The sequence below is a fragment of the Ctenocephalides felis genome, unplaced genomic scaffold (genome assembly GCF_003426905.1).
Source record: "Ctenocephalides felis isolate EL2017-DRISC unplaced genomic scaffold, ASM342690v1 CF-g0.4_SCAFFOLD_00845, whole genome shotgun sequence".
NCBI classification, from domain to species: domain Eukaryota; kingdom Metazoa; phylum Arthropoda; class Insecta; order Siphonaptera; family Pulicidae; genus Ctenocephalides; species Ctenocephalides felis.
Window position 1 is genome coordinate 74,555,272 of NW_020536999.1, and position 72,089 is coordinate 74,627,360.

Sequence of the window (72,089 nt, forward strand, 5' to 3'; positions counted from 1 at the left end):
GGATACCAAAACTTCATCAAAACCTTATAGATCAGAGATCACAATAAAAAAGCGACATATTGAATTTAAAATTAATCATAAACAAAAATTTGACATTTCACAAAAAAAAATGTTTAACGACTTCAATAAGAAACAATTGCCGAAGAAATAATAGATACAGCACAATATTGTAAAATAAATATCATAGATTAATTTTCGACCAAAAAGGAAATATTTTGACATTTACAAATATACTGCATATTGAATATATGAAATTGACATTCACTATTTTTCAATTAAATGAAAATGTAAAAAATCAAATATTTATATAAAAAATTGTATATTCAGATGAAGATACTGATTTGTTAATTTAGACTGAAACCTGATTTATTCATTAATTTTAAAAAAAAATGGCATAAACAAATTTAAAATAAACAAAACACCTGCATCATGCGTTGGAATTAATTATCGAAGTGTAAAGAAATTTGTGTAATTAAAATAAAATATTATTATTATATGAGTTGAGATAAATTTTGATTGCCATCGCAAACGTTAATCATACAGAAAATTGTAACCTCTTAAATGGAATAGTACAATCTGAAGGTATCATTGCAATCTGACAAAAATAAACTAGACAAACTAAATACTATATCATATTATATTAAATTTCGATCCAAAAGAAAATATTTTGACAGTTATAATTAATTTGAAATGAAATGCAAATGTCAAAAATCAGATCTTTATGTAAAAAAATATTTATTTCCACAATATTCCCGTGTTGAATTTGCACTTTTTTATGAATTTAACAAGCATATAATATATTCATTGATCACTTAAAATAATTATTAATTTATAATAAATAAATATTGACGTATTTGACATGACAAAAGTATAATAAACAAAACGCTATGATGCGAGTGAATTAATTTTTGAAGTATGAAATGTCAAATAATTTTGAAAATTATAACAAGTTTTTAACTATTTGTCAGAAAGAATATATTTTATTACAAATTCATACCCATATCAAGCACCAAAGTAATAAATACTATTTATAAAATGGCATATTATTTATAGACAATATGATTTTAATGCATATTTTAATTATATGTTTTATATAAATATCAAATAAATATATTTATGTTTCACTTGATTTTAATGAAAATAATTCAATGCCAAAATAAAAAGTATACATCTAAAATTATAGTCTAAATATTACAATTTTGATAAATAATCATCCATTATTTTACAGTACAAAAATTGATAAAAAATTAATAAAAGTGCCAAAAATCAAACATTTTATAGATTTGGACTCGGATTTCTCAGAACTTTATCCATGTTAGTTTCAGAGATAGTATGAATATCAATTTGCAGTCGAAAATTTATATGATAAGTGATTAAAACATTATAGATCACAATAAAAAAGCGACATATTGAATTTAACATTAATCATAAACAAAATTCTGACAGTTCAAAAAAAAATTGAATTTTTAACGACTTCAATAAGATACAAATAAATTAATTATTCCAAGTTATGTTATAGGCAATATTGGCAATCAAATTATAGATATAAATTATATCATATTATATTAAATTTCGAACCAAAAAGGAAATATTTTGGCATTTAAAAATTTAGTGCATATTGGATATTTGAAATTGACATTCAATATTTTTAAATTAAATGCAAAAGTAAAAAATCTGATACTTATATAAAAATTATATATTTAGATAATGGTACTGCGATGATTCACACTAAAATCTAATTTATTCATTGATTAAAAATATTTCACTATTTGACATAAATAAAATTAAAATAAACAAAGCACTATGATGCGTTCGAATTAATTATCAAAATGTAAAGAAATTCGTGTAATAAAAATGTAACATTATTATTAATATATCATGTATATTATAAGAACTTTTGCAATGCGGAAAAATATTTTTGATGGCAAAACAGCGTTTGCCGGGTCAGCTAGTATATATATATATATAGTAAAATAATTCTAAAAATGTCTTAACGCTATGATTTCTTATGATGATTTTGTGTTTTGAATATGATTTATAATCAGTTTCATAAATAACGCGTTTGGGTAAAGTTTAGTGAATTTTCATATTTCATATTTCAGAAAAATGTTTAAATGTCAAAAAATTTTTTAGAAGATGTAATTGAAAATGAGTTGCAGAGTAATGATGATGAATTTTGTATTGAGTCGCTTGATAATTATAGTTTGAATAGTGATAATATTAGTGAAGAAAGTGGCTTTAGTATTAATAGCGATATTATATTTACTATAAAAGATAGACCACTATTTGCACATACTTGTAAGTTACCCATAGGTACAGTAGAAAAAATAACGGCATTATTAAAGTTGTTCTGAATACGGGCCTGATAACCGTATCTACACTTCAAAAATATTGTGTTCTTAATTTTTTTTATTTAGTTTTTATTTAATTCGTTTGCCAACCGCCGTAGTTCTGCATTCAGTGATAACCAATAAACACCTTTCGTTTACCAATCTGCGTTGTTATCTGCATTGTTTACGCTATCACAACGTAACGAGACATGCCAGTTTGATCAAAAACGCCATTTATATACTACATTAGTTCGCCACGAGCAGCCGACCCAGTCGGATCTAAATACAGATAAAATATCTACCTGCGATTTATACCTGTGCTATTGCAGTATAAACAGTGTTCAGTAGTAATATATAGTACTTAAATTAAATAATTATTGTGATAGTTTTTGTGCTAATAAATAGTGTTATTAGTGATTAGTGAAATCATTTGCTTAACTCATGAGTCTCCCCTCGGGGAACTCAATGAGCACCTCTTTAAACTTACCTTTATCAGAAGTAAATAATGTCCTAAATGATGATTCACAAACTTGCTCAGATTTTGTTACTGAACAATTGCGTTTAAAATTAATTCAAACCTCTCAAAAAATGTTAAATTCCTCAGCAGCCATGGAAACTGATACTGCGCAAAATAGTTTGACAAATTCTTGGCAAACTGTGACGAGTGCAAAAAGAAGGCGGATTAATAGGCCGACCGAAAGTATTAAGTTAACTAACAGATTCAACGTTCTTGCCAATAATGAAAAATCAATAATTAATGATCAACCATCGTCATCATCAGCAAATGCTGAAGCAAATTCTCAGCCAAAAAAGGAATTACCACCGCCGGTGTACATTCACGGAGTAACAAATTTTCCCGATATGATTAACGTTCTAAAACCGGTTTTGCCCGATAACAGTTACACAACAAAAACCTTGGCTGACAATGTTATCAAATTTAACGTGTCAACAATAGCAGACTATAGAAACTTTGTTAAACTTCTGAAACAACGCAATGTTGCTTATCATACTTATCAGGTAAAAAGTGAAAGAGCGTACAGAGTTGTTCTGAAATATATTCACTCAACCACTAATGTAGAAGAAATAAAGCAAGAGATTGAAAAAAATGGTCATCAAGTGCGTAATATAGTTAACGTCATACACTATAGATCAAGAGAACCGCTTAATATGTTCTATGTAGACTTAGAACCGAAAAAGAATAACCATGAAATTTTTACAGTGAATAAAATTTTAAATAAAATAGTACACTTTGAACCACCGGTACGATCTTCACAAATCATCCAGTGTAAAAGATGCCAAGACTATGGTCACAGCAAATCATTTTGTAATAAGCCACACATGTGCGTTAAATGTGGAGATGAGCACCCCTCTAAGTCATGTACTAAGACTAAAGAAACTCCAGCTACTTGTGCTAACTGTTTGAATGAACATACTGCTAACTTTAAAGGGTGTCCAGTATATCAGAAAATTATTGCAAGAAGAGAAGAACACATGAACAGACCATACGGTAACCGCATTGAAAATCAAAATGGGCCAACAACTTCTAAGAACATGGACCAAATAAGGCATGCAAATTCTCATCATATGACATATGCACAAGTTATGAGATCACAACAATTTCATCAACAGGCTAATGCAACTAGTGAAAACTCTGCTGGAAATTTAACAATTTTCCTAAATGAATTCAAAAATATGTTCCAACAATTGATGAATCAAAACATCATGATCATAAACATGTTATCAGCTTTCATAAATAAAACAAAGTAAACACCATGGCGAGGTTTATAAGGATTGCGTTATGGAATGCAAATGGGCTCTTGAAGCATAAACATGAGATTCAGTTTTTTCTTTTGGAGAATAAAATAGATATACTCCTTGTTAGTGAAACACATTTTACTCATTACTCAAATATGTATGTTCCGAACTATAAATTGTACCACACACCTCATCCGGATGGAACAGCCCACGGGGGCACGGCGATTCTAATAAAATCTAATATTGTTCACTATGAGCTGCAAAATTTTTGTAAAGAACAAATTCAAGCAACTTCTGTCAAAACAAAACTGATGAATTACGAATTAGTAATTTCTGCCGTATACTGTCCACCTCGACATATTATTAACAGTTCCCAATTCTATGAATATTTCTCGATGCTTGGATCAAAGTTCATAGCTGGCGGTGACTTTAACAGTAAGCATTCTCTCTGGGGCTCAAGGATATCAAATCCAAAAGGTAAACAACTGTATGAGATGATCCTTCGACATGGTTTCTCCACCTTTTCAACGGGCACACCCACCTACTGGCCAGCCGATCCTAAGAAGAAACCCGATCTGCTAGACTTCTTCGTCGCTAATGGTCTAAGTTTCAAATGTGTTGAAATACAACCTAGTTACGACCTCTCATCAGACCATTCCCCCGTGATAGCAACCATATTCTCTACGGCTGTGAACCTGCAAAGAACTCCAAAACCTCATTCTGCTAAAACTAATTGGGAACTATATCGCCAAATTGCTGAGAAAAATACTAATTTAAAAATGAAACTCAAAACATGCCGGGAAATAGAAGATGGTATTGCAACATTCAACAAAACTCTGCTGGAAGCTGCTAAGGCTGCTACACCTATAGATCAACAAAATCAAAAACATTCTATTCCACTTGAAATAAAAAAACTTTTAAGTGAAAAACGTAAAGCTAGGCGCAAATGGCAACATACACATTTACCGTCTGACAAAAACATTCTTAACAACTTGAATAATAAGCTTAAATCTCGGCTTAAAGAACTAAATGAGGAAAATTTTAATAATTATGTACAAAGCTTAAATCGATATGATAACTCTATCTGGAAACCGATAAGGAACAGGCTAAAACCGGCTCTCAGGAATCCGCCTTTACGCCGTAACGATATAACAGGAGCAGTAGGTGATAATCTATCATGGGCAAAGAGCGATGGAGAAAAAGCGGAATTATTCGCCCAACATCTATCTTCAGTTTTTAAACCAAATCCTGTTCGCATCTCTTCAAATGATCTGGACTTAAACCCGTTAGCACCAGTGAATAAGGGCAGCAGCTGTCTTAAATTCTTTTCATTGAATATGGTATTCAAAGAAATAGCTAAACTAAAAACTAATAAATCCGCTGGTTTTGACTCAATTACACCGAAACTGTTGAAGGAAATGCCAAAAAAGGGATTTATCCTACTAACATACCTATTCAACGCTATAATTAGGCTAAATTATTGGCCAATACACTATAAAACTTCAATAGTTAAAATGATTCACAAAAGCGGTAAAGACCCATATAATGTATCATCCTACCGACCTATTAGTCTCCTACCAGTGGCATCAAAAGTATTTGAAAAACTTTTGCTTAAACATATACAAAACAATACTAATGTAATTCCAGACCACCAGTTTGGTTTTCGAAGACAACACTCGACGATCCAACAATGCCATAGAATTGTGAACACCATCCACAATACCCTAGAAACAAAACAATTCTGTTCATCTGTTTTCCTTGATGTAAATCAAGCTTTTGATAAAGTATGGCACAAAGGATTAGTGTATAAGATAAAATCATCTCTCCCAATTGTGTATCATAAATTGTTGGAATCGTATCTTCAAAATAGACGGTTTAAAGTTAAAGTGAATATGGAAACTTCATCAACCTGCTTGGTTGAAGCAGGAGTCCCTCAAGGAAGTGTACTGGGTCCATATCTATACCTGCTCTATACTAGTGATTTTCCTACAGATGAAAAATTAATAACTGCGACATTTGCCGATGATATTGCTATTCTATCTACCGATCCTGATCCAGTTGTTGCATCGAGAAGACTTCAGAGTCATCTAAGAGTCATTGAAAAATGGACTAGCAAATGGCGTATAAAAATTAATGATAATAAATCAACTCATGTAATATTCACACTCAACAAATCTTCTTGCCCAGCAGTTCAATTTCATGATAAGACAATTCCAGTTAAACACTCAACAAAATATCTCGGGATGATATTAGATAGCAAACTAACCTGGAAGCAACATATACTATCAAAAATAGCTCTAGTGAAAAATAGAGCTAAAGAACTCTATTGGCTCTTAGGTAACAAAGCAAAATTGCCTATTGAAAACAAACTAATAATATATAAAACAATAATAAAGCCAATATGGACCTATGGTGTAGAATTATGGGGATGTGCTAGAAAATCCCACATTGATGCAATCCAACGAGCACAATCAAAAAATTTTGAGGCAGATAGTGAACGCACCATGGTATGTCAGCAATAAAACCATTCATGACGACCTGAAAATACCACTTGTGAAAGATGTTATTACCAGCACCAGTCATCGCCATTTCGAAAAGTTAGAATCCCATACTAATAGCATAGTTAAACATCTTCTTCAAGAACCCAGACATAGGAGGCTCAAAAGAAAAATCCCAATTGATTTAAAGTTTGATCAATAAAGACCAGATCTAGCCTTTATTTACCTCAGCCAGATTAGCTGACCACTCGATGGAGTGGCAGCTATTGAAATAATTAAAATTCAGCCAATTTATTATGTGTGTGTGTATGACTGTGTGTGAGTATGTTTACTGTGTGAATGAGTTTATACATAAGCATAATAGCTTATAGAATTTTTGTAAATTCTGATCGCTATTAAATAAAGTATATAAAAAAAAAAAAAAAATATACTACATTAAAGTGTGTACTGTGTTGTGAGTTATTATCATGTGTAATTCAATTTTTGATTTTAAAATCAAATAGTCATTCAGTCTTCGGACACGGTACCGTTAACATCGAAGCAAAGCCAAACATTTGATATTTTAAATCAATATTCATCTGAAATAATTTTGCGAAAAAGTGTAAATAAAAACTTTTTAAAATGTCCCCCGCCGGTGGGGACCGAGAGACCAACGGTCTAATAGTACAATCATTTAATGTTCTCAACAACATGGATACGTTAGAAGAAAATGTAACAATTAATACTCCAAGTAGCCCAATTCCGAGCACCAGCGCATTATAAACTGCAAGTGCATCTAGCATTAATTATACTCATCAAAATGCAGCAAAAATAAACACATGCGGCGTTTCTTGGCAGGTAGATAGCAACAAAAGACGTAAAATAACATCGAAACCATTAAATTCAATTATCATAACTTCAAACCGATTCACGGCTTTATAATCTATCAATAAGGACAATGGCTGTCCAGTTCAACCGATTGTAAGTAAACCTCCGCCGATTTTCGTATAAACGTCGATAAAATAAACGACATGACAGAAGCAATCAACAAGATCATTCCACACGAACAATATTTTCTAAGAAGTCTGGCAAATGATAATTTCAAAATTTTCTGCAACACAATTGATCAATTTCGAAACTTAACTGATTATTTAAAAATTGCAAACGTTGTCTTCCATACGTATCAATTGAAAGAAGAAAAAGCCTATAGAATTGTGATAAGAAACCTACACTTTACCACAGACATCGACACTATCAAATCGAAATTAGCAAAGCAAGGTCATACAGTTAGGAATGTAACAAACATCAGGCATAGGATATCACGAAAAAAAATTCTCTCACATGTTCTGCGAGGAGTTTACCTCGAGCAGCCGTACTGTTCGGATCAGTGTTTGAATAAAATAAAATAATATTTATCCAACCATAACAAAATTAGTGAGCTGTGTAATATAAAAACATATTCGATCCATCCAAAACTATACAATAGTGAAACTAAGCCCCCTTTTAGGGGGGGGGGCACATAATAAAATAGTACAGTAAAAAATACAGTGTATTCACAGTGTTACTAAATAATCGAAGAATAACAGCGAAGAAAATAGTCCAACTATTCCAATTGTACAAACAATTGAAATACTGAACGATACCTCGCAAACAGATAGTGCATACATGCAAAACCATTTAATTAAAAAACATAAAAACATTAATTACCAATCACCCGAAACTGTTAATCACATGTTAAACACCTCGCAAACAGATAGTGCATAAGTGCAAAACCATTTATTTAATAAACATAAAAACATTAATTATCAATCACCCGAAACTGTTAATCACATGGAAACAGAACAAGTTAATCAAGCAGCAACCTGACAGACAATCGAAACTAACAAACGTCGAAAAACACCAAGAGGTCATATTGAAAACATCGGCAGTATAAAAACATCAAACCGGTTTAATGTTCTCGCAACTGGTGAACCGGCGACCCAAGCCGATAACACAATAGAAGCACCGAGCCCTTCGACCTCGCAAGCCGGTGACGGGTATACGGTTCAAAGGCCACCACCCATCTTCGTCTCGAAGGCGAAATCAACACAATAATAAACAAAAAGCAGTACACAACAAAATCATTGCACGACGATTTAGTAAAAATAAACGTCGAAAAACCCGAGCAATATAAATTGCTCGTACAGTTTTTTAAATCAAAACGATACTACGCGTTTTGATTTCATACCTACCAAACTAAACAAGAGAGAGCCTACAGAGTAGTTATAAAAATATTCACTACACAACCGATACTGACAAAATTAAAACAGCGCTAGAAAACCTAAACTACAAAGTGGGAAACATTGTCAATATCTTGCAATACAAGACTAAATACCTATTGAAAAGGGTTTTCGTCGATTCGCCTTCAGAGAATAACACCACAATTTATAAACTGAACAAACTTTTAAATCAAATTGTAACAGTGGAATCTCCCAGAAAAAGATTTGGTATTATACAATGCACAAGGTGCCAATTATATGGACACTGTAAATCCTATTGCAACAGACCATTTGTCTGCATAAAATGCGGCGGCAACCATGAAACTTCAAAATGTAAAAAATTAAAAAGCACTTCAGCCACATGCGCTTTGTGCGGAGGCCCACACCCGTCAAACTATAGAGGATGCACCGCACTATGTATAATACCTTACATAACAAAAATAGTGCCACACCATTACAAAACATTTCAAAACACTTTCAAGAAAGACCACGATCAAATTACACTAATGTCTCGAACCACATGAGTTATTCCAAAATTCTGAAAAATCCAAACAACGGCGGACACAATGCAACAGAAATAGGATCAACGCTACATGAATTTATAAGTACATTCAAAAATATGTTCAAACAACTTATGGAACAAAACAATATGATCCTTAACATGCTTACTTTACTAGTTAAAAATGATTAACATGTTACGCATTGCCGAATGGAATGCCAACGGTATTCTAAACCATCAAAATGAATTAAACACTTTTCTACATCTACAAATGATCGATATTCTTTTAATAAGTGAAACTCACTTGACTGATTCTTTATTTTTCAGCATTCCATCTTATAACTTTTATTTCACCAATCATCCAGACCAAATTGCTCACACTGGAACAGGTATACTGATAAAATCTTCGATCGAGCACTATGAAATACTAAAATTCCAACAACGATATAAGCAACCACTATAAAAGTTAAGGGTTTCGCACATGCAACTGATTTAACAGTTTCTGCAATTTATTGTCCCCCTAGGTATAATCTTAAATGTGAAGATTATGAAAAAAAAAATCAGAATCTTAGGAACAAAATTCATCGTGGGAGGAGACTTCAATTCCAAAAACATGCTCTGGGGATCAAGACTAACCACAAGAAAAGGTAAAGAACTGGCAGCACTTATACAGAAAAACAATTACTCTTTTATGTCAACTAGAAGTCCTACATACTGGCCTACAGACAAACAAAAAACACCTGAACTGCTAGACCTTTTCATAACGAGTGGTATTTCGCCTAATTACATGACGATTGAAAATAACTTAGATCTCTCCTCGGACCATACACCAATAATGTTAACATTGAGTTCACGCATATTAAATAAGCAAGTAAATAACAATCTGTATAACTGTAAGACGGATGCATTTAAAACTGAAATTGATTCAAACATAAATCTCAAAATAAGACTAAAAACTGCAGAGGACATTGACAATAGTCTAAACGCGTTCATAACTACATTGCAAGATGCAGTTACAAAAGCTACCCCCACAACACACGAACAAAATAAAATTAACTATGATATTCCACTAGAAATAAAACGCCTAATAAAACAAAAATGTAAAGCAAGGAAAAAATGGCAAAACACTTTAAACGCGTTTTTCTCGAAACAGCATTTTCTGAATTTACTACAGCGATTACTCAAAAACAAATGATCCGATCACTATCAATTTTTTTTACATGTTCTTTATATAGTTCTCCGTAAAATGAACTATCGATTTTTTGATCGGATCAAAAATAGAATGTTGGCAGTACGAAAACGACCAAAATTTTGGGTAAAATTCGACTTTTTTTTAAAAAAACGCCGTCATTTTTCAATTTTCGTTTTTTTTTTCTTCATCGAAGTTCATTTTACAGACAATATTATCTAGTTTAACAAATTTTTTTTTTCAAAATTTCATCCACGTAGAAGGCCGGAATCACTGCAGCAGTGAAGGGCCTTTTTTTGTCGCGCCGTTGGAGATCGACGATAACTTAAAAAATATTTAATTTTTTTCTTCAAAAATTTTGCTATGTATTCTTAAAACATGTATCATTATATTCCTAAAATTTTGAAATGATTGATAAAGTAGTTTTTTTAATATAAATTCCCAAAAATCACCTTTTTTTAGGCGGTTACACTAGTTGTGCCCCTTAAACCAGGGAAATTGCCTACTGAAGCTACATCGTACAGACCAACCAGCCTAATGCCAATCCTTTCAAAAATAACGGAGAAAATAATTCCAAGCAGAATAAACAAAAAGCTTTCAATAATTCCTGACCACCAGTTTAGTTTCAGACCTCAACACTCAACAATCCACCAAGGTCACAGGGTCATAAACAATGTACATATGGCTTTGCAAAATGAAAAATATTGCTCTGCCATATTTATTGATATCGAAAAAGCATTCGACAAAGTTTGGCACCACGGTTTGATCTACAAAATAACCAATGTCTACCACAAGAACTATCATCTTTACTGGAGTCCTACTTATCGAACAGATATTTCAGAGTCAGAGTGCATAATGAATCATCTGATACAGAATCAATAAAAGCTGGTGTACCTCAGGGTAGTGTACTCGGACTAATCCTGTACCTAATCTATACTAACGACATACCAACTGACCCCAAAATTACCCTTGGAGCATTCGCAGATGACACCATGGTTTTTTCAACACACGAAGACGCCTCAAAGGCCTCGGGACAGCTGCAAAATTATATACACAAACTAGAGGAGTGGACTCACAAATGGAAAATTACTATTAACTCAACTAAGTCAGTCCACGTCACGTTTACCAAAAGGAGATTGCTCAAATATAAAAATCAACAATGTAGAAATTCCAAAAAGCAACTCTGTAAAATACTTAGGACTTCACCTCGATAGAGGACTCACATGGAGAACCCACATCAGGACAAAGCGTAAGCAAATAGACAAAAAAATTCATGAACTTGACTGGGTAATTAGAAAAAGAACTAAGATGTCATATGCGAACAAGATCCTAATATATAAAACAATTCAAAGAGCACAGTCAAAAATACTACGAGCTATAGTGAACCCGCCCTAGTATGTCCCCAATGAAACAATTCATCGAGACCTAAACATCAAATATCTACAGGAAGTTATCAAGAAAATATCATCAAAGGAGCGCATACCATCCAAACACTGTAATAAAAGACCTGCTAAAACAAGTACCTATGAGAAGATTAAAAAGAAAGTGGCCGCAAGATTTAATAAATTAACAATCAATATATTTATGTAAGGAAATTCCCCACAGGAGGAATTTCTAAAAGCCCTGTGCCCGTCAGCAAATAACCTCATTGAACCCAAGGTTCAGATTGGTTATAAGAAATAAATAAATAAAAAAAAAATGATATCAAAACAACCTTTGAATATGTTCTTCGTCGACCTCGAGCCAGCAAATAACAACAAATAAATCTATGACATTTATAAAATATCAAACAACATAATCCAAATTGAGCCTCCGAAAAAAATAATATATATACGGTGCACACGTTGCCAATTATATAATCATACCGTTGCACTTCCAACAGACCATATGCCTGTTTAAAGTGCGGAGATGACCACAATACAAAAATCTACACAAAAGATCCCGATACCCCAACGTGCTGTTGTCTCTGAGGAGGGGCCCACACCGCTAATTATCGCGGTTGCGACTACTACAAAGAAATGAATGACTAAAGAAATAATTTTCTCAATATTAAGTCAACCGAAAATATGAGATACAAAGCAACACGTCATAACATAAACAAACAAGACAAACCTCATACATTTTCTCCAACAATCAAATCAAGAAATTCCGACTTATCATACGCAAACATAACAAGAAATTCTTTTACAAATTTCAATAATCCTATTACGGACTCAGAACCTATATCTCTATCCTCATTCCTTCAAAAATTCTGATCCTTATTTAAGCAACTTATGCAACAAAACAGTATGGTCAATATGTTAGCTTCACTCATTAATAACTTGAACAATGGCAAAGGTAATTAAAATAGCACAATGGAATGCCAACGGCTTAATACCACATAAAAACAAATTAGAATGTTTTCTAAAATTAAACCATGTAAATATTATTTTAATTTCTGAATCGCACTTTATAGATAAAACATTTTTCAAGATTCACGAATATACAACTTATAATGCTAAGCACCCACCCAAGTGGAAAGGCTCGAGGTGGCTCGGCGATTCTAGTAAAAAATAACTTGAACTACTATGCTCTTCCAATTATCGGAGAAGAATTTATTCAAGCAGTGCAAATTGCGATTTTAACCAATCTTTATGATCTCCATATATCTGCAATATACTGTCCACCAAAATTCAAAATTTCGTCTTCAGAGTATACATCATTTTTTTCTCAATTTGGATCTAAATTTATTATTGGAGGGGATTTCAAATGTAAACATTCTGCATGGAGTTCACGTTTAACTACTGCTAAAAGCAAAGAACTTTATACAGCATTAGAACAAAACTACTATCTTACATATCAACAGACAGTCCTACATATTGGCCCTCCGATCCGAGTAAATTCCCAGATCTCTTAGATTTTTTTATCTCTGAAGGCATTTCCAAATTTCAAATGAATATTGAACCAAGAACTTATCGTCAGACCGTTCCCCAATCCTATTAACATTTAGTACGCTACCGATTCCTGTTCATTCCATTCAATTTTTACATAATAAATTCTCTGACTGGGTCCATTTCAAAAAAAAATTTGAACTCTAGAACACATTTAAATATAAGACCAAAGAACACGACCAATATAGAAACTCAACTACAATTTTTCACAGAAGTCTTATGTGCAACAACAGAACAAATTACTCCGACACCAAAGGCAACAAAAGAAAAAAATAACAATTCTTATTGAGATCAAAAATTTATTAATAGCAAAAAGAAAAGCGAGACACACTTGGCAACAGTCGCATAAGCCTTCAGATAAGACTTCTCTCAACCACCTCAATAATATCTTGAGGAAAAAAATAAAGGAATGGAAAAATTTCATTCAAATCCTATCTGATGGAACTTAATAGATTCGACAACTCAATTTGGCAACGTATTAAACGAAAGAATAAACCACCTCAAATAAATTATCCTTTATAAATACCATAAATGGGCGAAGAGTGCAAAAGAAGAAGCGGAAGCATTTGCTGATCACCTGAGAATTACTTTCAGTGCTCAAAACATAACTCCAAATTTAGAAATAGAACAACTACTACAAGCAAATATCCAATCATCTTCACTGAGACACATTTCACCCAATGATGTTTTTGAAGAAATTATTAATTTAAAAAATAAGTCTGCTCCAGGATTAGATAAAATAACGCCAAGAATGCTAAAAGAGTTGACCATGAAATCAGTTTCATTTTTAACTAATATCTATAATTTTATATCACAATTTAATAATTTATTATTATGATAGCGAAATCAAGCAAGGACCCTCACTTCACTTCTTTATATCGACCAATCAGTCTTTTGCCAATTCTTTCCAAACTAATGGAAAAACTTCTACATCGCAGATTGCTCAAAGATTATCCTCAACAAACTACCGAACCAAAAGTTCGGCTTTAGAAAAGAACATTTCACTACACAACAGTGCAACAGGATCGTGTCTTACAGCCTGGAAGCCTTAAATAAAAAGGAACACTGTGTGTCTGTATTTTTAGATGTTAGCAAGGCGTTCGACAAGGTGTGGCATTCCGGACTTTTATATAAAATATTTTTAACATTTCCTTCTTACTTCAAAATCCTAAAATCATTCCTACATAACAGAAAATTTCGTGTAATAATAAAAGGAAAGCCCTCTGCCATCAGAAATATAGAATGTGGTGTACCACAGGGCAGTGTGCTAAGCCCATTACTATACCTCCTGTATACGCATGATATGCCTACTGATGAGTCAGTAACTATACTGACACTTCAAGAATGGTTCACAAAATGGTATATTACAATCAATACCGATAAATCCCAACATCTCATTATTCCCTTAAAACAACATAACAATCCGTCTCTACATTTAAATAACAAAATAATTCCTTCATCCAATAGTGTGAAATACCTCGGATTACATATTGACTCAAAACTAAATTGGAAAACTCACATTGAATATAAGAAAAAACAAATTCAAATAAAAATCAAGGAGCTGCATTGGCTTATAGGAAGAAAATCAGACCTTTCTCTCGAGAACAAGGTGCTCATTTACAAAACCATAATTATTCCAATTTGTACTTACGGTATAGAACTGTGGGGTTGCGCATGCAATTCAACCATCAAAATTATACAAACATGCCAAAATAAAATTTTAAGAATCCTCACTGATGCACCGTGGTATATATCCAACTACTGCCTCCCTGATCTCCTTGCTGGTTTAAACAACGCAATTAGTAACGGTGTCTATCCGAATCATTTAAAACATTCAAAAATTAGGCCACTTCATAAAAAAGGACCCACTGACATTATCAATAATTACAGGCCAATTTCTCTATTACACACTTTTGACAAAATTTTTGAAAAAATATTACATAGTCGAATAAACATTTTTTTAACAGTTAATAATATATTATTTAAAAATCAATTTGGGTTTCGTCAAAATCACTCTACCTCTCACTCAATTCACACATTAGTCCATGACATTATTCTTTCGAAGATGGTAGTTTCTGCGTTGCAGTTTTCTGTGACTTGTCCAAAGCTTTTGATTGTATCTCTCATGAAATTCATGAAACAATACAACAATAGCTCAAATGGATCGTTACGAACGAAGAAAATCATGTCAATAACATAATTGAAAATAAATATACACAACAATCAGTTTCAACGAGAAATGTGGTATCGGTAATGCGAACGGTCAAACCAGCAAGCTTGTTAATTCAACAAACATCACAACGGCAACAATAGACCAGTGGTGGAGCACCATAAATAGAAGAAAACCGCATAGCGACCTTGCCGCAAGTTCTAATAACTCTAAAAAAGTAACACACAAAAACTACTGGCTAAATCCTGTAACGACGCAAAATTATTACGATGTATTCCGAACGGTACCGTCTCAATCAACGCCAGCAGAAAAGTCGCCAACTGCCCCGCCTATATTCTTACACGGAGTATCTGATATAAAGCCATTAATACGATACCTTGACTTACACGTACCTAACTTATACAAATCAAAAGTTTGTAGAATTAATCAAGTGAAAATCAAAACACAAGACGCGCAAACCTACAACAAAATCGTTGCATTATTAAGGGGCACAACTAGTATAGCCGTCTGAAAAAGGTGATTTTTGGGAATTTATATTAAAAAAATACTTCAGCAATCATTTCAAAATTTTAAAAATATATTTACACATGCTTTAAGAATACATAATGAAATTTTTGAAGAAAAAAATAAAATATTTTATAAGTTATCGTCGATCTCCAACGGCGCGAAAAAAAGGCTCTTCACTGCTGCAGTGATTCCGGCCTTCTACGTGGATAAAATTAAAAAAAAATCTCGTTAAACTAGATAATATTGTCTGTAAAATGAACTACGATGAAAAACTTTGGTCGTTGTTGGAGTGCCAAAATTCGATTTTTGATCCGATCAAAAAATCGATAGTTCATTTTACGGAGAACTATATATAGAATATGTAAAAAAAAATTGATAGTGATCGGATCATTCGTTTTTGAGTAATCGCTGCAGCAAATTCGAAAAATGATGTTTGCAAAATGTGTTTCAGCAATTTACTGCCCACCAAAGCATTTCATTAAGGAAGTACAGTTCTCACATTTTTTCTCCACTCTAGGTGACAAATTTATTGTCGGAGGTGACTTCAATGCAAAACACCTACTGGGGGGCTCAAGATTAATAACACCAAGAGGACGAGAACTACTTAAATCAATGCACTCGGCACAATCACAAATATATTTCTACAAGCGAACCGACATACTGGCCAAGCGACATAAATAATATACCGGATCTTTTAGACTTTTTTATACTAAATAATATACCAAATCAATCAACTAATATAAATTCATCACTTGACTTAAACTCTGACCATTCACCGATAATTCTAAACTTTTTCAATACGCTGAATTCTTCTACTAAATATTAAACCAAAAAGCATACAGACTGGGATTTATTCTGCTACATAATCTATGATAAAATTAACTGCAATATACCACTTAAAACCGAATCAGATTTAAATAATGCAATTTCACATCTAAATACACAAATTCACAATGCGGCACTTCTATCGACCACACAAACTGTTAAGCATCAACTTCAAGATATACCAAACTATATAAAGAACAAATTGCAGTCAAGAGAAAATTACGTAAAATTTGGCACAATACTCGATCGCCTGAAGACAGAAGGAAATTTAATAATGCATGTAAAACCTTAAAAACCCTGATGTATAAATATAAAAATAAAACAGTAAAAAATTATGTAAATAATCTAACACACACCGAAGACAAAAAATTTAAACAGCCGACAATGACTATTCCACCACAAAAAAAGACGGAACGTAGGCTCGACAGCCCCAAAAAAATGAGATTTTTTGCTGAACATCTATTTAAAACCTTTCAGCCGGCCCCTCAGAAGTGCGCAGATTACGAAGAAAAATTTATTTTTGATTTTCTCAATACTGTTTCCACATCCAACGATCAGATTAAAAAAATTACTGTTTCTGAAGTTGCACAAGAAATAAGGCGTACAAAAACTGGAAAAGCTACAATTTATGACCATTATTTTTAACGCCATAATTAGAACTCAACCATTCCCTTCAAACTGGGAAATTGCCAAAATTATTATAATTTACAAGCCAGGTAAAGACATTCATCAAATAGATTCATATAGGCCAATTAGCTTGCTGCCTGTCATATCCAAAATATTTGAAAAGCTACTACTAAAACGCATTAAATTTACACTTCAAAGCAACCATAAAATTCCAAATCACCAATTTGGATTTAGAGAACAGCATTCAGCCCTACAACAGGTACACCGCGTAGTTGATGAGATCAACTCTGCTCTGCATACCAAAAAATATTGCTCCGCGGTATTTTTGGACATCGCACAAGCTTTCGACAAAGTGTGGCACTGAGTGTTATTAAATAAAATCAAAAAGAATCATCCACATGCTTTATTTTATATACTTAAATCATATTTGGCTCACAAAACATATTTTGTACAGATACATGACGCCCAGTCTGCAATGAAACCAATTAATGCAGGTGTCCCTCAAGGAAGTGTGTTAAACCCAACGCTATTTTTATTATACACCACAGATTTTCCTTGCCACCACAACACAAACCTCGCAACATTTGCAGCCCAACAACAGCGACTGCGATGCTGCAATCACACATTAATATAATAGAAAAGTGGTTTACACTATGAAGGTTTGTAGTCAACAGTAACAAATCTGTGCAAGTTACTTTTATACTGCAAAAAAGTACATGTCCACCTGTTTACATAAACGGTAACGAAATTCCAAAACAAAATTTTGCTAAATACCTGGGTATGTATTTGGACAATAAACTTAACTGGAAAAATCACATCCTCAAAAAGCGAGAACAGTTGGAACACCTCCGAAAAACTTTCTACTGGCTGCTACAAAGATGATCTGAACTCTCTACTTCAAACAAAATTTTCATCTACAAGGTTATCTTTAAGCCAGTTTGGACATATGGCCTTCAACTATGGGGCACAGCTAAAAGAAGCAACATACAAATCATTCAAAGATTCCAAAATAAAATCCTACGTGAGGCTCTCTCTGCACCGAAATACGTGCCTACATGGCTAATACACCAAGACGCAAACGTCAACACAGTAAATGAAGAGATAATATCACAAAACTATAAAACAAAAATAAGCAGTCACCCCAACGTCTTAGCAAACGAACTGTACAATACCACATATAATCACAGATTAAAAAGACAATCATTACTCGAATTAACAGAATAAGTAAAGTTAGTTTAAGTAGGAATTATTTATATATGTTTTTATAGTCATATATTATTTATGCATGTTTAAACTTACAATAGGTTTTAGTATCTACACTTATAAATGTTTTGCCATAATTGTTACATATCAATACTAAAAGGATTTCTACTGGGTAACCTTTTGAGCATCCATTTTTACTACCTACAATCTTATTACTGAATGTCTCTTGGATGTCAGCGGATTTTCCTTCATACTCCGGAACAAGCGTGTCAACATTTGGTGACGATACATGTATCATTGCCTCCAATAAAGATCCTGCAATACCTTCGCAACTATTACGAGAACATCTAGATATTGCTACATAATGGCTTTCTTTATGGAGAATTATGACAAACCGCTCAAAATCTACGCATATCACTTTCACCCTGCGTACTGGTATATGCCCTACAATTAAGTTCCCAGTAAAAGATAGCGTAAAATATCTCGGAATATACCTAGACACAAAATTGAACTGATTGATGAACTATTTAAAAAAAATGGCTGGCTACTGAATAAACGTTCTGAACTGTCGACAAACAACAAATTAATTATTTACAAAAGTATATCCAAAACAGAGTGGTCTTATGGGATTCAACTATGGGGACCGCCAAAAAAAATAATATACAGATTATTCAGCGAGTGCAGAGCAAGATCATACGGCACCTAGGTACGTTCCCAACTGGTTGATTCACCAGGACAGCAACATGATGACAGTAAATGAAGAAATTCAACAAAACACAAACAAATACAAAAGAAGAATTAACGAACACCCAAATTACTTGGCACACAAAGTATTCTCAAAAGCGCGCCCAACAAGGCTAAAACGAAAAATTCCCAATGATCTCATAAATTTGTAAACGCTAACATTATTATTATTATTATTATCATTATCTTACTATCAGTCTACCTGCAACCGCTTAGGCGATAACATGTCTAAAGGTCAACAAATAGTTTTACCTACAAACCGGTTATTTATACAGTTGTTGTTGTGAAGAACACAAGTGTGTTAATGTACTATTGATTTTGTATTTCAAATTAATTTAATACTGTGAAAAAATAAAAACATTTGTTATAGTGAGTGTCAATACGTGTAGTAATTCATTCCCTTCGGGGAAATGAATAACATCCCGCCGATACTAGAATCTCAAAATGTGCTTCAAGATACTTCTATGACTGATGACGATTACGTTAATAATTTTCTAATTAATAATGCAAATAACATAACTCCACAACCTAATATTTCTCAAGATTCAGAAATGAACAAAGATAGTGACTACAATCCGGGTCATCCATGGCAGCTGGCTCCAAACCCAAAGAAACGAAAAATACACGGAACAATTTCTCCGTACTCAATTTATTTACAAAACAGGTATGAACCTCTAAAAACAATTAAAGAAGTTCAGAAAAGTACCGGTAGCAATTCTCAAGAAAACACACCTAACCAACAATCCAAAAGCCGCCTCCTATATTTACTTATGACGTTGATGATATGAACAAATGATTCATGAACTAAACACAATTATCGACCCAAACAATACACATTGCGCGCTGTCAACAATAACACAATCAAATATTATTGAGAATTCTGAAGTGTTTCGTACACTTACAAAACACTTTAGGAATACTAAAGTAACACACCATACATACCAATTGAAAGAGGAGAGGGCGTATCGGGTAGTCATTAGGTACCTGCACCATACAACGGACGTAAGTCAAATTGTCAACGCACTTGCTGCATTGGGTCACAAAGTCAGAAATATTACAAATATTATTAGCAGAGTAACTAAATCACCGCTCAATCTTTTTTACGTAGATTTAGAACCGAATAAAAATAATAAAGATGTCTACTTGGTAACAAAAATTTTAAATCACTGTAGAACTCCCTAATAATAATAAAACAGTAATACAATGTAAACGTTGCTTATTATTTGGTCACACGAAAAAATATTGCAACAGACCCCACGTTTGTGCCAGATGTTCTGATAACCATAGTACTGCCGACTGTAAAAAATCGAACGACGCACCGAACCGCTGCAATCACTGCTCTATGGAGCACATTACCGTGGGTGCCCTATTTATCAAAAACTATACAATCAAAAATTCAAAAATAATCCAACAACATTACATAATCGTATCACATCAAATAATGGAAACGCCACTTCTCGCTCCGACAACACAATGACGAATTCACATCAAGATCATAACCGAACCTACTCCCAGGTACTAAACAATAACAACAGTACTGAAAACATAACAAGTTCAGGGCCGAACTTCACAGCTTTTCTTCTAGAATTTAAAAATATGTTTAATCAACTGATTCAACAGAACACTATAGTGCTCAGTATGCTTACAACCTTAGTAAATAAAAGACAACACTAATGGCTAAATTTTTAAGAATTGCACTGTGGAACGCTAACGGAATCATTCAACATAGATTGGAAGTAATTACATTTTTAAAAATTAACCAAATAGACATTTTATTAATTAGTGAAACGCATTTCACAAATTTTTCATATTTTAAAATACCTGGATATCCGATGCAACACTGCAATCATCCTGACGGTACAGCTCATGGTGGAACAGCTATATTAATTAAAAATACAATTGATCACTATCCTTTACCAGATTATCAATATGATCTCCTGCAGGCAACCTCAATAAAAGTCAAGTTACAGTCGTATAACATAACATTGTCAGCGGTTTACTGTCCGCCACGACATAAAATTAAACAGATTGATTTCGAAAATTTTCTTTCACAACTAGGCCCAAAATTTATTGTAGGAGGAGATTACAATTGCAAACATACAAGATGGGGTTCTCGATTAATTACATCTAGAGGCAAGGAATTATTAAATGCAATAGATAAAAACAATCTCTCTTACATATCAACTGGAAGCCCAACATACTGGCCGAGCGATACTAATAAAATACCGGATCTGCTCGATTTTTCATTACAAAGGATATTGATGAAAAATACATTGAAATAAAACCATCTTTTGATTTATCATCCGACCATTCTCCAATCATTCTAACAATAGGAGTTGCACCAATTCCTATAAAAAACAACAGAATACTTTATAATAAATTCACAAATTGGGAAAAATTTCGCAACACACTAAATGAACGAACAAATCTTAAAATGCCATTGAAAAATGAAGAAGATATCGATAAATCAATAAACGACTTAATTTTTAACATTCAGGAGTCAGTGGTACAAGCAACTCCAGAATTACATTTTCGTGAAGTACAAGATATCCCGCTGGAAATAAAAAATCTAATACAGGAGAAAAGGAGGGCAAGAGCAAAATGGCAACGTTATCACAGGCCAGAAGACAAAACTCAATTTAATAAATTATGCCGATTGCTCAAAGCAAAATTAAAACTAGCCACTTCCGAAAATTTTGAACAATATATTTTAAGCCTGTCTAGAACGGACAATACTATCTGGCAGCCAATTCGGAATAATAAAAAACCAAAAATTCCAGCACCACCAGTTAGAGAAGATATAAATGAACCTTGGGCAAGAAGGGATCTCGAAAAGGCACTGCTTTTTGCCAAACATTTAACTTCAGTATTTCAGCCTTTTGACAATTCTACGGATACTGAAATAGCAGAAGAACTACATAAATCAATAGATATGGTGGAAGCTATAACCCCTGTTAAACCAAAGGAAGTCAGCTATGAAATAAATAATCTAAAAGCAAAAAAGTCTCCGGGCTATGATTTATTAAGTGGTAAAGTCATTAAAGAAATTCCAAGGAGAACAATTATTGCAATTACATATATATTCAACGCTATACTCAGGATTGGTTACTGGCCAAACCACTTTAAGAAGGCACAAATTATAATGATACTCAAACCAGGTAAAAATCCAACGGATGTTTCGTCATACAGACCTATCAGTTTGCTTCCTATAATTTCCAAAATACTGGAAAAAATAATATATAAAAAAATTAATCATGATTTACCGACAGACATCTGGATGCCGTCACATCAGTTCGGGTTCAGGCATAAGCACTCAACGACTCAACAAATCCATAGGATTGTTGAAAGTATTAAAAAAACATTTGAACAAAAGGAGTATTGCAGTGGCATTTTCTTGGACGTTCGTCAGGCCTTTGATAAGGTCTGGCATCCTGGGCTGTTATATGAAATTAAAAAACACTTTCCAGTTAAATACTTCAAGTTATTAAAATCATATTTAGAAAACAGATCTTTCCAAATTAGAGTGAACGCTGAACTGTCAGATTTCTGTAAAATAGGGTCAGGTGTCCGCAGGGCAGCATCCTGGGACCATTATTATATGTATTATTTACATTAGATATACCAATACCTCCTAACTCTATTATAGCTACATTTGCAGACGACACTGCTATCTTATTCAGAAATCAAAATCCTCTATTAGCATCTCAACTGACTCAAAATTATATCTGCATATTAGAGAAATGGCTAAACAAATGGCACATACGGATTAACGAATCAAAATCTGCGCACATAACATTCACGTTGTGTCAAAAAACTTGTCCTCCTGTATACTTAAACAACATCATGATCCCACAAGTACAAGTAGTAAAATATCTGGAACTCCATCTAGATACAAGACTCACGTGGAAAGAACATATAAAAAAGAAAAAGGAACAAATTCTACTAAAAATGAAGGAGATGAACTGGTTACTTAGCAGACAGTCCAAACTATCCGTCGAAAATAAACTACTGCTATACAAGGCTATCATTAAGCCAATATGGACCTATGGTCTAGAGCTATGGGGATGCGCCTCCAAATCTAATCTGGAAATTATGCAGAGAACACAAACTAAAATCTTAAGAGCCATCCTCAACTCACCCTGGTATGTCACTAACAAAACTGTCTATGGCGACCTAAAAATGCTGACTGTGCACGAGACATATAAAGAACTATCATCTAAATACCGTAACAGATTGGAGATGCACCCAAATGAATCGATAAAGGATTTACTGCGCCCTCAACAAAACCCAAGATTGAAGAGAAAGCGGCCTCTACATAGTATTTAAGTACAATCATTAGTTATATATATAAATATATTAAGTAACATAATGTAAGATAGATCAGTGGATCCTATCTTATTTTAACATTCACATAATTTGCAATTTAGCTTATAGAAAAATGTAATTTTTCTGATTGCTAAATAAAACTATTACAAAAAAAAAAAAAATAAAAAAAATATCTTACTATTTCTATTATTGTTATTTTGTTATATTTTATTATTTTTCTAGTATTATTTTATTATTCAGAAATTTTATTTATATTATTTATTAATTTTATTTTTATTATTATTTGCTTATATTTTATATCAAATCATATTACGGATATTATTTTCAAGTAAATTTTATCCTTTGCACTTTTATTTATTTAAATTTATGTTACTATTTATCAATATTACTAGATGTTAATAATTTAACAGTTGTAATACTTTTATTCATATTTCATCAAATATTCATTTCAGATTATTTAATTCATTTAAAAAAAATATCTACGATCCATTTTCAACCCATAAGCCAAAATTGAAAGAAACGTGATGCGCGTGTATGTGAAAGCGATATTAATAAATCCTTCAGATAAAATAAAATATTCGAATAGAGTTTACATGATACAGATAATTACATAAAAGGCACACTAGGAATAAATTTGAATCTTAAATTAGGAATTACAAACATTAAAATGTATATCGAATCAGGAAACATCAACCAAGTATTTTCGTTTCTAATACCTATTACAAAGCAATCAATTAAGACCTCGGATACACGAGTGCTTACGTATAATATTCTATTAATTAATTATTTTTCATTTTTCATAAAAAAGAAATTACTGGCATTTGCTGCTTGTTTCCAATTATTAATTTTTTACAAGCTGCATTAATATGTGCAAGTGATAATCTAAGAAATTACTGAAATGTTTGATTTCATTTGGTTTGTGGGAGATACCGTTCCCTCTTCAATTTTTTAAATAATATCACAACATCCTTCTCAAACATCAAACGGAGCTGATCAACACATAGTCGGCAATTGTTAAAATGTTTAAATTTGTAATATTTTATATCTTATTATATTATTAATATAATTAAATTTGTTTTTTTAGACGATGCCAAATCTTATGACGATGAAGTATTAATTAGCGATATATCTGATAATGATGATTAATTCATGATAATAAATATTTTATTGTGACTAAATAAATTTATTTTGACCATAATTTGTAATTTCTCATAATATAGTTTGAATATATGCTATAAGTTTTCACGCAACGCTTATTGCTCGCCCTCCCGCCATAGCATTTTTGCCCTCGTATGGCAAGGGCTTTTGCTAGCCAGAATGGTCTGGCAATTGCACAGAACTTTTTAGAAAAGCTTAGATAAACACATATGTAAATTTCAGCTTTACAGGACAAAGTTTATTTTGGGGCATTTTTTGCTCACTTTCCTGGCAGGTACTTGTGCAGGTTGAAATGGTCTGGCAGATTGATGTTCGAACTTCTCAAAGAGTGAATTACATCGTATAAAAATTTGAACCTTACAGGAACAAGTTTAATTTTCAGGTGTTTTTTACACTTTCAAATGCCTGGACGACCATGATGTGCAGGGCTAAAACCCGCCAGACCGCCGTTTCCGTACTTAGCACGTTAAGAATCACCTGTACAAAAATTTTCAGCCTTACAGGAACACCGTTATTCAAAAGGTTCACTGGCTCTTGGTCCAGTATGCCCCATATGCAAAAAAAAAAGATTTTCTAGATACCATATATTAAAGGATCCGATTGAGTTCAACCACGAGATTGAAATAAAATATTAAGAACTGATTTTTCTTGTCTTTAATTACTGATATTATCAAAGCAGTTCTGTATTATTCATACTTCTTTGTGGATTTTTACACATGGAAAAATGAAATAGAGTAACAGGATTTATCTTATTACTAAAGACAGTGCAAGACGCAAAATAAAAGACGGAACTAGAATTATGAATTGCAATTAGGCAGAGCAATAAATCGTAAACTTTTGAAGAACACAGTGGCAGATTTTCGAAAGAAAGTAGAACTATTTAATGATAGTTTTTACACTAGTGTCGCTTTAGGTCAACATCTATTGGATAATACAACATTTATGTGTGGTACAGTAACAATTACCAGAAAAAACTTACCACCCCAGGCTAAACACAAACAAAAACGTGGCGAATAGATAAGCTTGGAAAATCTCAATGGATTAAAATTTTTAAAATGAATATCATTTTCGAACGACCATCATTGTAAATTTATGCAAGCAACAAATGGTAAAATGAAGCCCGATTATAACAAGGCGTAGACGTATCGGATCAGCTGTCGGGTTATTATAGTTGCCTACGAAAAACGATCAAAATCGAAAAATAGTGATACAATTAATTTATATTAAAATTCAGAGAAATAATCATTGTTTGTCAAAAAAACAAGATAAGTGTCATACTTCATCAAATAAGCATATGCTGAAATTATTTGAAGAATCGGCCAGAAACTCTGGCGGTGCTAGAATTGCTACAAAGAATTAACTAAGAAAAATGGCAGGCAAAAGTTAAGACATAAGTGTTTTAATAATTTGCACAAATAATTATCTTTTTTATTAGTAATGTTTATATTATTGAATACAACTTTTTTATATTATCGAATAAATATTTTTAATAAGTATGTGCAAAATATTTAATATTTTAATTTTCAATGTCCCATAACATAATCAAGTGTGTACTTCTGTGGTACAAAAAATAAATTGTTTTTCAATAAATATGTGTTAAAATATGAAAAACGGGAACGTGACCAACGCAATCCTGCACAGATTCGACAAGCAGCTGAAGCGAAGCGTCAAGAAATGTGCCCACTTGCCGCAGAGAGCCATCGCCAAGGTCCTATATCTGAGCTACAAAGAAGGCGGCTTCAACATTCTACCAGCAGCGGTGTTAGCAGATATAAAACAAATAGTACATGCCCACCGGCTACTGACATCAAAGGACTAGGCCACAGCAGACCTCAGCCGAACTACACTAGCAGACCACAAACCAAACACAGAGGAAATTGTCGGCTTTATGAACTTCAAAACTGACGGCGATTTGGCGAACCCAGCGAACGGCATTACAACTACGTGTTCAAGGCTCACTCAGTGCGGCGACTGAAACCGAAAATCAAAGAAAGACTACTCAATAAACCGGACCAAGGAAAAGTGTTCGAGGTAACGTCCCAAAACTCTGCATCAAACTACTTCCTTAGGCAAGGCGGCTTTACCAGATTCGCAAGGTGGAGGTTTATCCACCGAGCGCGGCTCAACGTTCTACCGCTGAATAAAAGTCGTCCATATGGCAGCAGGGACAAGCGATGCAGAAGGTGTGGACAACACGACGAGACACTGCCGCACCAGAGCACCATCACCAGGACACACGACAGCATCATGCAGCGACTGGTCACGGCAGCAAGGAAACCTTCGAACGGAGCCCTGTACAGCAACCAGCCGATACCAGGATACGACCGACAAAAAAGACCAGACATCGTCATCGTAGACAGCAGAAAGAAGACAGCCGCGATAATTACCTTGGCAATGCCCTTCGAGAACCGGACCGAGGTCTTCCAGACGACTAGACAGCTGAAGAGGGACAAGTACGCCGCACTTGCAGAGCACTTTCGAGCCAAGGGATTCAGGACAACAGTGGAAGCCTACATCGTCGGAATATTGCAGCTGCAATTGGACCGCGTTAGCACCACTCAAGGTCAATAAAAAGTATGCAGTGGTGATGAAGCGGCTGATGGTCTCCGATACAATCCGCTGGTCCTGGAACATCTACGTGGAACTCATCACCGAGCATAGGCAATACCAGGACGCAGGAACCGCCCAAGCAGCCACGGCAGCAGGACGAAGGGACGGACCACAGGAATGAGAACCACCGAAACGAAGACTAGGAACAGAACCAATCTGGACCAATACCCATTATAATGAAATATCTTAAGTTATCATATATTATAACAACTTCATATTTACTTTTATTTAACTGTAATTTTTAAAGAAGTGTGATATTCTTTTTTATATACTTATAGGATAAGGTTGCACAGCCCTGGCGCACTACGTCAGGTTACGCGTCCCTGCCATGCACCGTTATCCTCTATGGTATAAAACCACAGCGCAGCAATACTCAGCCCTTCACTTGCCTACCGGAGCTCGCAGTGGACACAAGGAAGAGAAGAAGATAGTACCTCGCTACATTGGTGACCCCTGACGTGAGAATAGTCGAGCATGTCAAAACCGGAGAAGCCAGAGCAAATATCTTTCCCGCCATCGCAGGTCGAAAGAGTCGGTGTCAAGGTTCCGCCATTTTGGCCTGAAAAGACTCAGCTATGGTTTGCTCAACTTGAGGGACAATTTGCGCTTTCGAATATATCAGCTGACACTACAAAGTTTTATGTAGCAATCGCATACTTAGAGACGCAATACGCAGCCGAGGTTGAAGACATTATTTTGAAACCACCAACAGAGAATAAGTATGAAACACTGAAATGTACTCTCATCAAGAGAGTATCGATGTCAGAAGATCGCAAGTTAGAACAGTTACTGTACAGAGAAGAAATCGGCGACAGACGACCATCGCAGTTTTTGCGTCATTTGCGCGCACTAGGCGGGTCAAAAGTCGACGATAGTATTCTCAAGATATTGTGGATCAGGCGGCTACCAGAAAATATTCAAGCCATAATTTCGGCACACGACCATCTCGAGTTGGATAAAATAGCAGACATGGCAGATAAAATCGCCGATATAGTGTTGCAGCATAAAATCCAAGGAGTTAGTAAACAAATGCCATCCACGTCCAAAGAAATGAATCATACCATTTCAGAACAAATTTTGGAGCTTCAAAACCAGAACGCTACATTAAATTCAAAGATTGACTTGTTAGCTAAACAAGTTGAAGCCCTCACCCAAGCCAAGTACCGAACCTTACCATCGAGGTCGAAGGTCGTGCATCCATCTCCACGTGGCTATTGCCAGTACCACTCAAGATTTGGAGCTAAAGCACGGAAGTGTAATGAACCTTGTTCATTTAAATCTTTAAACTTAAACGACAGTCAATGAATGCGGCGCATGACTGTCAATTAATTAGTTCAACAAGCCGCCTATTAGTTGTTGACAAAGCATCCAAACAAGAATTTTTAGTCGACACGGGCGCGGATCTTTGTGTATACCCTCGCAGAAAACTGAAAGGGCAGCATCCGCGTACCGAATATACGTTATATACGGCAAATGGTGCGAAAATGGCGACCTATGGGACAGTGCAATTAATTTTGAACTTCGGCCTTAAACGGAATTTTTCTTGGAAGTTTGTGATAGCCGACGTCGAAAAACCCATTATTGGAGCAGATTTCTTATCAATTTATAACTTATTGGTAGATCTGCGCAACAAACGGCTACTAGAGGGAGATACAAAAGCACAAATGATGGGAAAAGTAACAGATGCAGTCGTCCCAACTGTTAAAACCTTGCGAAAGGAGCACCACAGCCTATTGCAAGAATTTCCGGATATTACCAGACCTCAAGGAGCACCTCACACAGTGAAGCATTCAACAACACACCACATCAATACAACACCAGGGCCTCCGATTTATTTTAAACCAAGACGGCTCAACGCGGAACGCCTTCAAATAGCTAAAACAGAATTTGAAGAAATGGTGCAGCTCGGAATCGCTCGACGATCAAACAGCCCCTGGGCCGCGCCGCTTCACATGGTACCTAAACGAAACCTCGGATGACGCCTGTGCGGAGATTACAGGGCACTCAACGCTCGAACTATTCCAGACAGATACCCGGTAAAGCACATTTACGATTTTACGCAGCATCTTCAAGGAATGAAAGTTTTTTCCAAAATCGACTTGGTGAAGGCTTACAACCAAATTCCGGTCAACGAGGAGGACATACCAAAAACAGCAATTACGACTCCTTTCGGACTCTTCGAATTTCCTTATATGAGCTTCGGACTTCGTAATGCAGGCCAAACCTTTCAAAGGTTTATCGACGAAGTCACACAAGGTATGGATTTTTGCTATGCTTATATCGACGATTTGCTAATTGCATCAAGAAACCAGGAAGAGCATGCAAGACATTTACGAAGCATTTTCGAAAGACTGCAGCAGTATGGTATCATAATCAACTGTGAGAAATGCATATTTAGTGTCCCGGAAATTGATTTTTTGGGATACACAGTCTCTAAAGATGGTATACGCCCAATTAAGGAACGAGTGGAAGCTCTTGTAAGAATCAAACCTCCTACTAACATACAAGAATTGCGCAGATTTTATAGGAATGATTAATTATTTTCGCCGATGCATTCCCGTGCGGCTGAATTGCAAGCTCCATTTCAAAAACTGCTAGAAGGACCAAACGTTAAAAATAACACTATCATAGAATGGAACGAGCAACTTCAGCAGGCTTTTATTAATTGCAAAGAAAGCCTATCAAATGCTACTCTTTTACATCATCCAGTGGTCAACGGCAAGTTAGCTTTATTTACAGACGCTAGTACAATTTCAATAGGAGCATCGCTGCAACAACAAATAGGGAAAACATGGCAACCACTAGCTTTCTTCTCGAAGAAAATTTCTAAACGCCAATGCGAATGGCCAACATACTACCGACAACTTCTAGCAATCTTTGAAGCTATCCGACATTTTAGGCACTTTCTTGGTGGACAACATTTCGTAGTATACACAGACCATAAACCGCTAACATTTGTCTTCCAACAGAAACAGGACAAATTGCCGCCAGTTCAACTGAATCAACTAACTTTCATAGCACAATTTACAACGAAAATAAAGCACATTGAAGGAAAAGAAAACGTCGTAGCTGATGCTTTATCCCGGATCGAAGAATTACATGTCTCGTCGAATGCAGATTATAACATAATCGCAAAGGAACAACAAGATGACGCGGAACTGCAAAGCTGCCTACAGAACAGTTCTCGTTGGTCCTAAAGTCAGTACGTCTTCCGGGTACTACCATCAACGTATATTGCGATGTATCCACTAATATTCCAAGACCTTTCGTTCCGAAGACGTTAAGTTTTTAACGCACTTCACAACCTAAGCCATCCTGGAAGAAATGCCACAGTGAAAATGGTATCCCAACGATTTGTTTGGCCGTCAGTGAACAAGGACTGTCGAGCCTGGACGAGGGAGTGCATTCCTTGTCAACGCAGCAAAATTCATCGCCACACGCGAGCACCGCTTGGTAAATTTTTGCTTCCTACCCGACGATTTTCTCACATACATTTAGATCTGATCGGACCCTTTCCAAGCGCACGAGGATTCAAGTATTGCCTATCAGTAATATGTAGATTCACAAGGTGGCCAGAAGTCATCCCACTTCGAGATATAACAGCCGAGTCAGTGGCGCAAGCATTTATAGAGGGATGGATATCTCGCTTTGGCTGCCCCACTGAAGTAACGTGCGATCGCGGAGTCCAATTTAAATCCCGCCTATTTGACGCCATTGGTAAGTTTACAGGGTCGAAAATAACTTACACCACAGCTTATCACCCCAGTGCAAACGGCATGGTCGAGCGTTTTCACAGATCCTTTAAATCAGCTATTATGTCCCACAACAATAAGAGCTGGCTGGATGCGTTGCCGCTAGTACTACTCGGATTGCGGTCTGTATGGAAGCAAGACTTGCAAGCTTCTCCAGCTGAAATGGTGTATGGCGAACCTCTACGGCTTCCAGGAGAATTTTTCGAAGACCATCAGAACACACAAGACACACACCAGGTTCTCCAAAAACTTCGACAAACGGTCAAAACGCTCAAGGCAACGCCCGCTTCGAATCACGGAAATAATTACAGCTTTGTTCACCCGGATTTATCAACGGCTCGACAAATTTTTATCCGGGAAGACACCATAAGGACAGGATTACAACCGCCGTACACAGGACCATACGAAGTAGTGGGCCGTTCGGATAAAACTATGACAGTGATTAGAAACGGCAAGGAAACTAAGATATCGATCGATAGAGCAAAACCAGCCTATATATTCGAGCCAAAGACACTCAGCGGGGGGGTGATATAGGATAAGGTTGCACAGCCCTGGCGCACTACGTCAGGTTGCGCGTCCCTGCCATGCACCGTTATCCTCTATGGTATAAAACCACAGCGCAGCAATACTCAGCCCTTCACTTGCCTACCGGAGCTCGCAGTGGACACAAGGAAGAGAAGAAGATAGTACCTCGCTACATACTGTAACTAGTTCACATCTGGTTTAAAAATCATTGTAAATATTATTTACTAAATACATGTATTATCTGTTCTTATCGGCTTAATTAAACGGCTTCAATAATTAGGAAATAGGAAAAAGGCTCTATTTTGGTTTTTTGTCATTTTGAGCCGAGGTTGCCGGAAGCGGAGCCCCACGGAACGGGACCAGAGTCCATCAAAAACCTGTCAGGCCCGAGTTGTGATAGGTTGTCTCGGACGTGGCATTCTTTGCATAAGCGATCCCAAATCGTTTGATGCAGTTGATCCTCGTGTTGCAAATTGAGAATCTTCGGAGCGCCCACTGAGCGCCCCCTTGGACCAAGAAAATTTGAACTAAGCAAATTAGTTCGGGGCTAAATCTGTTATAGGGCGATCTCGCACTTGTGAGATTGACTCCCCGATATAGACAATTTTTGTAAGAGTCTTGTAGACCCCCTCAATAGATTCGTATTAAAAAACTGAAGACTCCTGAAACATCCTGTGCGCTCCCTTATTTTAAAAGTTGTTCGGAGTTATTTAGGCGCGTCCCCTTCGTCTAAACAAAGAAATACTGATTTAGCGCCCAAATACAACCGACGACATGTAGGTGATCTCGTTTATACGAACGACTTTCCGTATCGCTACGCAGTTTTGCGTACGCTCACCTGACGATCGGATAAGTTGGTACTCCAGTAGCCAGTAACAATTTCCTCTAGGTTTAGGATTACTAAACAACTGTATTATAACCGTAGAGTCAGATACAAACTCTGCAATTCGGGTAGATGTTGAGAATAGGAACAATTTAGTGTTCATAAACGTTCGCCTGACCGTGAGATTTAGTAGTCATAATGGGCTACTCAGGCACCACAGAAACACATACAACAGAAATACATCCCTAAAATTCAGATGCAGAAGTTCTAACAGGTCGAAACGAGACGGACGGCATTATAGAAAACGACGCCGTGTCTAATGTCGGAGAACGCGTTCAAATTCGAGTAGCGAGGACGAAAGAAGGAATGATGAAGCTAAAGAGTCGAGAAATGCCCTGCCCACAATTTCGGAGGGAATACCGACAGGAACTAATCTGGAGAATGCAGAAGCTGTTGAGAAAGGGCAAGAAGAAATGCCCTTAACAATATTGCAGGTGGAGGTGATAGCAGCGCTCGACAAAATAACTAATCCAGATTAGCAGATTATCTGCAAAGAATGATGAAATGCCTGAGATGATTAATATAAAAAAATGGAGCCACTTCATTACGGCGCGTCACTTCATATACCGATTTATCCTTTATCGGAGGTATTTGCTTCAAATCGCCAACTGCTAATATTGATACCCCACCGAAAAGATGTATTAATGCCTTTAATTTGCCGTAATCGAGTATCAACACGACTTAGTATCGTGCAACTTACCATTGATTTATCGTCAATTATCGAAAGTTGTTTGCGTATTGTATTTGCGACATCGCTCGAGAGCTCGGCTAAATTAACACCGAATTGTTTACAAGGTAACGTGAACGAGGAATGCAACATGACGCCATTGATTAGGAAAGCGGCTTTTCCTGACGGAGCACACAATAGCACCACAATTTTATCTCAATCCCTTCCAGGAAAACTATCGAAATAATTTGTTATAGGCTGAAACAAAGTATTTATAACCATGCTTTTCCTTACTCCGCTATTTGAAAGAGCAATTTTCCTATTCTGAACACTTTAAATATATGCATTAAGAACTCCCGTTGCTTATTATTTAATTGTCGCATTATTTCGTACAAATTATTTTAGGATACCCTGGTGGAGCATGCGTATCGACTCTTTGTAAAAGTAATTTTGGTTTTATTACATGTGCTTTTATTTCCTTCTTGTTGCACTATATCTATGTCATTTTCGAATGAATTTTCTTCTGTATCTTCTGCATTATTGTCATCTTTAAGTTGGTCATGTTCAATTAAGTTCAGAGCTTCGTCTAAAGCTTCGTCGCTTATAATAAAAAATTTTCATTGGAAATCTTTAAATATCATTTTTGATGATTATACACTAGTTCAAAATCCACATTTTCCACTTCTTCTAACTCATTGCGCCACGGCATGAATAACATATTCTCTCTATAATAATTGGTAAGATCTTGGTATAATTTATATCTCATATATCTTATCATAGACGATTTTTTGTGGTTTATTATTTGCGTTAAATTTTTCCTTAATACTTTTATTATTGCAACCCACGGCTGCTTCTCTTAAAAGCTTCAATAACCCCCCCTCTATCTTACTAATATAGTTTGTAACACAACTTATCACCGCATATTCATCTAATATAATTTGAAGATCCATATTTGACTCGAATAACTTTTGGAATTATATGCATTAACAGATACTTCCAAACTAGATCTTTTCAAAAATACGCGCCTGTTTCAATGTACTTCGAATCGATAATATATATTCCGTTTCGTTCAGCCCTAATTCCTTTAAAATATCGTCGTAACTCATATATTTATTCTCCCTATACAACTTATTCATTAAATCGCGTATGGCTTTATACGGTTTTGGTGACCTTTCGCCTTTACTTAAAGGCTCTAATATTATTCTCCTGTTCATAACAGGATATGGAAAATAAAAACGACATTCCTTGTTATATAATTTGCATTTTAAAATAAATATTATCTGGATCATTTCTACACGTAATAAATCTATCGATAAAATATACAAACGTTTTATTGTTACTTTATTCGCCATTCGTATCGTACTTCGGTGCGTTATTTAGCCATAATAATATATGTTGTAGCTGTCTATCACCATAAGTAAACCGAAAATACTGTTTTGTTGTCGCAATAACAATATGAATTTATCAGCTTTGTACAAAATACCTAGCACAAGGTAACGGGGTCATTTCCTACCAGGGTTGTTTTAGTATTATAATCCAATAAATAGGTTTCGCAAAGAGATATTGTAATTAAAATCGCTGTATTTCATTAATGTTTCCTATAATTCAGGCCATTAGGATTCCGCAGCAGATAACGTCAAGACAGCCAAGAAACAACCCTGGCCCAACTGCCGAATCATAGCTAATAACTTCCTTTTCTTATCTTCTTAAAAAGCTGGCGAAGATCTAATATTTTTCAAAAACCTATAACCGTCATCAAATTTAATTAAACCGTTTACAAAACTAGAATCATAACGTAGGATGCTTTAATTTCTTTATCCGCATTTTTTTGTAATTCGCCTCAATCATATATTTATATTTACCATACAAGAAAGCTCCAGGCTTTCGCTTGACTTCTGACCGTACGCGATTTTTACTAGAAAAAGGAATATCCACCAAATATTTTTGGAAAGCATAATTCATCTAAATTTTCAATTTTATGCCAAAGCAAAGGATATTTGTTCTGACCCAGAGCAATTACGCTTATCATTGAAGAATGTTTATTTACTATATCGGCATTATTATCAATAAGCAATTCCTCGTCATCATTAATATAGCTAAAACTAATAGTTGGAATTTGTTCAACATCGGAATGTGTGAGAGAATTAGGAACAGAGTAGTCATCGTTATAAGTGATAATTATTAAGTGGTAATGTGGTGAAGTGATTAATTATTGAGTGGTAATTCATCTTTGACAAAATCTTTATCATCTACAATAAAATCAATGTTTTCAAGGTCATTTTTGTCAATATCTAGATATTTTTGATCTACCTGCGCATTATATCTTAATTATGATTGAGGATTAATATTGAGGATTTTCTTTGTATGAAAATATTGTCAAAGTTGTTTAATTAATATTACATGCACTATGTCTAAAAACTCTGCAAAGATTAATGTTGCACCGTCTCTACTCCAAGAACAAAAAATACTTGGGGTTAAAAGCATAATTGAAATATGCTTTTGACTAAATAACTTAAAACGGTCGAAGATTGACCATGACGTGATAATCATCATCAATTCAAAATGTCTTTGTGTAGTATCCTAGAAGACCTCGACCATAGAAATATGTAAAATCGTTTTAACATATTTCTTATTTCGGCCGTCAGCCCTCGAACAGTTAACATCGTGTAGTAAAAGTGTTAATAAAAAGTGATCTGTCAAAATTGTAAGTGTTGGAAGTGAATAATATAATTGCAAAGGAATGTAATTCTCACATGAGTAGCGGGAATTATGGTGAAGAAGGGGCTGGCTGAAAAGACAAAAGTCAGCCCAAGAATAGAATCAAAAAGGAACATCGATCGAGAAAATTAAACTCCAAACATGAAAAGACGGATTGTGATGATACGAAGTCACAAAAACGAAGTGCTTCCGAAGATTTGAGACAAATAAGCCATAAGGTATGCAAAAAAGGTACAGAGAAAAATGTGAATAATGAACCTGAAAAAATCATAGATCAAAGTATTGTAGATATAAGAAAGATAGGAAATTCCAACCTAGTAGATAGTAAAGTTAGCGAAAGCACAAATGATGATTCAAATCCCGGAAAAAGTGAAAAAATAAAGAATTTTTTTTCGAAGTTTTGAATGGTATCAGATATAGGAAGGAAAACATTGGAAAAATTCACGAAATGGCATTAGGCAGGAAAATAGATGGAAAATTCCCAGAAATAGGTAAAGAAGTAGAAGAAATTAAAAGTATTTGAAAGAATCGAATAAGAATGGTATTTAAAAGTCACTATTGGGCAAACTTTGTAGTAAATAATCAAATATTCAAAGTCATTAACCTAAAAACATACACCCCTTCACAAAACATTACAATAAAAGGATTAATAAGAAACGTAGATAGAGAAATAACCGAAAAAGAATTATTAGAAAACATAGAAAGCACCATAGAACTTTGAATGCACAATGCCAAAAAAATACTAATACTAATAATTATAAACAAACAGGGAAAACGTAATATTGACTTTCAGAGGCACTAAGCTACCTGAAAAAGTATCTTTATACTATGTATAATGCCCGGTAGTAAATTATATGTACCAAGAGTTATTTAGTGCTATAATTGTTCGAGATATGGCCACGTAAGAAATCAGTGCAAAGGCAAAGCTAAGTGTAGTCGATGACTGCACTGCAATTCGAAAGAAGTGCCAAAAAGAGCACTACGCAACTAGCAAATTATGTCCGGCGTACGAAAAAAATAAAAACATTGACCGCTACGAAAGGTATATCACAGAAAAAAGCATACAAAATTTTATTCAACAAGTCATACGTTAAAGCGATTAATTTAATTAGCAAAGAAAATGAAAATGCGTTTCCGAAACTTATATCAAAGAATGCTAGGATACCGAGAACAGTCGGTCAAGGAAAACTGACATACAATAAAAAAAGTAACAGCAAAAATATGGAAAAAGAAACTGAAACAAATAAAACTAATAGAAGGGAACAAAGCAAAAGAATAGAAGAAGTACGTGAAAAAGATATATTCAAAAATAACGAAAAAATGGATGGCAAAGAAGAACTAGGGGAATAGAATAAAGCGGAAAACAATGGAAAAAGTGAACATATAAATCAAGTAAATGGCGCACAATCTGTAGAAAACATCAATAATGGTAAGAAAATTGCGAATGAGACATATAAAATAACAGATGAAAAAATAATAAATATAATCGATGAAATGATAAATGAAGGAGAAGGGTATAAAGGAAAAGAAATAGAAGTGATAAAAAATTGGAAAGCAATGTGAACATAACATAATAAATAAATATAAAAATAAAAATGGGTGAAGCTTATGATACTAACCCAGTAAACACTACATGTTGCCGTAATGAAACTTGTTAGTTGCAAAGTTACATAACAAATGTTAACCAAGTGCAATATACGCGCAATGTATATCGGGAGTTACAAAGTTATGTATCATTGTTACCTTATGTAATAAATGTGCAATGTTTTGTTAGAATATATTTTCCACATTTTTAATGAAAACTCGATTGATCTCATTTTTATCTTACCGAAGGAGATTTTATGTTTTCTCAACGTTTCTAGTCATTCCGGGTAGAATGAGACCAAATTTGGAATAGGTATGTACGTATAAAGTGGTTAAACTGAAAAATTTCCTCCCATTTCGATGCTCGACAGCAAATGTTTTTACTTATAAATCAGTCACAAATTAATATGATAATGTCTTACTAAAATCGATTATTTACATATGCCGGGAAGTTCATGCAACTTCCCTTAAGGCAAAATTCTACTCGCAACTAATTTTTCAATAGTATCAACAGTTTTAAAAATTTGAAACCTACAGATGATTTGAGAATTTTTGAAAAACTTTGGAAGATTTAATAAGTTTATACATTTGTAAAGCATTTATTTTAAAACATTTTTATTAATCAAAATATCAAAGGGTCTATAAAAATTGTATATATTTACTTTCATTAACATTTATAAATTTATAAATATATTTACATAAAACTTAAGAACTATAGTTCCAAAAATACAAATTACTGTTGCAGTAAAGAAATAGCCACATAATTGAATTCAGTTGCATATGGCAGAGTTACACATTTTTGTTTTATTTCCTTCACAGATATTGTCACATCATTTATAATTTTTGAGTCAAAAACATAAATATTGAATAGTTTTGAGTCAAATGGTTTTAAAAATAATGATTTTGTCATCGTCGCTTCCAAACACAACATCACAAATTTTATTTATTAAAACTATTTTATTCTCGGTTGTTAAACAACAGTTATTTGAAGCTTATAATTTTTTTTTTAATTTCAATCTTCTCTATTTCTGATGTTTTTGTCCGGTGTATTACTGGAAAAGTCTTGATTTAAATAAATTCACTTCTGCTTTTAATAGTTGTTTCACTACAGGTTACCTAAGGTTGGTAGACATGCACCAACATAAGCAAGCTCACGCCAAATCAACACATGTTTTAAGCAGTGTAAATAATACATTCTTTGTGATGCATCCCGGAGTGAAGGTTAGTTGAGATTTATTTATCGTGTGCAGTTATTGTGAGTTAAATTTAATAGTATAAATCTCAGTTGGAGTAAGTTAATTAAAAATTTCGTGATTCCAGAATATATAATATTAGACATACGTATCTTTCACTGTTTTATTTGTAGAACCAAACTATTTGCTGTCATTGTTGACAAATCTAACTTCTACACGGAGATTCCGAGTAATTGGTTGATTATTGGCAATGATGGTTCGTACAGCAAGTACTGGTGGCCTTTCATAAAAAAACCCTACGGGTTTGATGAAACGTGCAGAACCACAAGATACATAGAATCAAGTATCAATGAAATTAGTTGAGTTTTATGGTGAGAATATTATTTACTAACAAAAAAAATTGACTAACAGTAAGAGTAAAAGCAATCAACTTCTTTAATTCATCGTACATCTTTTAATACTTTTAGACAATTATGAGTCAGCACCCAAGCGTGCTGGTGATGAGGATTACACCTCATCAGAGGACTGCTGGGTAAGGGCATGAGGTATAAAGCGGGCGATTCGTTAGCATTGATCGAGTCAAGGATTGAGGCCATAACAGGTAAAATTGTAGTGCATTAGACTTACTCACTTTTTACATGTCACAAATGATGTGTTATTTGCTTTTATTGTGGCACCGATGTTAATCAGAGAGAAGAAGAGGCGTTCATAGAGTCAGGAGGTTGAATCATTTACATATAATGTTTTTAGTTTTCATCAAATGTAAGTATTTTTCAAATTTAATAGTAATTTTTGTTTTTATTGCAGCTTTTCAAGCTAATGAAAGAAGAATAAAAGAAAGGAGGCGGAGGTAGATGATATGTTTGAGGAGGAGCATTTTGCTGGTATTAAAAGAAATTGAATTGAATACTAGAGCTTAATGATTTTAGTCTTTATGAAATGTGTTTTTCAAATTCAATGGTATTTTTTTGTAGCTCATCCAGCTAATAAAAGAAAGGAGGACGAGATGCAGGAGGTGTTTGAGGAAGAAGATGTCGGTGTTGTTAAAATTAATTGGATGCTGGAGCTTAATGATTTTAGTCTTTATCAAATGTATTTTTCAAATTCAATGGTAATTATTGTTTTTATTGTAGCTTCTCAAGATAATACAAGAAGGCATTACGAGATAGAGGTGTTACATGACGAACATGTTGTTGCCGCTAAAGGTAATTGATAACAGAAGCTTGTGCTCATGTTAGTAAATTAAATGGACTTTCTACATTACAACAATTTTATTTCAGAAAGCTGTCTACATACTTGCCCTTAGATGGTTGCAGTGCATGGTATATATTATCATTTTTATTTGATTTTAGCAACTCTTGATTTAATACTGAAGCGTTTGATACTCTTGGAGGGGAAGATCAGCGACCAAAACAATCCGACAAACAAAAAGCACTTTTTGTGCTCCGCAAGTCTATTTTCTAGGTTATGAAATTTCCGCAGGAGGCACCAAACCATCTGGACGTATAAAAGATCTAAAGAACTTTCTTCGCCCAGGCAACGCAAAATCAATTCGACTATTTTTGGGAATGATGAATTTTTATCGGTGTTTTATTCTGAATAAAAGCATCATCAGGCAGCACTTTACGATGCGTTAGCAGGTATGAGAGGCAATCAAACAATCACGTGGACTCCGGAGCTAGACCAGGAATTTCAATGCTGCAAAGAAAGTTTGAGTAAACTACATTGCTACATCACCCAATTCACGGCGCTTTATTGGGACGTTTTACAGATGCCTCTCAAACAGCTGAAGGAGCCTGCCTTCAACAACTGGTGAACAAGAGGCAACCACTAGCATTTTTATCACGCAAAATAAATTCGCGACAGAGCTCATGGCTAGCTTATAACCGTGAGTTATTAGCAGTCTATTTGGCTGTACAACATTTTAGACAATTGGACACCGGTCCAATTAAATCAACTAAATTTTATTTCTCAATTTACGACAGATTTTAGGCATATTCCAGGTCACGAAAACATCACTGCCGACACATTGTCTCGTATCAATATGGTATCAACAAAAGAACAAATCAACCACGAGATCATTGCCGAATATCGGAGTGATGATCCAGAACTAAAACAACTAATCGCTGGCAATAGCGCACTTCGCCTTCAACAAGTGCCTATCCCCGGTTCCGAGATCAAAATTTACTGCGACATAACAAGATCGACTCAGCGCCCATATGTACCTGGTCCACTACGACAACGTGTATTCGACATTTTACATCAGTTGAGCCATCCTGGTATCAGAGCAACGGCGAATCTGGTTAATTCCCGTTATGTTTGGCCGTCTATTCAAAAGGATTGCCGCACTTGGGCAAGTAGCTGTCAACAATGCCAACGTGCTAAGATATCCCGTCACGTACACTCGCCACATGGATCTACCCCATTACTGACAGGAAGATTCACACATATACACATTGACATTATTGGACCACTTCCATCAGTCAACTCATATAAATATTGTTTAACGGTCATTGATCGGTTTACAAGATGGCCTGAGGTGTGGCCATTAAAAAGCATCTTGGCACAAGAAGTTGCTCAAGGCAATTATCGTGCTGGATCTCCAGATTTGGAGTACCGACAAAAATTACTACCGATCAAGTAAGACAATTTGAATCATCACTGTTCCGAGCATTAAACAATACAACTGGCACAACACGTTTCCGAACATGCAGTTATCATCCATGTTCAAACGGTCTTATAGAAATGTTTCACAGACAATTAAAAGCAGCAGTCATGTGCTATGAAGGAACAACATGGCTAGAGGCACTCCCACTAATATTACTTCGCATGCGCTGTGTTTTTAAACCAGACATACAAACATCTCCAGCGGAGTTAGTATATGGCATACCACTTAGTCTACCAAGAGATATGGTAACAACTTCCAAAACAGAAATCTCCACTGAAGATATAGCAAATTTCGTTACTAGAATCGTTCAACATATGGCAAAATTGAGACCCACTCTAGCACCCGATCACACTAACAAAAAAGTTTTTATATTTCAGGATCTAAAAACTAGTACACACGTGTTTCTTCGGAATGATACCGTAAGAAAATCACTACAACCACCATATTCCGGACCATACAAAGTCATAGACCGATCGGACAAAACGTTCACAATCCAAAAGGCAACACAAAATATTAAGGCGTCCATTGATCGCGTCAAGCCAGCGTATATGTTATAAGCTGAAAGGACGAACAATATAACAATAACGTATAGAACTAGATCAGGACGCAAGGTTCGTTTTCGGTTGCCATGACCTACGTTCTCCGCAGGGGGCTGATGTGGGGACCAGATGGCGCACTCAATATATCATGAACCTCAATACTACAAGATGACGCCTGTAAAAACCGCGCAAGAGTGAGACGCATAACTACTGGCCAGTGAACTGGTTTGCTGGCCAGGGTATAAAACGGGCCAACCTACGGTAATCGAGCTCTTTCACCGCAATCATTCTTGCAGTCAAGATCTACTGATCTGGGACCACAGACAGCAGCCAGAAGAAGCAAATAATAAGTTATAATTTAAATGTAATTATATCTAATAAAATAAATAATATTATATTATATTATTAAGTTATTCTAGAAGAAATGTATAGTGCAGAGGTCGGCAATTTCACATTTTCCAAATATAAGGCATATTGTATCTGAAAGTCTAAAAACAAATATAGAAAATTTTACTACTACATCATATTTAGAAGTTATAGACAAATTGGCAGAAGTGTTTTGTTCAAGATTTCAAGATTTCGCAGCACTAGAACCCGTTCTAGGATTTTTTATAAACCCATTCAAAGTTGCCGAAGATGATCTTCTGCAAAGTGTTTCAGTGTATTTCAAAATTAGTAATATCGAAGACGCGGAGTTAGAAATAATAAACTTGCAAAATGATATTATTTTAAAAGCACATAGTAATGATAAAATGTTTTTGAAGTCGATGAAAATAAGGAATTCCTATTTTAAGGAAATGTGCGCTAAAAATTTACTCATATTGTGCAACAACATACAATTGCGAGTCTTTGATTTCAAATATGAAATATTTGAAATCAAAATACCGAACAAAGTTAAATGACACATATTTAGATGACTGTTTGCGGACAGGGAACTCTAATTATATTCCCGATTATAACAAAATAGCTGAAAATACGGACACACAAGTTTCACACTAAATTATATGTATATAATTAGGTATTATTAATACATACTCTTAAAGATGTACTGAATGTTCGTAATGAATATATTATATTATACTAAGAAAATAAAGTTATGAGAAATCTTTTTTTTCTCATACCGATGCACCCTCGATAATTTTCAGATTTAGTTTTGCGCCCTTAACGGCAATCAGGTTGCCGACACCTGATATAGTGGATGATACCCACAGGGACATGCAAGAATAATCGAAAATGAAAAAGCGGACGAGCCAAGGAGGGATGTTATTTGGGAACCGAAATAAGCAACATTCTATCAGCAGATATTAATAAAATAGTCATGAAAGAAGAAAGAGAAATATGGAAAAGTATATTCGACAACATTAGTCAAAGAAAAGGGAAAGTATATCATGAAATAAATCCAGATATTCATTCGAAACCGTGGTTTCAGAAGATAACTGAAAACCGCGCACACATCAGTACCGTTATAAGAATGCGAATTGGTCACATAAAAAAATAGAGCATTTCGGCTACGAGTTGGATTATCGAGGTTTGAAAAGTGCGACTTCGAAGAGGGAGGAACACGGATCACATCGTTTTTCGATGCAAGAAGTACACACCACAGAGAAAAACGCTTTACCAACGTCTAGAACAGAAAAATATAATTTTTCCAACAAACATGACAATAATATTAGCAATAAAAAATATGAGCATATATAAAGATGTAACTAAATATTTATTTGAGTGCCAAAAATATTTATAGACACCTAAACTAAGTTAATTTATTAATTCAATTAAGTTAATTAATTTATTAAAAATTATATTGATAATGTAAGAATAGAATAAGTTACTTATTTTACTGGTTAGTTATAAGGGATGACTCTATATTATTAAATAGAAGTCAATAAAACATATATATGAAGAAAAACATATTTCTTTCAGGATTTATTTGAAGAGTATGCAGATTTAGTTCAAAAGTTTGTAAATTTAGTTCAAGGGATTTCAGGAATTCAGTTGTGCGTATTTTTGCATCGACCGGTAAGCAAAGGAATATTTTGTGTTAGCAGATGTATTTCAGTTGGCAATGTCGAAGGGAAAGAAGGCCGAGAACCACTCTGACATCACAGCAGATATAGATTTGCAGAGGATCCAGAGACGTAATCGAAAAAGAATTGGGACATCATCTGAAGTACCATGTTCTGCCAATAATACACCAGTAATTTATGGACGACGCAGAAGTAAATAAAAATATTAAATAAATTCATTTTTTAATTGACAGCAAATAATTTGTAAGTCAATACTAATAAATATGATGTGAATATACATACATTATTAATATAAAGGAAATATGCAATCGCAGCAGAAGTTGCTAATATTGAAATGTAAATATATGTTATAAGGATAATGAAAGCAGGTTCTCAAGAACAAATCAAGGAAGGACAAGAGAATGTGAAAAGGAGTATGGCAACGTATGAAGAGGAAACAATAAAGAGCATTTCAAAGATCCAAATGCAGTTGCAGCGGATCACTGAATTACATAATTCAGTGGGCAACAAACCACAACAATGAAAAGAGGACAGCACAGACAATTAGTGCAGAGGACAATATTGGGTAATTTTCAGGAAATCCTCGAAACTAAGGCAACGAAACAGTTTGCCTTAGTCTATAAAATTGATGGTATTTTATGAGTATATATCAATGATATGCTATTTTTATTTTAAGAAAACACGGCTGGTTTGTATTGGCGGTCATTGCCCGAGAGTTGCAACCGTATCATTATGTAAAATTATATTTACTGATGCGGTTGCAAGGAGTACAGCTGGGCCGGGAGCAAAGGAAAGAAGAATTTTTCAATACTGCGGTTTTGTACAATTAATGAAAGGTAATAATGATATTCTTGTAACAGTACAATATTAAAATAAGTAAATAATGAAACTATTCACATGAAATATTTATATTAATTTTTCTGAACCAACAATGATTTCAGAGATTGTACGCGAAACTATTTTAAAGATATTCGAGTGTCGAAGGCTAGGTAGGTGATTACATTAGAGGATGGCGTCGTTATGCACAGAACAGAAACACTAGAAATGAAGAGAAGAACAGAAGACAAGATTAGTTTTTAAATTTAGTTAGGTTTATTTAGGGTTTTTATTGTATTATTTTGTTAGGTTAGGTTTATTGTATCCTTGTAATTGTAACTTGGATTTATATTTATGCTTATATATTTATATTAAACTAGCTGACCCGGCAAACGTTGTTTTGCTAAATAAGGTATATTCTAAACCATTTCTAGAGAATTAATAATATCAGTACTCTTAAGTGCATAAGGATGTGTTGTTTGAATGCTGTATACAATTAGGTATTATAAAAACAATAAACCCTATTAGTTTGTCTATATTTTGTCAATACAATGAAACTGCAAGTTTTATGCACTTTCTACAGAAAACATCGTATAACCCAATCCGAGTCTTTTTTGGTCTTTCGGCTTATTAATTACGTTTCAAGTTTTTCGGATTCTTTTTGGATTCTGGATTTTGTGTATAATTGTGAATAATACTACTGAGCTTATACAAAATTTTCAAATTTTTGCGAGGAGAGATAAAAAATGAATTAAGTATTTCTTCTTTGACCTGTTTTTTGAAAAGTTTCAAGTTACATTCGATGAATTAAAGTAAATTTAATAAAAAGTATATATGTAGAGCAGGGCGAGGCACAAAGGTCCAATTTGACTTTGAGCAAATATAAACTATATTGTGAAAACCATAACAATTATATCACAACAAATAAGATATATCAAACGAACAATTACCTGACTACGTTCAGTAAACTGACTTCTACTTCATCATTGTAGAAATGTGCTTTTTTGATGTCTACCAAAAATTTGTTATCTAGACCTTTTTATCCTTTATGCGGGGTAACTTGTAACGGACAGGTGGCAAAAGGTTTAAAGCCTTATTATAATTTTAAAGGTATTTTACAAAATAATTACATTTTTAACTAATGCTAAAACTACCAACGGTAGAAAATACTTTAATTATGGATTTTCAAAGATTACCGTTTATCTCTCCCATTTCAAAGATTATCGTTTTCAGATCAAGTTTGTAGCTGGCTATACATCTTTTTTCCTCTATTTTCCAATATTGTTGTTAAACAATGCTTAACTTTACTGATTTTTGGCACATCGATGGGGGACCTTTTTAATCCCGGACCTTCATATATTAATACCTATTCTGCGATAAATTCTGGGAAATTATAATTGGAAAAATGTTATTAGACAAAATGTCCATTTGATCGATACCAAATTTAGGTTCTGAATTTAAATAAGATAAATAAAAAATAATATAACCTAGAAAAAGTTTTATAAATACCAATGAGTGTATAATTATATAAATGAGATCTTTCAGAGCACCGTGTTTGAGAAAAATATGCCAAAAAGTGCATTTTCATATTAACATTTCAAAAAAGTTGATATTTTGAGTCTCTAGTAACACTTGCTGCCCGTTTACTAACGTTTTTGTATATAAATAAAACTACACACAAAACTACTTACTACAAATTTATCATAATTAAATAATATTCGCGTAAAACATCCTATTAAAAGTAATTGAACATCATCTGTCAAAAGCGTTTGACATTTCATGAAATTGCCACCGTCAATTGTTTTATATAAATTACACTGCAACAAAAATTTTCAAATTAAAAATGTAAAGTTTCTACGCGGATTTGAAACAATTTCTCACCTTTTGGACTTTCTCTGGATTGGCACGAATTTTTCAAGACTAAGACTGGCCAAATCGATTCAGCCGTTTTCGAGTTTTATTCGGACATTTGAAAGAGAGCTCCATTTTTATATATAAGATATATTATAACATTACAGTGATATGCTTATTTATTTTTATCTTTCGTAAAAATAAATATTATTTTAACCTTATTTGCATTTTTAATTCATTGAATATACATGATTTCAGATGATTTAATTCATTAAAAAAAATATTTTTATCTACGATCCATTTTCAACCCATATGTCAAACTTTGACCTAGGATGGAACACTTTTCAGCAAACTTGCCTAATTTTGCCTATGATCAAAATATTTTCAACGTATGTGCCAAATTTTAATCTATAATGGAACTATTTTCAATGTATGTGCTGTGTGCTTTACCTTTGATAACAGTATACGAGAAGAGCGAGTTCTAATCCATGATTAGATGAACTCTTGAATTAACAAAAAAAAGCAGAGCATTTGCTAAGGAAGGCGAACAACTACGGGCCCAAAATGTTCAATAACAAATTTGAAAATAACACCTTTTCATTGAAACCCCGAAGCTGTTTGGTCCAATAAACATATATAATTTGTCATGATACAGATAATTACATAAAAAGCATACTAGGATTAATTTTGAATCTAAAATTAGGAATTACAAATACTAAATGTATATCGAATCAGAAAACATCAACCAAGTATTTTCGTTTCTAATACCTATATCAATCAAAATGTGCAGTATCTTGTTAAGGCAAAAATAAATCTTGTGCGACGTTAAATAAAGCAGTAAATGAAAAAAATATATAAGTAAAATTATAAGATTAAATATCTTGTTTTACTTATTACCTAAAACGAAAATATGTACTACTATTACATTTATATAATTAAATTTACATATTTATTTGCATGTATTGTTGGTTTGTATTTGTGCGATCGCAGTTTTCCAATTAAAAATATTGGTCAAAACAAAGAGAATACCATTACATCTTACGCGTACTATAATATTTAAAATTAGTTAACTGTAGTGTATTGCATTAGTATGTAGTAATTAATTATTACTCCAAGAATTCTTTTGTTTGCAGCTATCAATTAAAATCTATTTCAAATATCACAGAGTGGGTAATCTTACTTTTTCTTTATATCAAAGCTATGCTGCATAACATGTTTCGATTTTTTTCATATATAAATTTAACAAATTTGGTGATATATATATATATATATATATATATATATTATAGAAATAAATAATTTGCTGAAGCCGGTAAGAATTTGAACTTGATCAGGTAAGATCAGATAAGTCCGAAGATTGTCATAATCACAATTGAATTAAACAAATCAATCTTCACAACTTTAAATAACTTCTGTAAGTATTGAAATATCTTCGTTTGTCAATAAATTATACCATTTGATCTATAGTTTAGGTATTTTCCTTACATACATTCAGGAGATGAAAAATAAATTTCTTTGAGCTATCACTATTTATTGTCAAATACCTCAAAACTATTGGATTTATGAGACTTTTTTCTTCGACGAAACTAAGACTGCCATTTTATTGAACACATTGATCTACGAAGATCTCTAATCTATAATGTTGATAGAAGCTGCCTTCCTATAATTGTTGATATAGTTATGGAGTCTGTCCGTAGGTTTTAAGTGTGTCTCGTTAATCAGTACTATGTCCAGGTCATAATTTGTTATCGCCTGTCTCAGTTCGTCAACATTGTTTTTAAGTCCGTCAGAGTTAGAGTGCATTATGTGTAAGCCGCACGTTTGATTTATGGAGATGCTGTTAAAAAGTTAAGTATTGTCGTATATTTCTCGTTATATGTCATGTTGGTGTTTAGTGATTTTGTCAGTTTGTAAAGCTCACTGAAAATTTGTTTTACCTGAGGATCAGCAAACAGCATCCTGATTCCACCCCCATAGCAGCAAAAAGTCCCTCTGGTGTATTAAAATCTGGATCGGACTGGCTGGTGGTAGGCCGGAATGGTGACTGCGATAGTGCAGGCCTGATCGGTGACGACGATGGTGTAGGCTCAACCGGTAAAGGTGAGGACTGGATCAGATTTCGGAATGATGACGGTGGAATGGGGAGTTGAGGATACGCTGATTTAACATTTGGGCCAATGCTGGTGGTATTTATAGCTGACGAAAAGCTCCTCGTCAGCGGCACTGGTGTTGGTGCTGGCCTATACGCTTTGTTCTCCTGAGAGCGTCGCTTTCCTTTTTTTCCTTGTAGTTAATAAGAGCTCTGCATTTGGAGTGATTTGCCGGGTGTTCGCTCTTGCAATTGATACACATCGGTGCCTCATGTGGTAGTTTCTGGCACGCGCCTGGAGCGTGCACATTGAGGGACTTTATACACCTGTACTTCAAGTCACAGGTGTAAGATTATTAAAATCTGGATCGGACTGGCTGGTGGGAGGCCGGAATGGTGATTGCGATAGTGCAGGCCTGATCGGTGACGACGATGGTGTAGGCTCAACCGGTGAAGGTGAGGATTGGATCAGATGTCGGAATGATGACGGTGGAACGGGGAGTTGAGGATACGTTGATTTAACATTTGGGCCAATGCTGGTGGTATTTAAAGCTGACGAAAAGCTCCTCGTCAGCGGCACTGGTGTTGGTGCTGGCCTATACGCTTGAGTTCTCCTGAGAGCGTCGCTTTCCCTCTTTTCCTTGTAGTTAATAAGAGCGCTGCATTTGGAGTAATTTGCCGGGTGTTCGCTCTTGCAATTGACACGCATCGGTGCCTCATGTGATAGTTTATGGCACGCGCCTGAAGCGTGCACATTGAGGCACTTTATACACCTGTACTTTAAGTCGCATGTGTAAGAGATATGGCCAAAATTGAGACATTTGTGGCAATGCAACGCTCAGTTCTGCGGTCTATAGTCTACCCAGGGAGAAGATGTATCCACCAATGTTTGTTATCGACCTTAGTTACGACATATTTCTGGTCTGTCTCTGTAATCGATGGATGTAGACCGGTTATGGTTATTTGCCTTGGTATTTCTTCTTTGATCGTGTAAGGTATAACATCTATAGTTGCAGTCCCTTAGCATTTCTTTAATTTTCTCATGTTCTTTAGCGGTGTCAGTGAAGATTTTGTGTAGATTATTATTGAGGTATTGGTATTTAAAATTAATTTAGTATGGGATTTTTGCCTCTTTCGTGTTGGTGTTCTTGGGTGACATGGTTTGATGATTTTAAAGTTTAATAAATTGGTTAAAGACTGTATTTTAAACTGCTATATGCTGAAAACACTCATACAGTGTAACGCGTATTTGTTTTATGTTAAGAATATAAAATATATATATTGATATGAAAACTGAGAGAAAACTAAATTCCTAGGATTAAAGTTCATTTATGACACATTCTTCTTTATTATCTCTGCATTTAATAGTTATTTTGCTATCTAATCATCAATCATTAATATAGTTGCATTAATAAATCTTTGAATAGTTTCTGTATAAGTCGTTTTTTAAACATAAGTAACCAAAACCCATAACTACTTTTAATTCCTGCCAATTGTAGCTCAAACCTATCTATCGTTTTAATCCAGATTTTATTGCAAGGAGGTTTAGTTAAAACTATACTAAACTTGCTGTTTAAAAACTGCCTGTTCTTTTAGTATACTCTCTTAATTGAGACAATATTAAAATTCTTGCCCTTACATTTACAAAACTTTTCAGAACATTGTATACTCTGTTGCAATTTTTCCTTTAAATTATTGCATTGTTTGTTAATCTTTTTTAATCCCGGAACAAAATTTGATGTATCATACATCTTCTGGGTGTTAAGGCAATCCTACGCCACCAAGGACTTATATTAAATTTCTATTGAACATATTGTTATATCATATTTGATTAATTGATTATTATTGCTGCAACTATTATAAAAAAGTACCTTAGGGGTACTGCAAAAATCTTTTTCATGGTTTTTAGGTTTTCATCTCCTAACTAAGAACATAAGATTCATTCATTAATATTTTTTTGCAAATGGTATTAAAGTATTTGGAGTTATAATTACTTTTCCTTGTCCTTGGAGTTGAAGAGTGTTCTCCTGGTTCTGCATAAAAGATTGAGAAAGGAGACTCTTCTAATTGGTTTCGATTTCAAATTATATTCGATTTTTGCCACAAACCAAAGAGTTAGGTCATCCATTAAAGAACATTTTCATAGCATTTTCATGATACATATTCATTATATGCATAATACATCATTATGTACATACCTGATAATTAGATGCCGGAAAGACATGCATTTTTTTATTATATTTGTGGAGTTATCACAATTTGGCACATTACCCTTTACCATTAAACTGATCACTTTAACTTAATAATAAATGAAAAAAGTATTCACCAAAACATAACTATATATAAACAATCACAGAAAAACAAATATAACACAGCTCAACTACAATACGCGATGACAGCTTATAGAAAATGGAGATCAAAAAAGGTAGATCATGCTAGATCAATGAAATTGGAAATCGTAGCGCCATCCTTTGATCAATTCGAATACCAATCCATTTCAAAACACGGTAATATTCATTTGTTCGGAGATTACCGGCCATGGCACACACTATATTTGAACAATTGGTATTCTTCACCAAGTTTTTTTATAACTCTTCTCAACAGTAAAACCATGGGGAGTTATTTCCGAACAAACGCGCATTGAACTGTTTTGAGCTTGAGTAGTGTCATTTTTAAAAACAGGTGGCTCATGTGTACTCAAATTCAACTACAAATCGTTCGTGCAAATGGGGAAGACCCGTGAAGTTATCAAGTTTGATCACATACACATAACCAAAGTTTGTGAATGCGTGTTTTTGTTAAAAAGTTTTAGTGAAAATTTAATAAATAAGTTTAATATGTCGCGTCATGTTCTAAATTGCCCCAATTCCAGGTTGAATAATAAATTGCACGTCTTTCTTGCGAGTAATAATGAGGTATGTATGATGCGCATGATATTATTATGTTCATATGATAAAAATGTATAATGAAATATAGTGAAAATGCCCTAGTTGTTCGCAGTTTGGGTGGAAAGAGCTAATAATCCTCTATTGGATAGTTGGATAGTCCTTTGCATTGTGGCAATTCCCGTTTCATTTGCGATACACATTTTGCAGATATTTGCAAAGTCAATAACTTTACAAATAATTCAAGAAGGCGTATTAAAGTTCATGCCCTGCCGACTCTAAATATGCCAGGTTTGTTCTATAATGCGTGAATGTATGCTAATAATTTGTACGTAATTCATATTTTGCTTGATATTTGTAGGGTTCATTGGGGATCCATATTTAGAGAAAAATTGTTTGATGAATAAAGATAGATTCCGTAAGAATAATAAAATTTATAAATGTAATTTATGGATAGATTTTTAAAAACTTACATTATTTCAGAACCTGGTGTGTACATTCGGAACAGCAATATAAAGGTAGGGGCATATAGGTTGTCACAGGACAGTAATCCTACCCCAGGTACTTAAACACTAGTTGCTAAGATATATATTTTTGAAATGAGGCAGTTGCGTCTTTAAATGAAATGTCTGTGGTCAGAATATATTCTGACGGCTTGACATTTGCAATGCGACGTGCCTTGGCGCCGCCGAGTATTGCGTTACACTTCCTAGAATATCGCAGCCTCTGCCCTGTGTCATTCACACAAGGGCTGTTTTATACCTAAATATTGTACACTCGACATTCATAATTTTAAGTTAGTCTAGACTCTAGACAATGCAGCGGGATAGTTAACAAGTATATTCAATCACCGCTGAATTTGAAATAGTTTGAAGATTTAATATAGATTTATACCAATCACAGTGTTTTTATTCAGTAAGATTCAAATTTGGAACGGTTATCGTCTGATAACAATTATTTACTTACAGCCCGCTTTATTATTAATTACTGATGGTAGCCAGCCCAACCATTGGTCATCTTCGAGCCGTATATTAAGTTTGTTATAAATACAACTAGTACCCGGTTAGTGCTTTATATAGTGAATACCGGTAAATTAATATAACTTTGTACGGATTATTTACTGGCATAAATTCTGTGTTTGTGTTAAATTTTGATTGGTGGTGTGTTATGAGCACGTAATTTGCACGTATCGCGATAAACTGTGATAAAATATAATAAGTGCAAGTGTTTTCCTGCCAATTAATTCTACGTGTTGTTTTGTGATCTAATATCGGAGACGGTGGTGCATTTTTTTGAAACCAGACGGCTGATTTTAAACTTTTGGTGTTTTATCTGAAGCAGCTTATATTTTCCTGGACATCCGGCACATCAGATCAATTTTCTGATAGATCAGCAACTGAAATTATTTTCGACTAATATTGAGACTCAATATTTTTGGTAACTTGGTATTTGCATCCAGAGTGCTGACTTCATCTCTTTATAAAGGAACCAGCTCATACTTTCCTGGACAGCGTGCTTACCAGGCCAACCCAATACCAGAAACATTCAGATGAATCCAGAGTGCTGACTTTGAGGACCTTCCTGAAGAACAGCTCATACTTTCCTAGACCAATTTCACGACTACGGTTGTAATCGTTGTTTATTTATCTTTATATATTTACCTTACTGATTATTATTTGTTATTGTCATTTTTGACTAATACTTGTTCGTAAAGGCTTTGTATTTAATTTATATTTAGCGCTACAGAAATTTATATTTCCGTTACAATTCATCGATTGTTATTTCATTGTGTATTATAAGCATTAACATTCTGTAACAATCATATTTATACATTTGTAACAGTTAACACGTCAGGTATTAGTTAGTTTATTTAACAAAGAGTTCAATCTAGCAAAATTTAAAGTAACTCCCGGAGCGCAAATAAAACTGTCCAATATACATATCCCGCAATTTAACGACTCTTATAAAGATTGGACGGGATTTAAGGACTTATTTGTATCGACAATTAATGACAATAAATCATTGACCGATGTTCAAAAATTTTATTATTTAAAGGGACATCTTATCGGGGATGCCGCTGAGGATATTAATAATTTGCAACTAAGCGACGCTAATTACAAAGTAGCGTGGGATACATTAACTAGTAAATTTGAAAACAAATGTGTCATAACTTATACATTTTTACAACAATTTATTGATATTCCGAAACCGTTAATAATAACTAAAGACACTTTAAAGACCTTCATTAATTCCGCTCAACAATTAATTAATTCCCTTAAGGCTTTGGACATCGGTGTCGATGATTGGGATACCTTACTTACATTTTTGCTATTGAATAAACTGGATTTCTCTATGCGACTTAAATTCAATTCTAATAGCGCACAAAAATCTGCCGATGCTAACCGAATTATTTACCTTTCTTGAACAAAGTCGGGCGGCGATTTTTTTCTAAAGAAGAAATTAGTTCTAAATCATGTCCGTTGTGTAAGGATAATCATGACATTAATAATTGTGCAAAATTTTTAAGTAAGACGGTAGACGACAGATTAATATTTATATCGCAAAACAGTATGTGTACAAATTGTCTCCGAAAGGGACACATTCAGAAAAGGTGTTTCATGCGGTTTCATTGTAAAAATCACAATACGTCACAAATTCTTTTAAATGAGAAAATTATGCTCGGAAAAGATAAACCAGTGTTACAAAATACAGTTTTTGGTTGGGCTGTAAACTTCGGAAATAATTCTAGTCCTGTTGATAACTTAACGGCTTCCATTAATCACGTCCAGCTAGCAAACTCTATAGCAAGTTTTTGGCAAATCGATGAGGTAAATGACAGTTATGCGTTATCAAGCGACGATGAAATTTGCGAGCGTCATTTTTTGGAAAATGTTTCTTGAGATTGATGGAAGTTATGTGGTTGCTTTGCCTTTAAAGCCCAGTGTTGATGTAAATCTTGGTTTATCATTACAACAAGCTAAACGTCGCTTTTTGCATTTAGAAGCTCGCTTCAAAAGAAATACTATTAAAAAAACAGTACTCTGACTTTATCAACGCAGCTGTAACAAATTTTGATCACTCCGGTATGCATTATTATCTACCACACCATGCGGTATTCAAAAGGGATTCGGACAAGATCCGCGTAGTTTTCGATGCTTCTGCCGTAACTTCAACCGGAAATTCTTTAAATGACGTACTTTATACGGGTTCAAAGTTGCAGCAAAGTATTTTCGAGATTTTGATAAAATTTAGATGTTACAAATTTGTGTTTACATAGTTTCGCCAAATTCGAGTTAGAAAAGAAGACCAAGATTTACAACGCATATTGTGGCGCGAAGGTCCGAACGAAACTTTAAAATGTTTGGAATTATTAACTGTCACATATGGAACTGCCTGCGCTCCATACTTGGCTATACGGTGCTTGCACAAACTAATCAGCGATGAAGGTTCGGCTTATCCACTTGCTTGCGCAGCGCTTAGAGTTTCTAAACACCGGATAACAAAGTGCTGAGAAAGCTGGCTGAAGTTAGCTGTAACACATTACAGATTTGTCAAATCTTTTGCACTGTGCTTTCAACTTTTTTATGTTGGATTCGCTGTTACGATTACTCCATTACTATAATTTTTTTTTCGGCGTGCTTATTGTGTAACTCGGTCGTCTCGTATTTTATATTTTTTATTCGCGTTTTCTTTCATTACGTTTTTTTGCTACGTGTACTAATCATTTTGTGCTTTTGTTGATTGTGCGCTATTTTATTTCTTTACATTTTATATTTGTTGTTTTATTGCGGGATTCAAGAGCCTCTATAGGGAATAAGTTTAGTTTCTTTTCAGCAAGATACGCGAGTTTTTTCATCTCATTAGCTTTTAGTTTCATTCTATTTTCAGCCCCTATCACTTTTATTGATTAATTTACTTTATTCACTTAGATTCTTAACTTTACTTTAATCACTTAGATTATTAGATCAAGTTTACTTTAATCGCTTACATTCTTAACTTTACTTAAATCGCTTACATTCTTAACTATACTATTATCGTAGATTCTTAACTTTCCTTTAATCACTTACATTCTTTACTTTACTTTAATCACTTTAGGTTAGCACTTAGATTATTTACTTTAGGCTATCACTTAGGTTATTCACTTTACTTTATCATTTTAGGGTATATCACTTTAGTTATAAGCTTCCTTTTATTCATTTTTTACTGATTACCACTTAGGTTAGGTTATTCTTTTAATTTCATTCATTGTTTAGGGTATATAGCTTTGCTTATTTACTATTTTAAGGTATAGCTTATTTACTATTTTAAGGTTTAGCACTTACGTTTTATTACTCTATTATGTTTACATAATCTACATTTTTATTTTATTTCTTATGGATATTACGACTACTAAAACCTGTTTGTACTGTTCTACAGTATGTAAAACAAACAGTTCTTTATATCGCCATATTAGGGCCAAGCATGGGAAAGAACCCATGCATTTCGATCAAACATTTCAGTGCATTTATTGCAGTAAGGCTTTGCATTCGACATATGCTTTGAAAAGGCATATTATACACTTTCATCCTACCATTCCTCTTCAACCATCTGCCCCCAATTCTGTTCTAGCCACTGACACTCACTCATCAAATTCTTCCTCACATATTCAAACAGTTCATTGCGATCATATCACCTACAACACCTACTTCAATAATTTCCGCATCAACCCTAGAACATCTGTCGCCCTTCATTCCTATGCTGCCTCAATTTCACCTACACCATCAACTTCTACCACCATCATCAACTCCATTGCCACACAATCCACTTCTTGCACCAGTGTTCAACAGCAGATAAACTATATTTCAGGAATGTGTACCAAACACATGTTATTAAATAATGATGCAGCAAACAGTAACAATATTATGTTTTAATAGGTACTCAAAGGAAATCTAGGATATTGTGCCCCCTTGACAATTGTCAAAGGTTATTTTCCAGATACAATGGCTTACATCAACATATCGAAGTTGATTACACCATCCACATCCAGCATGAAGAAATCACATTTTCTTCTTTTAATGGTTTGTTCATTTTCGATTACAGACTTTGTCAATGCACTTTTCTATTATTTGGTATTTTTATATAGATTTTCAATCATGGAAAAATAAAATTGAGCAGAGGGATGTTACTCGATATGTAATAGATAAGTCTGGGTACCAAATTAAAGATGGGAACAAAATTATTTTTTACGATTGCCACCGCTCGTATAGTTGCAATAAAAAGAAAAAAGGAAAAATTTCAAGAGCATCCAAAAAAATCGGAAAGGCGTGTCCTTCTCGAATCCGTACTACGCATTATAGTGATGGTGTAATTAAAGTCATGCACTGGAAGACGCATGCGGGACACGAAAACCTTGCAAAATATATTCCACTCGACAAACATTTGCAAAAGATAATTGAAGGTACATTTATACATTACCATGTATTAATTTACGCACACATACATACTTATGTATACATTTAAATGTATGAATTATTGATTTATTAGTACTATAAAATTAATATTATAATTTTTACAGATAAAATTCTGGCTGGAGTTGCAGATGATGTTATTATAAGCAGTATACGTAGTGCTGCAGATGATAATATGCTACCCCGCAGGGCTTCCTTGATTACAAGAAAGGATATATGGTACATCAAAAAACGTGTTTCACCACCACATATGACATACAGAAACCCTAATGATCAAGTAAGCGTGAGAATATGGGTCAGAGAGAAGCAACTTGAGAAAATGTTCCAAGTTCTGTTTTATAAAGAAGTTGGTACAGCTGATTATGGGCTAAATAAGGGAGACATTATTTTGGTCATTATCATGCAGGCCAAAATGTTAATGAAATTTGTCGCTGACAAACTATGCGTTGACGGAACCCATGGGACAAATGGCTATGGTCATCATTTACACACTCTGGTAGTTGTAGATGAATTTGGAAGCGGAATACCTGTTGCGTTTTGTTTCTCCAACAGGCAGGATGAAGTCATTTTGAAAATATTTTTCCAAGAAATTTATAAGTCAGTAGGGTTAATAAAGACAACAACGTTTATGACTGATGATGCACCAGCATATTTTAATGCTTGGTCTCATGTCATGGGAATACCAGAAAATAAATTGTTATGCTCCTGGCATGTGTCCAGGAGTTGGAAAAGAGCAACGGCACTCAAGATGAGAAATCGACAGAAAGAAAGAGCAGTATACGAAAAATTACGACGAGTAATTAATCCAGTCCAAATCAGATGCCTATTTAATTGAGCTCGAATGTGATACATCCACCAAAACTTGGGCATACTGTTACAGGAAAGGCTTGGGCATAAATACAAACATGTTCTTGGAGAGCTATCATAATCAGATAAAGAGTCACATTTTGAAGAGAAGATGCTCGAGGCGAATGGATATAGCTATAAACACAGTGTTAGAAATGGAAGAGCAAGCTTTTCATCAAAGACACATCGAAGATTGAATGGTACTTTGTTATCAACGAGGCAGAAGGACTCAAACATTCTGAACAAATTAAGAACACCACACTGAATAGAGAATGGGAGGTTCAATCTTCAAACGATAGATTCCCACCATATGTTGTTAAACAAACAAATTAAAAGCAAAATTGAGAAAATCTATAAACATTATTTTTTAGACAAGTAATTATTAATTAGCATATGTATTCATAACAAGACTCAAAAATAATCGGTAATAATAATGACGAGGACGATGATTTAAATTTATTAAGGTTTGTGAAAGTTAAAAGAAATAACGGTTATCTTGGTAAGTAAAATGCAATCTGTTACTAAAAAACTTTATAAATTATTTTGTAATATTACTTACAACTATTAATAAATCAATCACTATCATAAATACGTTTAGTGATTACTAAATCATTTATTCAATGTGGCTATACACGGTAATCTTATTTTGGCAGATAAAGTGGTTCCATTGTATGATGTGGCTCCGTTTCTGGAACACTTCAGAGTAAGCAGAAATGTTTGTAAGCAAATATCTGACCAATATGAAGTAAGTACAATCTACATTTTAAGCATATATGGAATACACGAAAAAATAAGCGTAGGTGCATCATAAATTTGTTGTTGTTCTAAAGAAGATTATAATTAAATATAATTTTAAGTGCAGATTTTTTTTGTGGTTTGCGGGTTATGAGAGTGCCAGCTACAGGGATCACTTTAAGTTCTCTACATAGAATAGTTCAAAGAATTAATTCTTTTCTAAGCCGTGTCAGTTCAGAATGTATAAAGTGGCAAAATTGCGAGAAAAAATTATTGATTGCCGAAGGATTTTCACAAAAGGAATTTCCTAATGTAATCGGAGTAAATCAATGGGTGCCACATACGTATAAACAGTCTTGCAAAGAATCCAAGATCATTTTTGAACCGGAAAGGATATTATGCCATAAATGTGCGGAAACTTTATTCATATAATAATATTTGTAATCCAGTTCTAATTTATTTTTTTTAGACGCAAGCTGATTGTGATGATCCGAACAAAATTATTGGTGTTTCCATTGGATATCCTGGTTCAGTGCATGATGCCAGAATACTTAGGAGATCAAACTTGTGTTTAAATTTGAATCAAAACTGTGATCGATGCATTTTATTAGGAGACGCAGCCTACCCATGACATGATGACACCATTTCGAAATATTCATTCTCTCACACAAACCCAGAAAAAATTCAATAAAAAACTTAATAGTGTTCGAAGAACTATTGAAAATATATTTAGGTTATTAAAACAAAATTGTTTAGGCAACTGTCACTTAAGGGGGTTTTCTAGTGCAGAAATTCAAAAAAAATTTTTTTATTGTTTTATATTTTCAAAGTTTAACCATCTAAGAATATGGATAGGGAAAGGTTTTTGAAAATTTGAATTATTTTCGGAGATATAGGCATTTTGCTGACCCGGTCTCCAAACTGGTTTGGCAGGGTCTAATCTGACAAAAGGCGTTAGGAACTCATTAGATCAGTTTATGACAGTTTATCGTCAGATGAATTATTAATTCGATGTATAGGCTCAGGATCTCAGAACAATAATGAATCTCTAAACTTGTTGATTTGGATTTTAGCGCCGAAACATATTCATTCCCGATCTCAGATAATTGAAATAGCAACATTTATTGCTGTTTGCATATTCAATGAAGGTTTCTTTCCAATTTTAAACTTGATGACCCTTATGGTAACGCAAATTGGGCCAGAAACTCATTCATTTGCTGTAAGACGAGCAACGCCGGGATTGAACGATCTGAAATACGTACATCCAACGCTACAAAGGCGGCTAGAACTGCTTCATTGGAAGGCAGAAAATAGTTTTTTTTTTTTTTTTTAGAAGAAGATCCGATGCATGAAGCAGGAATGGCAGATTAAATAAAAGAAGTATAACATATCATTATATGACTTTGACAACTTTAAATGCGTTTTCCTCAGAACGGACTTTTCCAGTATTGTTGACACGGTTTCTCGAGTTCTACTCGACCGATTCATTTAAAATGTTCAGAGAGTCTTGTTTATAGACCCATCTGTAGCCTGTACTAGCATCATCCCCAAATTCCCATTTTACTATATTTAACAAATTCTAGAAACTCAAAAAACAGTAAAAAAAGACACTTTTTCAAACAGCCGCCAATTTGTAAAACAAATTATACAAATACCCCCTTAAAATTAAAAACATCTATCTTATTTGCCATTTTATAAGAGCATGCTGTGTTTTACAGAATTGGAACATCAACAAAAATTTTGAATGTTTGCAGAGAAGCAAAGATGTTTCTCGTTTGAACATTGAGTCCTCGGTTGTAAATGAAGTTAATGCTGAAGCAATAGATGCCCGATTGCTTCGGGATCAAATAGTAGCCGGTTTACAATAATCAAATTATAAAATATCAAGAGCTTTTATCATTTTATAAATAGTCGGAAAGAATACAGAAGAAATTGAAAATAACATTTTAAAAATATTCAAAATGTTATTTCATATTAGATCTGGTATTTCATTAGTTAAATAAATGTGTTATATAATGAAATAATTTGTACTTAATAATATATTATAATAAATAATAATATATTCAAAAAATCATATGATGGTGTAATAAATAATATGTAATAATTTATACAGCTCCATATTTATTTTTTAAAATTGCTAATTTCTCTCTTTCTTTTTCTAACATTTCCTTATAAAGTTGTCTTTTATCGTCCCTGATTTCTTGTAATGTAGTTCTTCTTCTGATCTGCCTTGCTCTAGCAACATTCGATGGCTCAATTTCAATATTTGATTCTGACGAGTCATCATCTGCTGCTGTTGCAATAGCAAATCGTGAAGGCCCACTTTGTATCATCACAGCGGAAACGTTACTTTCATTTTACAGCATAATAATTGGAGATTACAAGAAAATCAAAATCATTTTTCAGATCACTACCTTTCATTTCTTGAATTTATTAGGACCAACTATGGGTTCTACATTTTTTTCACAATTTAAAAAAATATCTAAAGCTCAATTCTAAACTTAACTTAAATTTCAACAAACAAGTGTTTTTACTAAAATGTAAAGAAAAAATTGTACCTAAGTTTTACGAAATAGACATTAAAAAATTCAAATTCATTAGAAATAATTCCCAATACAATAGTTTACGAAAAGTCAGTTTAAAATACATTACACTAACAATTAACAGATGTATCAAAAATATTTGTAATTTCAAAAATAAAATTGAAAAAATCACAAATTGGCTGTATCGCACAGTGGAATTTGATATCTTTGAAAACTTAGTTGGAATACTGGAATAATAGTTGGAAACTTTCTTATAATAATAAATTTAATAAGCTATTACAAAATAAATTAGAAAATAACAAAATAATTTTAGATAAAAATATCATTGATAGATGGTTCAAAAATTATTCTTCTATCTACATACCAGACAGACTTGTACATATTCGCTTTAGGACCTAATTTTTCAGTTCGTGCTACCTGCCGTAATTTCAACTTTATTAAATTGCTCAGTAACTTAGAATATGGTTTACAACAAATCAATGATCCGAAAACTAAAATTCACACTTGAAATCGTTTTTATAAAAAAAATCATCTCACATATTAATTCCTTTAATATCAAAAATACAAACTACGATAATATTCTTAGAGACCTGAAAGCTTGCAAAATATTTTTCAAAAATCATTCGAATATAGTGGTCACTAAAGCGGATAAAGGCAACATCACCGTTGTCATAGACAAGCAAGACTATATAAATAAAATATCTGAATCATGGGGCGCAAACTTCTAACAAATGTCAGTGATCGCTTGCATGATTCGCGCTTACGACGCTAGTTAGCGCAGAAGTCGCGAGTATCCACTTCCGTCATGCGTAAGTCGAACGCTATGATGGATACGAGCAATTCCAATCCCTCCCGTAAACCCCTTCCCTATACTGTGCCGGTAAATTCCGTAAATCCCCATTACGTTCGTAGTTCGTTCTGATATAATTTTCGATTAGTTGGTGAAGTTTAAAGAATTTTCTATATAAAGTTATAAAAGTGCAGTGAAGGTGTTAAAAATGACTTGTCACGTTCCTGGTTGCGTAGGAAATAAGAAAACAGTGAGATTACATGGTTTTCCAACAAGGAATGACAAGGTATGTAAAATTTAATATTGTGTTTCTTCAATAGGTTATAAATTAAAAAGCAAAATATTATAGACGTATGAGATTTGGATTAGGCAAGTGAATAATCCAAAATTGGATGATGTGGAGATTGAAAAAATGCGAATAAGTCGATTTGTTTGCGACAATCATTTTGCAGATTGTTGCAAAACACAGTCACAAAAGAAAAATATGACAAATCTTAAAGTTAACGCTTTGCCAACTTTAAATATGCCTGGCTAGTATTGCAAAGAATGTAATGTTATATAATATGCAAATGTATATATTTTGTTAACAATTTGTCAGCTATTATTAGGCGTTCAAGTAACAAATAACTTGGACAGAATTGCAGCAAATGATGGTGTATCGCAAAAATTGCAGAAAAATTATGATGTATCGGAAGGTATGCTTGCTATTTATTTATTTTCAATTTAATGTAATCATTTATATCTTAATGCTGTACAAATGTCATTCGAAGAGCAATATAATTAACCATATTGTTAAATAGTATCAAACTATTTATTTATTTATAAAATTTAAAACCTTGTTTGTTGTAAATATTTCTATGATTTGTTGATAATTTTATACAGTAGTCTTGACCATACTGGCATTGTCTATTATTCAGGATTTCATGGAGACCCATATGACGAAGAAAATTGCCTTTTGGATAGAGCAACGTTTTGTAAGTATTTTCAATAAAAAAACAAAGTTCAATATACAGTAAAATCATATATTTCTCATAATTTTTAGAGCTTGATATTAATATGAAAACAATTGAAGGAAAAAATGTTAATTATCGATTATTGGGAGAACATTGTTTGAGCACAAATAACATTTCCACCCAGGCGGAATGTTATACTTCGGAAAGCTTGCCACAAAATAACAATAAGGAATGTTCTGCAAGTTTTGATAAAGTTGTAGCAAATAAAGAATTTCTGTCCAATACAATGGAAAATCAGGGACATGTCACGCCAACACGTAATACAGGTGAATAAATATAATAAATATAATATTCAATAGTCTCTCTATTTAAAAATAATGCTAAATCATGTTTATTTTCAGTGAAGCAAGTGTCCTGCCTGACACCAAAGGCAAAAAAATTATACCTTTTATAAAAATAATTGAAAAAGAACCTGCTCAGAATACAAAAAAATTGTAAGTCATACAAGGCTACGACAAAGTGTGATGTATGCGAAACAATTTTTCCACATTCCTGAAACCTTAAACGAACGAGCACGTCAATTCATTACATGTCAGCTTAGAGAACACTCTAAAAAAGTTCAAGGAAGAAGATTCACTACAGATGAAAAAGTACTTGCTTTGTCTCTACTAAAGACAAGTCCAAAAGCTTATAGATTCTGGAGACATATTTATTTTGCCTTCGATAACATCTTTGCGAAAGTTACTTACAAAAGTTCCAATGCATAGTGGCATTAACGAAAGCATTTTTAAAACATTGCAATCATCATTATCTCATCTGAGTGATTGATCCTCCTCATATGTTGAAGTGTATGAGGAATAACTTTTCAAAATGTAATGTTAAATTTACCAGCACAAAGGGGGTACAACTCGAAGCTGCTTGGAGTGATATTCTGAGTTTTTATGAGTATGGCTCTAAGTTAAGCATATATCGATGTTGTCCCACTTTAACCGCTCAACATATTTATCAAAAATGTTCGAAAGTCATGAAGGTATCATTAGCGGCACAAGTGTTCTCAAAGCGTGTAGCCATTGGACTTCAAAATTCATATTTTACCAAGGTAGATGCTTCGGCAACTACCTATGGCACTAGTTAATGTTTGAAGTTCATGGACTGCTTGAACTGCTTGTTTGACAGCGTTTTGATCATTTATGTTTAAGATATTTCAACCAGGATTCCCTGGAAAATATTTTTAGTAGTGTCAGAAGCCAGGGCGGTTGTAACACTAATTTGAATTGCTTTAATTTTATTGCAACCTTCAAAACCTTAATAATTAATAATTTGTCATCATATCATTCACCATCTGCAAATTGTGAAGATGATGATAATACTGGCATACTCGGCCCCCTTTAAAACATTTTTAATTGATGATAAAGACCCAAATGATATTGCCCTTGATCAGAAAACAATTATTCCTGATTTTTTTTCTTTCGGAGATTTGAATGCGTACGAGGAAACAGCAAACGCATATGTTGCTGGTTTTTATGCCAAAAAGTTAATGAAGTTAATTAAAAAATGCTCGACGTGTACATCTGACATCTTATCAGAACCCATCAATGATGATAAGGCGTCTTACATTAAATCAAGAGATTACACTGGAAAATCTCTTTTCGTATCAGGAAAGGAATTTTATTATTTGTTCTGCAAATGCAGCAACGTAGTCGATTTTTTTATGCAAGATGTTTGTGTCGAAAACAGTCTCAAAGACAAACTTCGAAATATGCTTTACAAGTATGTTTTTTATGATTTCAAATTCACCTGTTTAGTTCATGATTTGAAAAAAATATTTTGCAATTCTTTCCTTACTTTTTTTATAAGGTTTTGGTGTAAGACCGTTGGTAGGCACCTAACTGGGAAATATATTCATTGCAATATTAATGATCCAGTAAAACGAAAGGCTCTAATAAAATGTAGAAAGAATCGTGCTCTTAAAAGAGTCCGTAATAAACAGAAAAGGTCAAATTCAACTTGAATGTGATGATGCCACGTCTCTTAATTTTTTGCTTTTGCATTTTATATAAATATTTGTAGTGATTCATATGATACCAATTTTTTATGCATGTTTTAGATTTCAATATTTTTATATTTACCATTTGTCTTTGTTCATTATGGTATACTCTGTACATCAAGCTGCTTTGATACCGAACCGACCGAGGTTGGATTCGAACCCGGGACTAGGATTTGTTCACTAGGACGTTCACGGGACCACGGCCGGCCCATTGTATGGTTTATCGACATTGCATGTTCTTCTTAATCGTTTGACAACAAAATTGGAACTAGTAGGTGTTATTTTATTTAGATGAAAGTTTTCATGAACCGAATACGTATAAATAATCTACCTTATCAATAAGAATACAGATTTAAACAAATAAACACAAATTTTAATTGGTTATTCTAAAATTCAATGATTACCGGGTATTACCAAAAAAATTTGATTTTTTTTTGGCTAACTTAAGAAAGGGTTCAGCCAATTGTTTTGCAAAATTAATTAACGCAAGTTCTTATAAAATTTGATCATATTGGCCGCCGACACCGCCGACGCCTTGCGCCGATACTGCCCAGCAAGTCCATCTCTAGCAGAAATATCTTTACAACTTCTTGAAAATACAATTTTTAAAAATTACAATAAACATATTTTTTATTACCATTATGTAGAAGACATTATCACTTGTATCCCTAGTGACGATGTCACTATGATAATTGATCAATTTAATAACGTCAATAAAAAATTAAAATTTACAGTAGAATTGGAGACAATGAACTCGATAAGTTTCTTAGACATAAAACTTATACGTACATAAGTATACGTGATAACAAACTAATAATAAATTGGTACCAAAAACCAACTAACTCTGGACGTTACCTTAATTATTTTTCTTATCATCCACTCAAAATGAAAATAGGTACTATAATAAATCTAACTGACTACGCAATACTTCTATCGGACAGAACATTTTGGGACAACAACATCAACTTAATTACAAAAATTCTAACAGAAAACTCCTATCCATTAAAACTTATAAACTCCGTAACCAGTAACAGACGAACGTACCTTTTGAATAAAATGGACAATTCCACAGTACATAACGATTTACCTCACTCAGAAACTCATTCTGGTGTAATATGTTTGCCATGCATTAAAAAATTATATGTTTCTTGGAAAATACTTTTTTATAAATCTGCACCTAGACTTGTAAACAATTTTAGTACAACGACTAGTACTATTTTTACCAAAACAAAAACCCCTTTTAATATCGAACGACTTAGAAATCTCGTCTATCAAATAAATTGTCTAGATTGTAATTTAATTTACACAGGAGAAACAAGCCAGAACTTAATGAAACGTTTACAACAACATAAAAATAATTTAAAAAATCCTAAATAATTTAAAACTATGATTGCGGAGCATATTTATACTTAAAAACACAATATGGACTTTTCTAACCCGACTGTACTACAATTCGAACAAAATTTATTTAAACAAAGATTTATAGAAGGATCTTTTTAAACTATTTATAACAATAAAACAATAAATAAACGGAATGAACTTAACACGCTGTGCGACACAAATCTCTTTTATTTAGATAGCATTTATAAATTTCTCACAAAACAATAAAAACGTCGCGCAAAGAACTCGCAATTCGTTCCACACATGTGTATAACCTTGGTAAAAATATTTTTTAAAAAGTCTTTTCCCCATTATATCTTCAACCAGCCTAAGAACAACACACGATCTATTTGTGATTTTTTAAATTAGTATTTTGTGAAAATATTGTAGTTACAAGTTTAATGTTTATAATACATAGTGTAGTGCGTGCATTACCATATCCTGATACCATGGATTATTAAAATCTTCCAATTTAACACTAAGATTAACTAATTGACTGAGTTATAAAAATAAGTTTGTGATGTTCTACATTTAAAAATATGTTTGTGATGATATGAGAGATACAATGGTAACATGGAACAAAAAATCTAAAAAATCGGTCAATTTTCACCTATGTAGGAAAAATTCTTTTCTTTTGAATAAATGCCAGCACAAGAAAAACTCTGCTGACTCTGAAACAGAACTAAAAAAAGGTTTGTATAACTATAACTATATACTATAGGATTTTTGGGTAAATATGCCATTAAATTGAATATTTTCTTCAATTTGTGTGGAAATAAGTGGTTAGATGACAATCATTATCTTTTAATTAGCATCAATTCAATCTATGGAATTAAGTTTACTAAAAAGAATTGTGAGTAAGAGCAATACATGAGTTTTCGGATGAAAAACCTAAAGAAGGTGACTCAGAGTTACTACCTGTTTAACATGATTCCCACCGGGAAAAATAAGCATGTCAAGAATCCTGTTGTCAAAACATTACGAGGTCTCAATAATGTTGAAACAGACATTAATAATACCAGTATAAACATGGAAACAGTTATCCAACAAAGTATCAATAATGTTGAAACAGACATTAATAAGAGCAGTATAAACATGGAAATAGTTAATCAACCAAGTGACTTGAGCTAATGAGCTCTAGGCAACAAGGTGAGTGAAAAATCGTAAATCATAAAAAACATACAAATAGCGTTTCAACAGATGATGTAACACCCAAAAAGACAACACAAACCGAATACTAGTTAAATCTATTTCTTGAAAAATTGGAACAAAATACAAACGATTAAAAGATATATAATTTTGAATACTTGTATAAAACTAAAGTTGTAATTGACAATACTACAAAATTCTTTTTACAATTAGATCGGGAGCCTGTTATATCGAAACTGCGCGACCGGCCGCTCGTGTCACTTGAACAAGGCTTGCTGTTTGCAAGTTGTATAAATCATTTTCATTCTATTCATTCTCTTCATTGAATGCCAAAATTTAATAAAACCTCAAGCGACGACAGGATAAGAAGGGATCGATGTTTTAATCCATTCGATTTGTGTGGTCATCAAAAAGTAAAAATCTTCGAACAGTTTTAGAACAACATTTAGTTGCTCTAACTTGGCGGCTGCAAACAAGTCACTTCAACGAAAAATCTGTGTTACTTGTCGCCAGAAATGCACTAAATTATACAAGAACGAAAAAAAGGTAAATATTAATGATTTTGTTAGCGTTTAGCTAATTCGGTAATTACATACAAAAAGTAAAGTTAAACATCACATAAAATAAATTTCGTTTTAGAATGAAGAAAATAATTCTTCGGAGTCTGGTGTTTTTTTTTTTGTTTTTTTGTCTGGTGTTTTTTTTTAATTTTTTGTCTGGTGTTTGAAGACGATTCAGTGATACCTGTAGCAATTGATTTACTGATCCAGGGTTTAAATATGTTAAGTACGCCTACTAAAAAGAAAAAAATCCCCAAACGGCGTTATTCAAACGACAAAATGATAAATGTATCCGAAACATTAACTTTGACAAAAAGGCCCTTGGAATAGCATTATATAAAAAAAAACCGCTAAAAGCGCAATTTCGAAAACATTGGTATTAATTTAAAACAGCGGCATTGATAAATTTTTCATGAAGGCATTGCGCATATCTATTGATAGAAACAGTGATCTTATGTTTGATGAAATTAGTATTTCAGCAGGTATTGCGAGATAATGACAGCATAACTGGCTTTGAGAGAATGTCAAAGTTTGATGAACATGCTTTGGTATTTATGATGAAATGTGTTCGCGCCCATCTTAAAGTATCAGTGGCGTTTTACTTCGCTGAAAGAAGTGTTAGAAAGTCCAGAGCTCAAAGTCTGCAACAAAATGTTAATTCAAAGCAAAGACTGTTGAGGAAGCAACATAAAAAATAAATGTAATCTTATGAATAGCAAGCAGTAAAAGGCTAAACTATTATATGGTTAGTAATAAGTTTAATATATGTTACACACAATATATATATATATATATATATATATATATATATATATAATATATATATATATATATATATATATGTGTTTAATTTGAGTTAAAAAGTCGGGCGTAACATCAATAAAAATAGTATGAGAGTTATTTTAAGAGTTTATTTATTTAAAATCCATATTTTTCGGCTAGCATCTTAGCCTTCAGTACAAATAAAAAATTTGTATCCTAATATAGCATATGAAACCATTATTAATCCATGGTATGAGTATGTGCACATTGATAAAATATATATATTTTTTAACATCACAAATGGTAAAACACACTAATAACCATGATAACTTAACAAGTTGTCGAAACTGTGTATTTACTGTTCGGAGTTTGAGATGGAAAGAGTATCGTAAATTATTTATAAAAAAATAATAAGATTACAGACAAGCTGAGAAAAGCGCAAATCGAAAGTATATGGGAACCACTCAACATTAATATTAGACGTTAAAACGAGGTGAAACTCCTGTTTCAAAACAACAGGTATACCGTATACACTACACTACTAAGGTGTGTTAGCGATAACCATTGCCTTTTGTTATGTTAGTTATAGAGATTTGTGAAGTTGGCACTATATGTGGCTGAAGTAACTATACGCGATTCTAATGCACCAGACATATTATAACTATCAGCAGCTGAAGTAGATAATTGGTGCTATCAAATATACTGCAGCCCTTAAGAGTACTATACTCGGAAACTGTCTGGAGGGCAGTATGTAACCATTTAGAAAGTTATACCTTTGGTTAATTGTCTACTCGCGCAACTCCGCTCGAACAAACCTAAATAAATTTTAGTCGACACTGCAAACGGACGATTTTCGAATGTTGAAGATAATTTGGAGATAGCTATAGCAACATTGCTCGATCTTAGGTGTGAAAACTTTCATTCCAGAAATGAAAATACGTGCACGAATGTAATTAAATCATTGCAAAGTAAAATTTATTCACGCACTTCAATAACAATTTTTTTATTTATAAACCACTTAAGCAAATATAGAAAGAAAAAAGGTTCTATCACTTAAGGTTAATGTAGCCTATTATATTCTGACATTTTTATTTTATATAAACTTAAGGTACGTTTTAAGAAAGACGTAAAAAAGATTACGAGTTGTATGCACCTTGTAATTTTGTGCAAATTATTCACGAATTTTGAGTATCTTGTTTACAATTCTTTTTAAATTACTTTAAATACTCTGATTTTAATTTTTTTCAATCGAATCGGCCTGGAAATGTAACTCAATCACAAACTTTATTACTACTTTAAATAGAAAATCAACAAATAAATTGTAAAATTTCGATATAAAATTCCAAAAAGCTTATAATTTATCATTACATCGAATTATTTTTGATTTTAATGGAAGTGCTGATTAGAAGTTCTAAAATAGAAGGTCTTCAAGAAAATACTAGTAGAGCGAAACCATGCAAAGTATAGAGAAATTAATATGTGCAACGCACGACACTTCAAGGCGTGCGCCTCCACGAAAGACGCACTCATAACTTTTAATAATTCGATAAGAAATTTGATAACCTCAAAGGCCAAATTTAGCAGCCTCATGGTAAATATAGTTAAAGACTACGTTAAAAAAAGAAATGCTTATGCAACAGGCAACACCAAAATGATTAAGAGGAACATGCAGAAGGGATTTCAACAGGGTTCCATAATTGGACCTGCCGCATGGAACTTCTGCATGAACGTTTCTCTAAACAGCCTAACTCAGCTGGGCAAAACTATGGAACCTCTTGCATATGCAGATGTCTTGGCGCTAGTGGTCAAAGGAAACCTTAGAGATGACCAGGAAAGAACTGTATTAAATAATAAGGCATGCCGTACTACGACAAACAATGCACTTCAAATAATAAACGGCAAAATGACACTTATCTTGGGGGTTGTACAAGCAAGGAATCTAAAGAGGATCCCATATAAATATGGAAAAATACTGTTGAATATTCATGCCGTCGACAATAAGGTCACTGTTTATTTCCCTGGTTCGGAATTACCGAACCGTTTTTACCGAAACGCGAGACATTTTCTCACATGTTAAAAAAAAAAACAAATTTAGGAACGCAAATTACAGATGAACATTTAAACTTTTAAAAGATCAATTAAAACTGTGTGTTACGAAGCTTAAGCCAAATATACAATTACTGTCAAACAAAAAAACAAAGTCTAACTTAGTCAATAAACAATATTTTTTTACATTTTTTTATATTATTCTATATGCATATTACTTTCTTTTGATCTATCTATGATACGATTATCAATGTTTCTTCTTTAATATTTTATACTGTTTTTCTAAATGAGCTGTAATCTGAAAGCGATTAGAAAACTTATGATGAAATCGAGAGCCAAGATGATCGCAATTAAAACTCCAATGTACCAAAGGAAAAATCTACCTGTGACATTTCAGTCTGTCCTGAAGATTAACACACAACACCTGGCCAATCAAGAACTGCAAGAATTGTAAGATAGTGCATGCGCATTAGGATTACAGAAAATACCACGAAAAAAAGCGCCGTAACAATTTAAACATCTTATGAAACAATTATTGAGGCAGGAGACAAAAAATATATCCAAAACGTCCAATATAAAATTGGTTTTGCTTTGCCTTGCTTTTCATTAAAACCTTGAAGCTTTTTGTACCATAAACATAATCTGAAATATGTATTTTATTTATAGAAACTTGTGAAACTTATAAAGTCATCGAAACGCGCACGTGGGTGTTACTTTTTCTAAAATTTACATATCGTTTAGACAAAAATTAACGTATTCGACTAGAGCATATATGAGACAAGCAACAACATAAAAAGACAAACTTTACTTTCGACATGTGCAGTATGATGTATGGGCAAAAATAAATCTTATGTGACGTTACATTTGTTAATTATATTAATGAACTATAATCACTAATTATATGGTTTTACATTAAAATTACCACATTGAAATATTTAAATTGTAATATTTATGTGTATGTATTGTTGGTTAGTATTTGTGTGTTGGTAGTTTTCCATTTACAAATATTGGTAAAAAAGAAAGAAACTA

At 33.6% G+C, this 72,089-nt stretch overlaps 4 protein-coding genes across 4 annotated transcripts; 3 read left to right on the forward strand and 1 right to left on the reverse strand.

Moving 5' to 3' along the window:
* Positions 1–28,082: 28,082 nt before the first annotated feature.
* On the forward strand, positions 28,083–28,913 carry LOC113388988. Its single transcript, XM_026626024.1, has one exon. It carries the CDS (start codon positions 28,083–28,085, stop codon positions 28,911–28,913), a length of 831 nt encoding a protein of 276 aa, XP_026481809.1.
* A 179-nt stretch (positions 28,914–29,092) lies between these two features.
* On the forward strand, positions 29,093–29,587 carry LOC113389000. The gene has a single exon (XM_026626034.1). The coding sequence runs from the start codon at positions 29,093–29,095 to the stop codon at positions 29,585–29,587; it is 495 nt and encodes a 164-aa protein (XP_026481819.1).
* A 12,088-nt stretch (positions 29,588–41,675) lies between these two features.
* LOC113389018 lies at positions 41,676–42,155 on the forward strand. Its single transcript, XM_026626056.1, has one exon. It carries the CDS (start codon positions 41,676–41,678, stop codon positions 42,153–42,155), a length of 480 nt encoding a protein of 159 aa, XP_026481841.1.
* Positions 42,156–49,251: 7,096 nt separating this feature from the next.
* Positions 49,252–49,626, reverse strand: LOC113389025 (elongin-A-like). Its single transcript, XM_026626070.1, has one exon. The coding sequence runs from the start codon at positions 49,624–49,626 to the stop codon at positions 49,252–49,254; it is 375 nt and encodes a 124-aa protein (XP_026481855.1).
* Between the last annotated feature and the right edge of the window lie 22,463 nt (positions 49,627–72,089).

Coding starts and splice junctions, on each gene's coding strand:
- LOC113388988 (XM_026626024.1), top strand. CDS start 28,083: ATGTCAAAACCGGAGAAGCCAGAGCAAATATCTTTCCCGCCATCGCAG.
- LOC113389000 (XM_026626034.1), top strand. CDS start 29,093: ATGGCGACCTATGGGACAGTGCAATTAATTTTGAACTTCGGCCTTAAA.
- LOC113389018 (XM_026626056.1), top strand. CDS start 41,676: ATGTTTCACAGACAATTAAAAGCAGCAGTCATGTGCTATGAAGGAACA.
- LOC113389025 (XM_026626070.1), bottom strand. CDS start 49,626: ATGCGTGTCAATTGCAAGAGCGAACACCCGGCAAATTACTCCAAATGC.